Raw genomic sequence first — 58,984 nt, forward strand, 5'->3', positions numbered from 1 at the left:
ATTCAGACAGTGACGAGGCAGTCATGTGTTTGGGTTTACAACCAATGAGAAGGCAGAACAACATACTTTAAAAATACGAACCGAGAGGAAGTAGGTCTCTTTTCGCGAAGCTGGGACAGCAGGAGGAAGGGTGAGATTTTAGCTCTGAGCTCTGACCTCTCGGCTTTCTCTTTTACATTGTTTCTGTGTTTCTTATTTAATAAGACGGTTGGTTACATCTACACCTTACTTTCTGACTTCAATCTATTGCATTAAGAAAAAGAGTTAACCTTGGAATCACATTCTTTTAACCAGAAATTTCCCAATATTCTTCATTCTACAGATGTGTTTGAATAATGTATTCATTCAGTAGTGGGCTTTTTTTAGCAAAACCTTTTAATTTTGCTGTAGATTATTGTGAATATGCTACTAGCGATGATGAGTCTACTTATTTTTAAACATACACATTCATATGAGCTAGTCTTCATGAATAGTGGATGTTGAGATATTACCTAGCATTTTCCATCTCTAACAACTGTATTATATGGAAAGAACATTTCATGTCAAAAGTTATGGAAAGCATCTTGAATCCTGTAGGCATGGTGTTTGTATGACTACAAAACACTTGCTCTTCAGAGTTTTCTGATACTACAATGAAGACAAAAACATATTCAAATGATTATGATGATGGTATTTTGGCCACTGTAATAAAATGTTTTATTTTGTTTTTAAAATAATAAATAGTGATCTACACACTCCTATATATCTAATGTAATAATAACTTATTCAAAGTCCACTGTTTCTATCGGCAAGTAACCACAGAAGTTTAAGTACACAAGAAAGCCACAAGGCTTCCACAATGAATATAACTTCCTATTTTATTTTATATGAGAGTTATTTTCCCTATTCTCAATGCTTTTTAAATACATCATTTGGATTCACAAACAATCATTTCTTCCTTCATATTCTCCATCCTTATGAAATGTTCTCCGAAATATGTCACCCCTTACATTACTATTTTGTGATGCTATTTTCTATTATGGAATTTTAATTCCATTTTTTAAAAATTTCAGACATATAAAGAATGTATTTTTATCATATTCACCACAATGCCACCAATCAACACTTCACCTTATGATCATTCATGACTTTATGTCCTCTCTTTTTCCTAGTTTTGATAGTACATCATGTTCCACTTAGTTTGCCTGTATATTTTTGGGTATAGGAACATACTGTGGCTGATGGTTGACTGAAAAGAGGGCATAACCTTAAAGAAACATGACTCTCACTCCAGCAGTCATCAACTATCTCTATCTACTCAGCTAGTGTGGGAGAGTGCATGAGAACGTCCTTGCTCTGTGTCAGAATGTTGAATGACCTGATCTTGTGCAGAACCAACTGTTGTGAATTAATGATGGCACGGTCTTGTCACGTCCAGAATTTGTTGTTTTGTCCACATTTCCCCTAGCCTCCAGCTCCAATCTCCCTTTGTACTCTTTCATGATTTTCCCTGAGTATTAGAGGGAACAGATAGGATATTCAGATCCCATTTTGGTGAATAATTTATTGATGCAGTGTGAAGACCCACAAAGGTTTCCATGGGAGATCTGAGCTTGCTTTACCCAGCAGGGCTGCATTAAAGGATTGCTTGACCATGTGCATGGTTACTAGGTGATTGGAAGGGTCTACACTTGGCTGAGCTATGGGGAGGTCTCTGCTCCACCCCTTGGCATTCCTATAAATAGCCCTTTAGAAGAGACAGAAGGGGCTGGTGGATAATGATCCAGGCCTTCCCAAGGTTACCCTGTGTTTCTATCTGTTTCTCTCCCCTCTATCCTTCTATCTAAATATTTCTCACTTCACCTTCCTCAAGAGTACCCTGGGGGGACAAAGTGGAAGCTGATCTCTCACAATGCAGTTTTTATTTTACTAAAACTCCAATAAAGAGTGTTTTTAGAAAATGAAACACAACTAATAGGGTTAAGTCACGGTATCTGTAAAACTATTCCAGGTGTTTACAAAGTCTTCTCAATGATATGAGAGTGAAACAATGTTCTCATAATTATACTTAATCATCAATTATTTGAGGGAAAGAAGAATGATACAAATGTTTTTTGAAAAGTAGATACCACAGAAACAATCTAGTGTGCAAAAAATCTTGGAGAAACACTTCATGTGATTGTTTACCTTGACCGATAATGTTAAAATTGAGAAGTCCCTAGAAGATTAGCAAGCACATCTCTTTGTGTAGGGTAATAGTGTTTCCAGATTTCACAGGGTCATGGAGCACTTGGATATTCCAATCACTGAATCCATTGATGGATTTATCCAACAGCTAATAGACTATATAGAGTTAATAAACATTCTAGGATGTGGGCCTTGCTAGACCAGTTTGGCCTTAAATATAAAATGATAAGCAAAGTAATTGATTCCTCTCAGAGATTGTTCTTGCCAGGTATATTGTCACATTGATACGCTTAGTCTAGATCTTTTACTTTATCTTTATGTATTGATAATATATATTGTACTTCATTCATGCTAATTGCAAGGATATCCTTTGATTCTGTAGTTGAGTTATTGGACTTTTCAATTGAATTCTCAAGTCAGCTCAAAGTTACCTTTGGTGTCCCTACTTAACTATTGTCTGACATTGTCAAGTATTGCATTTGTCCATTATTTCCATCAAATTTGTTTGTATTTCCTTGTGCATTATATTTTCCTTACATTCCTTCTCCTTAATTTCATTGAACTGGTTCCTTGTATCTTCTGAAAATTTGTTGAATTATTTGATGAAGTACATAGGCTATAGACATTTTGGAGAGAAAAAAATCTGGCTTGATCTTTCATATCATTTGTATTTTTCAAAGAAGTATGAACTTATGGAGTTCTTATAAGTCTTATATGGACAGAGAAGTTTGGAGCATGATAGAGTGTGAAGAAAGGTTGAGTTTACAGTGTGGAAGTTCTTGGGAGCTATGACAAAAATTAGGTAGATGTAGAGGACTAGGTTACTTGAGATGATGTGCTTTCTGGTACAGGATTAGAATGTGAAGCTGGATCTTGCAGAATAAAGATCTTAGATACAGCATAGGAGGGACCTGTGCATGGTGGCAAGTCCTAGGAAATCCTGGTAGTAGATTTTGGGACAGTTCAGGATAGTTTACTGGACTAGAACAAAGATTGTGAGGCCTGGTATAATTCTGGAGAATTGGGAATGGTGAGTGGATGAGGAGGGTCACTGGCCTAGGTTCAGGAGAAGGAACTGGATAGGTGGAGATGTTGCATGGTATGTGAACCTCCTTATTACTTTCAATATATTTTATTATTTCTACTTCTGGCCCAATGACTGTTATATGTTATAGCAAATATTTTCTCTGGCCAACTCTTTCTGAAGTTCTAAATATCTCTTGTAATTGGATGTTAATGTTTTCTTCAGATTTTGAAGTCTTTCTGGTATTATTTCTTTAAATAGTTTTTCTGACTTCACATTTTATTTTAGTTCTATGTTTTAACTAATTAACTCATTGTGTTTTATGTTTAGTCATGACATAGAGCTCTTGGGTAATCTGGTCCAACGTGTTTTATTTATTATTGTTTAATAATTTTGCTGTTGTTTTTTAGTTGAAACCCAATTGTAGTACATCTTCATGTCTTGCTAATAAAAAGTGATACTTTCAGGTTTTGTTAATTATCAAAGAACAGCAATAAATAATAACATCCAGAGCTTATTTAAGAAATGAACAGATATTGAGAGTATTCATGGCAACATCATCTTAAAACATGTTTTAAAACATAATGACTCTTACATTCATGAATTATATCACTCAAAACAGGCTTCATTTCATGTTATTTCTCATTTTTGAACATCCTTTGTCCAACTCCATGAAAATATTTTATTTAAACTTACAATTTAATGAACTACTACTCATACATATATCTATGCTAGGGATTGTGGAAATGAATATATAGGCATGTAAGTCACAATAACAGAGATGAAAAACATGCCAGGTGTCACAGAGATTCTGATGATAAACAATGAGAGGTATACAATAGGGAAGTAAAAGAAACAAAAATTTGATAAAATCTATAAAACTCATATTTATTTTAGTTAAAATTTTCTAGACATAGAAGAAATGGAAAAATATGTTTTCATAAAAGCAGAAAATAACATGATTATCATTATGAAGAAATGTATTTCATGGTCTTTAGATGTCCATTTTTTTACTAGAAGCGAATCAATTTATGATAGTGTTGCAGAAATCTTTCTGGAATAATTATTCTGACACTGAAAAGATTGGAAGAGAGAAGATGTCATGTGGACTGTGAAAAGGATAGCTCCTCAAAAGTTTCTATACTGTGCCCAATTTATATTCTCCCATTTGTAATTTGTAAACCCCATGATGAGCCCTCTTATTTGTAGTTACAGGAGCAACGATGTGAATGTGGCACTGCAAAAACTAAAAATTATAATGTGTTTAAAATAATTGGGTTATTCACATGACAAACAGTGAGAAATGGTTATCACTTCTCTAAAATTATGTTGCACCATACAAAGTTTGAAGAAAGATTCTGTTTCACTATACAGTTAATAAAAAATATGTATTTGCAAAAATGTTTGATTTGAAGAGCATACCAGGTCAACAAGTATTTTAGTGGTGACTGCTGGTACTTAAATATATGGACTGCTCTATAAATTTTTCATGATACTAAAATTGTGCAAATTTTGTTTATTTCTTTTTTCTTTTTTTATCATTTATATTACAATACTATTCAGTTCTACATAATAGCCACAGATTCCCTTATTCTCTCCCTTCCTGCCCCCTTCCCTTTCCCCCCAGCACACCTCCCATTCCCACCTCCTCCAGATCAAGGTCTCCCCCGAGGACTGGGATCCACATGATAGACTCAGTCCAGGCAGGTCCAGTCCCCTCCTCCCAGATTGAGCCAAGCATCCCTGCATAAGTCCCAGGTTTCAAACAGCTAACTCATGCAACAAGCCCAGGACCTGGTACCACTGCCTAGATGCCTCCCAAACAGATCAAGCCAATCAACTGTCTCACCTATTCAGAAGGCCTGATCCAGTTGGGGGGCCCTCAGCCTTTGGTTCATAGTTCATGTGTTTCCATTCATTTGGTTATTTGTCCCTGTGCTTTATCCAACCTTGGTTTCAACAATTCTCGCTCATATAAACCCTCCTCTTTCTCACTAATCAGACTCCTGGCACTCCCGCGGGGCCTAGCCGTGGATGTCTGCATCCAGATTCCTCATTTCTTGGATGGGGTTTCTGACACAACTAATAGGGTGTTTGGCCATCCCATCACCAGAGTAGGTCAGTCCCAGCTGTCTCTCCACCATTGCCAGCAGTCTTTTGTGGGGGTATCTTTGTGGATTTCTGTGGACCTTTTAGCTCTTTGTTTCTTCCTTTTCTCATGTGGTCTTCATTTACCATGGTCTCCTATTCCTTGTTCTCCCTCTCTTTTCTTGATCCAGCTAGGATCTCCCACTCTCTTTCCCTCGACACTCGCCCTTTATTGCTCCCACTCATGTCCAGACTCTTCATGTAGATCTCATCCATTTCTCTATGTCTTTCTTGGGGTCCCATTTTCCAGGTAGGCTCACTGGTGATGTGAGTAGCAGTCCAGTCATCCTTGTTCCACAGTAGTAAGTAGTCTTGAACACATTGGCATAGGAGATCACTTCCTAAATATAACACCAGTAGCACAGACACTGAGACAAACAATCAATCAATGGGACCTCTTGAAACTGAGAAGCTTTTGTAGAGCAAAGGATACGGTCAACAAGGCAAAGCGACACCCTACAGAACGGGAAAAGATCTTCACCAACCCCACATGAGACAGAGGACTGATATCCAGAATATATAAGGAACTCAAGAAATTAGACATCAAAACGACCAACAGTCCAATTGAGAAATGGGCTTTAGAACTAAACAGAGAAATCTCAACAGAGGAAACTCAAATGGCTGAAAGACATTTAAGGAATTGCTTAACATCCCTAATCATCAGGGAAATGCAAATCAAAACAAATCTGAGATACCACCTTACACCTGTCAGAATGGCTAAGATAAAAAAAAACTGAAGACACTTTATGCTGGAGAGGATGTGGAACTAGGGGAACTCTCCTCCACTGCTGGTGGGAATGCAAGCTTGTACAACCACTTTGGAAATCAATATGGCACTTTCTTAGAAAATTGGGAATCAATCTCCCCCAAGATCCAGCTGTACCACTCCTGGGCATATAACCAAAAAATGTTCAATCATACCACAAGAGCACTTGCTCAGCTATGTTCATATCAGCATTGTTTGTAATAGCCAAAACCTGGAAACAACCTAGATGCCATTCAACTGAAGAATGGATAAATAAATTGTGGCACATATACACAATGGAATACTACTCAGCAGAGAAAAACAATGACATCATGATGTTTGCAGGCAAATGGATGGATCTAGAAAAAATCATCCTGAGTGAGGTAACCCAGACTCAGAAAGACAAATATGGTATGTACTCACTCATAGGAAGATGCTAGATGTGGAACAAATTTTGTTTATTTCTATATTTTATGTTTTCAATACTTGAGATTGAATCCAAAGTCCTGTATACACGAGGATTTGTCCTCACACCTAGTATATACATAAATGCACAGTTATTTAAATAGATAGATGAATGCATATATGAATATACATACCAGCCATGCTTTAATTTTAATCATATTTAATTTTACTATTTAATAATAATTTAATCATATAAGCTTTATTGCGTGATTACTAGTAACATTGTTATGCCCAGATAAGGACCCCCAAAGAGACCACCAGGAGACCAGATGTGTCTAGAATGCAATATCAAGGTTTACTTGTTGGTGCAATATGAGCTAGCAAGGAACCCCTGTCTGCAGTGCCCGGCACAGCGAGGCAGTGAGGAGAGTTCCTCTTTCTTGGGGAGATTAGTTTTTGAAGGCAAAAACCACAAAATTCTTCAGAGGAGGGGGTTAGTACGGGTCCACCCTTGATTGGTCCAGTTTTCCTGAGTTTGGACTTTTATCTTATTTTTTGCTCTGTCAGGAGTTTTACAGCCCATCTCCAAAATTTGGTCATATTATCTCAGGGGAGGGGGGCGTCTCATGGTTAGCTACCACCAGACAGTCTGATTTTGTACTTTTAAAACATCTGACTTCACCCTGTCTGAAATGGGAACTGACTTGGTTCTGGCTATTTTAAGATGTCCCTTTCCTCAGCTCTCTGGGCCTTAGGGGGAACTGGGGTGGGGGTCTCTCAACATGTTTTGCATGTTTTGGACTTTGCATTTCATCACAATTGCAACAGTTTATTTAATGGTGATATTATATCAAACACATACAGCAGATGAAAATTACAAAGACATTGTTGGTCTAAAAACACTCCTGAATATGGAAGATGTTAGAGGAAATTCCATAAACCTATTGCATGGGGGAAAAGTTTCTTAGAGCTATTACATCACAGATGTATGCATGTAGATGCTGAGCAGACTCTGTGAGATGATCTGAAATTACTTCCATGCTGGATTACCTCTCATCCAGCCTTTGGGCAAGGGGAGGAGACAGGTCTTTCCTCAACTTGATGTGCCATGCTTTGTTCAGCCCATGGTAGCCGTGCCCCATTCTGAATGGAGACAGAGAAGTGGGTGGGGAAGGGGACAGATGGGAAAGGGTCTGATGGGAAGAGAAGAGGGAAGGGAAACCACAGTCAGTGTGTAAAACAAATTAAATGTTATTTAAATAAAAATTTTAAAAAATACTTCAAATCACCAACCCATTCTTTATAGTCAATGTGCATAAAGTCACTAAAGAAAGTACTTTAAGGAGAAGGGAGTTGCTTGTTTTTCTAATATGTTTATAGGCTTTTGTCAATATGGAAGTAAAAGAGACAGTACATTGTGTTTAGTCTGTGACAGCAAAACTCCTAAGCATTGGACTCATGAATGGCACTAGCCAGGAAACAGACAGAATGGTAATTGGGAATGGGTTACAACCTCAAATCATGGCTTGCTTACCCACCTCCACCAAACATATTTCCTGATGGAGAAGGCCCATAGTTGTACAAAAAGCTACTTGCTGACTACCAATTTTTCAAACCCATGAAACAATGATAGATGGTTTAAAGTCAAATCAGTAGCTAGATGGTGGTTGTTCATGTCTTTAATCCCAGTAATTGGGAGGCAGAAGCAGAAGGATCTCTAAATATGAGGCCAACCTGGTCTATAGAGTGAATTCCAGAGCAGCCAGAGCTACAGAGAAACCCTGTTTGGAAAAACAAAACAAAACAAACAAAAACAAAAACAAAACAACAGTAACAAAAAGATAAAATCAAACCACAACAATAATCTATTTCACATGAACTCATAGACATTTTATAATGCAAAAGGCATCCAGAATAACTTTAAAAGGCTTTTCAATGTTAAAAATGCAAATATTATAAGAAATGTGAAGTCTCATTACTGTTATACTCTGTGAAATATAAAATAAGTAAAATATTAAAAATATTACAGGATACAGAATAAACTTTCAATTCTAAAACATCAGAATATCAGGGAAAATTCAGACCAATTTATTACTAAAATCCAGCAAGTCAAAACTAAACTATTTATCTTCATGTCCAGTATTTAGTCTCATGGTGGTTTCATCTGTACTCCAAAAAGCTAAGGTAGCTAGCTCCTCCCATACTGCTGTACTGTCTGAATCAGACAACTGCTCTCTCTTGGGACAGAAGCATACACTGTCTGAAGTTTTCTTCGGCAGTTATCCCATGTTGCCAATATCTCCAATATCATGACATTTCCATAGAAACTTGTTTTTCCCCCTCACAAGTACAAGAATAAACTCCTCAGATGATTTCTTTGGGAAATCCAATGTGTTTCATGTTATCTGGACTTAATAGGTTTTATCTTACCTGTGATTTGATCCTTGAAAAGTCTCTTTGTGGGTGTGAAGTAAGTATAGTTCTCCTGACAGGAGATTCTTTTCTGGAATATAAAGACTTTTATCCCAATCCTTGGTACCATCTGTGTGAGAATATTCAGCGTGTAGATTTCTGTCACATTTCTGTTCTTCCACATTCTTCCTGGCATATCTATTTAAGTTCTGGTTGTAGCATTTTAGGCCTTTTAAACATTAATGCTAGAAACCTTCCAAAAAGTAATCGCAAAGCTCAAAAATCATTTGGTCAGTTGTTCACCAACATGATACCAATTCTCAGTACAAATTCTCTGTATTACTCAAATAAATCCAATCAGTCTACATTCTTTTTTAATAAATATTTTTATATTATTGTAGCAGGAATCTTAGATGGTTTTATTAATAAAAACAAACCTGAGGCCATTTTTGGGGTGAATGCTGGAAGATCAGAGAAGCAGACAAGCCACAGCTGCCTCACCTTGCCAGTTCCTCAGCTGATCCTGTTTCCTCAGACTGGAAGCCTCTGTGTCCTCATCCAGAATGGGTCTCAGCTGAACTGCTGCTCAAAAGCCTGAAAGCTTAACCAGCTAAAAGCTTCTAGTTTCTGGTCCTCATACTTTATATACCTTTCTGCTTTCTGCCATCACTCCCTGGGATTAAAGGCTCACTTTCTGGGATTAAAGGCATGAGTCACCATGTTTGGCTGTATCCTTGAACACACAGAGATCCAGGTAGATCTCTGCCTCCAGAATGCTAGGATTAAAGGCGTGTGCTACCACTGCCTATCCTTTATGTTTAATATGGTGGCTGTTCTGTTCTGTGACCCCTAGATAAGTTAATTAGCGTGCACAACATTTTGGGGAACACAATACCACCACATTTTATAATTAATTTGATTGTACATAACAGCCACGGATTCCCCTGTCCTCCATCCTCCCACCCCCCAGCCTTAACCCCCCCCAATTAACCCCCCATGCCCACCTCCTCCAAGGTAAGGTCTCACCTGGGAATTCAGCCCAACCTGGTAGATTCAGTTGAGGCAGGTCCAGTGCCCTCCTCGCTGCACCAAAGCTGAGCAAAGTGTCTCAGCATAGGCCCTAGGTTCCAAAAAGCTAGCTCTTGCACCAAGGACAGGTCCAGTCCCACTGCCTGGGAGCCTCCTAAACAGTTCACGCTAATCAACTGTCTCACTTATCCAGAGGGCCTGGTCCAGTTCCATGGGGGATCCTCAGGTATTGGTTCATAGTTCATGTGTTTCCGCTAGTTTGGCTCTTTGTTCTTGTGCTTCTTCCAATCATGGTCTTAATATCTCTTGCTCATATAATCCCTCCTCTCTCTCACAGGTTGGACTCCTGGAGCTCTACCTGGGGTTTGGCTGTGGATCTCTACATCTGCTTCCACCAGTCACTGGATGAGAGTTCTATCATGACAGTTAGGATGTTTGGCCATCTGATCACCAGAGCAGGTCAGCTCAGGCACTCTCTCGACCATTGCCGGTAGTCTATAGTGGAGGTATCTTTGTGGATTTCTGGGATCCTCTCTAGCATTCTGCTTCTTCCTATTCCCATGGGGTCTTTATTCATCATGATGTCTCTTTCCTTGTTCTCCCACTCTGTTCCTGATCCAGCTGGGACCCCCTGCTCCTATAAGGTCTCTTTCCCCCCACCCTTGCTCTCCATTACCCCACCTCACGCCCAGTTTGCTCATGTAGATCTCATCCATTTCTCTGTCACTGTATCATTCTTAGGTCCTCTTTACTAGGTAGCCTCCCTGGAGTTGTGAGTTGCAGTCTGGTTATCCTTTGCTTTATATCTAGTATCTACTTATGAGTGAGTATATACCAGAGGACCCATTCCTGGGCCCCAGCTATTCCTGGGAATACCAACCCAACTAGGCCCCAGTTGCCAGCCAGCAGGCAGGGCTCCTGCAGGAAGGCCCCTTCCTCAACAAGACCTCTCAGGGAACCCTGCAATGTACAAGCCCCACCCCCAGACCCATCTGCCTGACACCCCAGCCACTTCCTGAAGGGAACCCAATCCCTAGCTCTTATTGGACCTAGAGAGCTCTCATTGGACAAAGAGCTGTCATTGGGTCAAGGGTAACCTCAGGAGACAGGGAATCTGCCAGCCCTCATTAGACCAAGAGTGGCTTTCTGAGAAGTAGAATCAGTCTACATTTTAAAGGACAATGTTGACAGTCATGGTAGAGACTCTATGTGCTGTAATTCTCAAGCATCAATAGCTTTGCTTACTCTATTAGCTTTCTCTTCGATTCTTCCCCATCTTCGGTGCTTATTGAATGCTTTTTTTGGGGGGATTCACAATCATTTGCAATCAATCTTCTTTGTCATTTATTACTTCTGTTAAATGTTCACAGGAATTAGTTCCCCCCTTAAAATGTTATTCTATGGTGCTATTTCTTTTTTGATTTTATTTGTAATTTTTAGAATTTCTTATATGTATCCGTTGCACTTTCGTAGATTCATGCCCACTTCTCCCCTTAACTCTTCACTTCCATCCCTTTGCACAGTATATCCCCTCTTTTCCTAGTTCCATTAGCATATCAAGTCCCATTTGTGTTGCCTGACTGTTTGTAGGTATGTGGCAACCGATCCTCTTGATCATGGTTGACTGACCAAGGCTACACTTAATGAAAACTGAATCTTTTCCTCCATCAGCTATCAACTATAAATATCTCCTCATTACGTTCTGGGAGTACATGAGCAAATGATTTGTGCAGGTAGCCACAACTGCTTTGAGTTAAGGATATCAGTTGTCCTCTCATATTTAGAAACATTGTTGTTCCAGTCTTTCCCCAAACTCCATCTCCAATCTGTCCTCCTCCTCTTCTAAAATGTTTCCTGAGCTTGGAGAGAACAGGTTTGAACCCAATTATGGCTGAGCACCCCACATTCACTCGTTCTTGGCACTGTGATTAATTGTGTGTTTTACATTAGCTACTTGGCGTGTGTGTGTGTGTGTGTGTGTGTGTGTGTGTGTGTGTGTTTATCTGATAAGTTCTGAGAGGCACACCTACTGCTAGGTATAGAACTAAAAAATTAGAGGTCAGTTTTATAATCATCTAGAAATGTTTCTATTTCTCAAGCTGAAACCATCAGTAGAGTATTAGAACTTCAGAAGTGCTTAATGATGAGCATGGTGTCAGTTATCAAAGCCACTCAGTTCTGTGGTTGTGTTACATCGTGGCACTGGCAGATTTGATTTCTGGTGAAAACGTAACTTCCATTTCATTGACAATATTGACAATCCAACTTTACTGACTTTCCTTACCATAATGAGCTAGAAATATTGCCTATTCTTTTTCATAAGGACATCAAATTCATTTTTGAATGCTCTGGGCTTATGAATACATCTTCTCCAAAAGTACTTACAACATAACACCATTGTTTTAGGGATTGGGAAGTGAATACATAGAAAGAAACCACAGTATTGCTCATAAATCACAAATTTAATAGAATAGGAGTTATTGAAAAATGTGACACTAATGAAAACCATAAATCATTTCCTCTAAATAAAAGTTCATTAAAGATTTTTACAAATGATATATCCTCCTAAATTACCACTTTTAACCAAAGGCTAATTTAAAAAGGAAAGCACAATTTAGATTTCATTGAATTCTGAAATACTCTTACATAGATACACTTCCCACTGTAGCAGCCCTGTTGCTTTCATGTCTATAATTAAAATGAATAATGAACAACTTTTACTTATTCTGAATGTTCACTCAAATGCATAGATGCTATGCTTGTGATTTCAATGAACTCATTTTGTGCTTTAAACATCAGAATAATAGTATAGAAGAAATGGATAATAAAGCTGTAGTTCAACAAAATGTGTATGTCTATGTTTTTCAGTTTTCAGTAAGATAACAATCACACCCATTATCACATTGAACTCTCTTATCAATTAAAGCCTGGGGGTAGGATGGGTGGATGGTTTGTGTAAGACACTTAGTGTCTCATTGCCAGTGCCTAATACCTACTTAAAATATCAGGTTTTCTGTCATTTTACTTTATTGCCTTTTCCCTCTTTTATCTACAAATAAAACATAATATAAATTATTGATATTATAGAGATACAATGTCTAGCCATTCAGCAGAAATTACTTAATACTCTCATTTTGAGGGTATGTTTGGGGGGGCATTTGCCCAAAAATTTAAGGTTATTTTTATAAGAGTAGCATTTAAGAGGGGATGAGAATGGGGAAAAGGAAAGATTTTTTTTGATTATTATGAAAGGCTGAGAATGTTAAAAAAGGAAAGGATTAAGGTTGGATTTAGTCACACAATAGATGACTAAAAACTTTTGCACACACATGTGCCTAACTATGCCCCTCTTCACTCTTCTTCATAGTTATTCCAATTAGATTTGTTCATTGTTCAACTGGTTTGGACTTGTGTATCTTCATAACTATATAATTACAATCCCTGGAATAAAATCCCTTTCTTTCTCCTCAACATATATTTCATTAGATCTAAGGATCCTGATTATCTGGTTTTCTTTTTATCAAACATATTTCCTTTTAATGAAAATGAATTGTTTTCATACAAAATATTCTTATAATGGTTCCCCCCACACACTACACAGTTCCTCCTCACTTCCCCTCTCATTCGTACCTACATCCTTTCTGTCTCTCATTAGAAAACAAACAGGCATCTAAGGAACAATAATAAAATAATACAAAATAAATAAATAAATCAAAATATGACAAAAATCCAAACAACAACAAATAAACCCAATAATAATCACAATAAACATATAAAAATACAGAGACACATACATTCATATTCTTAGGATCTCACAGAAAACAAAAACAAAAACAATTAGAAGCTATAATACATAAATTCTTCCTCTTGCACATTGGGTGTAAAGACTTTCCTAAAAAGTATAAATGTACTGAGTGTATAATTAATGTCCTTGGCTTTCACATGCATGTAAGATTCATCTTTAACATCCTAGACGTTCCTTTGAGATTCAATATAAAGCAGGAAAAATATGCAAAAAAGGTAGCCGGTAAAATTCAAGAAAGTTTAATGCAATTAAAATTGAATGAAAGAATAAATGCAATTCTTTTGCAACTGAAATGATGAGATAATTTCTGCACATGTGTATCATGTATGACTCCATGGCAAATAACGAGATATGAAACATTGCTATAGCTGCATTACTGTATCATTCAACTTACTGGAAATTCCTATGTTAATCCCTTAAATTAAGTGACACAACTGTATTATGACTCAAGCAATGTCCTTTTGTACAAATTACCACTATTACTTGTGTGTTTATATATATATATTAACCACCTTTTTTTCTGTTTTTGCAAGGCCTCTTTCACATCTTTGTTTCTCAGGCTGTAAAACAGAGGGTTCAGCATGGGAATCACCAGAGTGTAAAACAGAAGTCATTTTGTCTTGATCTAGAGAATAAAAAGAGCTTGGCTGGAATTATGTAATCTCAGAACTCAGGAGACAGAGTTGGGGGATAGCTATGGCTAAATAGAAAGAACCCATAACCCATCTCAAAAAAAAAGATAAAAGAAAAGGAAAATCACCATCAATAAACACTCACTGTAAGTGGAAGTAGTAATTAGCAAAACTTTAATGCAAATAAGTGTCAAGAAAAATTTCTGAACAAAATAGTACCATATTTTAATTCAAAATGCAGAGTGAAATATAACAATTTTGAGTATCTGTAAAATATTATTAAAATTAGGTGTAAATGCACTGATTTTAATAAACAACATGACAGATGACAGTTTCTTTTGTATCACACCACATAATTTGTTAAGAACAACCATCATTCTTCATGTCTGCACATATGTATAAGAAATGTATGCATAGATTTATTTTATTTTTATGCATATGTGTGTGTGCTTGCATGAGTTTATGTGTGCCACAAGTGTGAAAGATTCTATGGAAGTCAGAAAGGGTATCATATGCCCTGAAGGTGGAGTTAAACACAGTTGTGATCTGACATGTGGGTTTGGAGAACCAAACGTAGGTCCTTTGCAAGAGGAGTAAGTACTCTTAACCACTGAGCCTTCTCCCAAGCCTCAAGACATTTGTTTCAAACCAACTTATTTATTATTCCTTGTAAGTCCTATTCTTATAAAGTAGAATATTCAGTATGACATCATAAGAATGTTTCAGTGAAGCCATTTTATTTGGATTTTGAAAATAGTAAACTTGGAGAAAAATACATGAAAAGCACAATTCTCTGGAAAATAGCAATTGCAGTCACATGGGAGGAATAGATACAGAAAGCTTTAAACTTCCCTTAGGAGATGATCATTAAAACTGATAAGATAGTGTAATAATTGAAAACAGAAATTCCTGAGATATTTAACTCAAAATTAAAATACCATATACTACTTATTCATTAATCTTAATATTTGAATAAGTAAGCAGTGTACAAAGAGAATATCACAGAAGAAAATATTAATTTCATTATACCCACAGAAACATAAATGGATTACAATGTGTATCAAAATTTCTGTCATTCTTATTTGGTAAATTCAGTATATAAGCTTGGCACTCACATGTAATTAGAGTTTCTTTGTCTTGTCCACAGTCAGAACAAATCTTTGTCACCTGCCAGTCCCACAGCAATTCTGACCCAACCAAGTAAATACAGTGACTTATATTGTTTACAAACTGTATGGCTATGGCAGGCTTCTTGTTAATTGTTCTTATAGCTTAAAATAATCCTTTTTTTAATTCTATACCTTGTCACGTGGCTCATGGCTTACAGGCATCTTTACATGTTGTTTGTCATGTCGGTGGCTGGCAGTGACTCCCTTTTTTTCTTTTTGTTCTTTTTTTTTCTCTGTTAGTCCCGCCTATACTTCCTGTCTAGCCGCGGGCCAATCAGTGTTATATTTATTGACCAATCAGAGTAATAAATTTGCCATACAGAACATACCACAGCATTTTCCTTTTTTTTTTTTAAAGGAAGGTTTTAACCTTAACAAAGTAAAATTACATATAATTTGGGAATTTGGGTGTAGCTTCTCTTATTACTTTTTGTTGGAGAGGGGTGCTGTATCTTATGGGGACACAAACAAAATTTTAGGATTATGGAATAGTCAATGAGGCTGTATTGTCTGAGCCAGTTGCCTTGAATCTGATCTGGATGTTGGATTATCTGGACCATGGTGTCATTGGAGACCTTTCAGGGGGTCTTGGCTGGTGAAACCTGATGCATCTTAATCTGGAATAAATCCATAGCCTCTTGCTTTCTGTGGAAACAAAAGCATAGTCTCCTTTTTAAAGCAACATATCCTTACATCCAAATTTTGAAGTCAAGGTATCTTTAAAATACACATATTGGTTTAACTCAACATCTTTTATGATCAAATGCTTTTTTGTAGTTAAAAATCTTAAAGACAACACAATCCAGATTTTTTGTGTAATATTTATCTTTCCGTGGCTTATTTTTTATATTAATTTTATTGTCTCTTTAAAGACTATTTTTTAAAGCTATGTGTTTGTTTATATAACTGTACATATCACCTTTTTTGTATCTTTCAAGCCTACGTATATTTTACATACATTGTAAACTATTTTATCTGAATCAGTTTTATTGTGAACCCATGTTTAAACTGCAGCATTTGTAAGACTGAAAAGGTGCTATGGCTGCTGGCTCCGCCCACCTCAGCTTCCCAACATGGCTGTGGGAGCTATCATGGGTTTATGCTTTTATCCAAGCAGCGTGTAGCCCAGAAACCTCTTTTTTTGTTTTGTACTAGCAAAGGCTAAATCCATCATGTAACTTAATGTGTCACTTGCAGAGGCCTCATTTTCACCATATTGTAGGTCAAGCACACATGCCAGGAACCCACAAGTAGCTCAAACCTGCAAGCTGCTGCTCATTTGAGAGAGACAATTAGGAAGCTGTTTTTAGCTCCATTTTAGAATCTTTTTTTAGGTTTTAGGTGGAAATTCTTGCTCCGCATTGGGCACCATTTGTAGCTAGAGTTTTTCTGCCTTGTCCAGAGTCAGGACAAATCTTTGTCACCCACCAGTCCCACAGCCACTCATACCCAACCAAGTAAACACAGAGACTTATATTGCTTACAAACTGTATGGCCATGGCAGGCTTCTTGTTAATTGTTCTTATAGCTTAAATTAATCCTTTTTTTTTTTTGGTTTTTTGAGACAGGGTTTCTCTGTGTAGCTTTGTGCCTTTCCTGGAACTCACTTGGTAGCCCAGGCTGGCCTCGAACTCACAGAGATCTGCCTGCCTCTGCCTCCCGAGTGCTGGGATTAAAGGCGTGCACCACCACCGCCCAGCAAATTAATCCATTTTATAAATCTATACCTTGTCTCATGGCTTACTGGCATCTTCACATGCGGTTTGTCATGGCGGCGGCTGGCAGTGACTCCCTTTTTGCCTTCCTGTTCTTTTTTTTCTCCTCTCTGTTAGACCCACCTATACTTCCTGCCTAGCCACAGACCATTCAGTGTTTTATTTATTGACCAATCAGAGCAACACATTTGCCATACAGAACTCCCACAGCACTCACACACTGAATATGTGCAGTACAGTATAATTTTACTGTGACCATACTATCTATTGTTTCTAAAGTTAACACAATAACTTTAGTAGACTCATGATTATCCTACACCTAACACATACATTCAGCAGAGTGTCAGGAAACAAAATTAGCATACAAAAGTCTGCAACCTTCCTATATAAAAATAATGAACTTATAGAGAAAGAGATCAACAAAACAATGCTATTCACAATACCTTAAAAAAACCTCTGGAATAAATCTAAGAAAGTGAAAGATTTTCATAATAAAAATTTAAAGATATTTAAGAAAGAAAATACCAGATAATAGAAATATATTTATAGATTAGTAGAATTCATATTGTAAAATTGATCATCCCACCAAAAGAAATTTATAGATTTATCATCATCCCCACCAAAATTCCAACTAATTAGTTTACAGAAGTAAAAAAAGAAAATTTTAAGTATTATTTTGAAATGAACAACAGCCAAAAACAGGATAGACAAAACAACCCTGAACAATAAAAGCCAGCAATATTGCAATCTCAAAATTCAAGTTAACTATAGAAGTATTGTAATAAAAAATATCATAATACAGGCAAAATCAGATGCCTTAATCAATGGAATAAAAATGGTAACCAGGATAGCATTCGACAAATCTATGGCCACCTGAATTTCTTTTAATCAAAGATACACACTGGATAAAAGTCAATATCATCAAAAAAATGGCATGGGTCAAACTGGATGGCTGCCTGTAAAGGAATGAAGCTTCATCCTTGTCTCTCATGCTTCACAAAACTCAAGTCCAAATGTATCAAGGACATTGACATAGACAGGATACCCCGATTAAAACTAGGCAGATGAAGGACATCCATATGCCTGTGTGGGACCACTTGCCCTGGGTAGAGGAAGCCACAGGCCTACCTGGCACCTTGTAACACTGGGTGGTATAGAAAACCATTATGGTCAGCAAATACCTGATGGAAAGAGAGGCAAGATGGTTCATGTCCTATGGAGAAAGGCAGATCTGAAGAGGTGAAGGTGGTGAGGAATGGGCTGTTGTGGGTTCCCTGCTTGCCATCCAGCACATGGTGACATCCAGGTATGAGCTCTAGCTTAGGGCCATGTCTGTGTCAGTGGCCTTACTAAAACCAGGGTCTATGTTAATGTCTGTGCCTCCTGATATAGTCAAAGGCTGTGTGACTCTGTCTAGGGTCTGCACAGCCTCCTCAGGCCATGCTGGAGTCCAGGAACCACATTGGTACTACTGGACCCATGCTGATCTAAGAGGCCTGCACTCTCATCAGGGGCTATGGTGACATCTGAGCCCAAGTTGCTTCTGCTGACCATGTCTGGGTCCTTTGTCCTGCTGCAGCTGGGGTCTATCTTGATGTCTGTTGCTGGTGTTACCACAAAGGACCTTGCAAACCATGTTTTGAAGCATGTGTTGGAAGTACAAGGGCAAGATGAACTGGTCAGAGCCCTCACTGGCCCAGGGAGAGCTTTCCCTAATCAACTGGAAAGCTGGCTCTGCTCCTCATTGGAAAATTTCACCAACTCCCACCCTCACACCCTACACACACACATCCCATATACCCCACTAACCTCACACTTGGGAAAGCTGGTCCCACCTCTCAACCAAGGGGAGTGATACTAGACCTAGACTGACCAACTCAGCTATCACCATTACTCAGACATACATCCAGGGCTTTGAGCTGGCATTTCCCAACATCTACCCTATCTATTATCTGCTGGAGCCTGTGAAACTGGTCCTGTGGAGCCCTAGTGACAGGATCACCATGACTGGGGGAACTGCAGGCTATCAAAGAGTTTTGGTGAAGGTTCAACATTGATGGTGTACCAGAAGACAGAGGCCTTGAACCAGACCACAACACACTACATAATAAATGTTTGCAAGTAAAGTTGTTTAGACAACAGAGCATGATGCAGGGTATACAACAGCTATCAAGCCACTAAGACAAGGAAGACGAATGAAGAGGTGATGAAGAGGTGGGAAACATGGAGGATTGAAGTGGGGATATTGTGTTTGCTTTTTGATTTTGTCTTTTGGTGTTTTCTTTTCTTTTGCTATACTTTTAACTATTATTCTTATTTGTATGTCTTATTTCTTATTTTGTTATCTCTTTTTAAGGTTTCCTTTGGGTGGGATGTTGCAAGGGTGAAGAATTGAGGATATGGAGGAACTAGGAAATCAGTGGTATTGGGATTCATGCTGTGAAATTCCCAAAGAATCAATAAAAAAAATTATGTTTAAAAACTTAAAAAAAAACACTACATGATATCCTGAATCTGACAGAGGAGAACATAAGCAACATGAATGCACAGTAAATTATTCTTATTTGAGCCCTGATAGCAAAGGCATTAATACAATCAAAAGACAAATAAGACAACTGAAAACTAAAATGTTTCTTCATTGCAAAGGCACAGTATTTCATATAAGGAAGCAGCCTACAGAATGGGAAAAATTCTTTATCATATAGATGATAGATGATAGATAGATAGATAGATAGATGATTGATAGATAGATAGATAATAGATAGATAGATAGATAGATAGATAGATAGATAGATAGATAGATAGATAGATAGATGTGAGGAGTATTGTCAAGAATATACAGGAAACAAACAAACATTAAGAAAACAAACAGCACAGTTACAAAATAAGGCACAGATCTAAACAAAGAGTTACCAAATAATAAAATGCAAATGGTTGAAAAGAGTTAAGAATGTTCAACATCTTTAGCCATCAGGATAATGAAAATTAAAACTACTTTGGGATATCTTACTCCAGTATAAGTAACCAAAAATCAAAGAAACAAATAACTTCAGATGCTGACACGAATAGAGGGGAATAGAGGAGCCCTTATCTCTGACAGGATGGAGTGAAAACTGGTACAACCATCAGATAGATCAATGTGGAGGCTCCTCAAAAAGCTGAAAACAGATCTGTCTCCATATCCACCCATGTTAGTCTTTGGTATATACCAAAAGACATGTATATTCTACTGTGAAGACAATTTCCCATCTATGTTTGCTGGTGCTCTATTCACAATAGGCAGTAAATTGAAACAACCTAATGTTTATCATATGTATAGTAGATAATGAAAATATGGTGCATTTATACGAAGGAATATTATCTGGTTAAGAAAAAATGAATTTCACAGATAAGCGGATAGAGCTAGAACCGATTCTCTTAATTGAGGTAACCCAAACAAAGAAAGATGAACATCAGAAGTTTTATCTAATTTCTGGATATTATTTTTGAATGTTCAGGCATGTGTGTTATGAAATACACATAAATGCCAGAGAATTAGTAACTTGACATGGTAATAGGCAGGAATAAGGGGATAAATGGAAATGACAAAATTGGAAGATTTTAACTGGTGTGGAGGATTGGATGACAGGTACAGGAAAGAATATAGGAAGGAATAACTAACACTAAAAACCTTTCCAAAAGTCATATGAAAACCATACTATAGAAGCTTTCTGATATGTAAACATATACCTATGCATATATAAAAAGAGTTTCACTTGATTTACTTGACAATGGGGGATAGATTTAATTCCATAGGTAGACACTACCTCCTAGAATATAAAAACCTGACATGAGGGATTGGCTACTGTTTGGGAAGTTATTGGCTCCTAGGGTCACATATACTCTCACCATGGAGACTATTGATGCTCTTAGCCTCCCTTCAAACCTTGACTTCAAGAACCTAATGCTGACGATACCACATTTTTTTTTTGTCATCGATCATGCAGAAATTAAGCTGGTACTCACTTAAGAGGTCATCCTATTGGCTAGCACAGTGACATAGTATGTGCATACTACTGGAGAAGAAAAGTAATCATCAGTCTCACCCAACTGAGAACCATGCAAGCTACAACAATGACTGAACTGACAAAAGAAACCCACTGGTGCAATAATGGCCTTAAAGTTAGGGGAGTAACCAACTACTTTTGGGTTGTATTTAGGTTCTGCCTCAAGAGAAAGAACCCATTCCTGGCACTCTTAAAGAGATCAATAACCTGTGGGTAGTTAGGTAATGGGTCTTAGAGAACTTGGTACTATTATTGTCTACATAGAGATAATGTTAAAATGACTTGTAATGATTTAATGATAAATCCATACATCAAACATCAGTCAAAACCCACCAGAGAAGCTTCTCCTGCAGTAGATGGCAATTAACACAGAACTCTAAATTGGTCAAAATGCACAGAATAAGTGACTGTGCAGTTCTCAACCCTAAAGGGCACATACACATCACACCCCTCTTCCTCAAGACTCACACATCATTGCAGAAGAGGAAGAACAAAGATTGTAAGAACAAGAGGTCGTGCATAAGGACACCATATAAACAGTACTTTCTAGACACAAAAAGGCAGTTTCCCATATGAATGTGTCACAGTGAAGGTGACAGCCAGCAGAAGTCTACATGAGCTCAGACAAGAAAACCCCAGTGTAACGAGGGGCATGTCAGTATGGAAAAACCTGCTAGCTGAAATATTATTGCCATTTGATAGCTACAGGAGAAGAAGAGTCTTTTATTTAAAGGTGTGACTCCTGGTAAGTCAACTACAGTCCTAGGAAAGTTCCAGTCCCAAGTCTATTTCAGAAACAAAAAACTTGAATTTCATGGGGAAAAAGAAGAAAGAAAACTAAAAACTGTCTGGGTAAGGCAAGAAGGGTAGAGAAGCTGTATATGGGAGAAGCTAGAGGAGTATATCCAAATATGTTCAAACTACATCGTATGACATTATTAAATCATTTATGAAAATATTGCTTCAAAGAATCTTAAGTTTGCAGATCTGCTTATAGGATGATGGCCTGATGGCCTCTGGTTCCATCTAGTGTTCAAAACTTGTAAAATCACTGATTTTGAGGATAAAGTGATGAAGTTGGAGTTTGTCTTTTCCAAGTCCCATGTGTTCCTTCTCATATGTGCAGTCAGTGATGGTCCTTACCTATCTGATGTCAATAATGGTCCTTGTTTTCTAATTGTCTACCAGGGCTGGGGTCTCACTACATTTCTAATAGGTCATTCAATTATTAGAGTGTTGAATTTTCATTGTTTTCTACAAGAGGATGCTTAGCAAAACTGAACAGATATTTTTATCCCATTTACACTTTTAAATTTAAATCCACGACATTGTAAAAAGAAAAGCATATTCAGAAAATATGTTTTAAATAGTAAAGTATTAAACATTCAAACCATTTAAATTAAATGATTAAGTATGTATTAAAATCTTTGCTATACTTACAAACTTTTATTCATGTTTAGAGCTAATTCTCATGCACAGAGCTTATTACTTTGCTTTCTAAGTTACAATGGAAAGTTTATGTGTATATTTAGACAAAAAGATCATTCTGAAAATAATAGTAGATATGAATTCAGATTTGAGCTGCAGATGTCAGAGACCTTCAATAGTTGCAACTTTCAGGGTGAATATAGGCTATGGAATTCTTGCTGTGAGAAATAATTATACCAATGTTAAACAAGATTGGCAGTCTTTTATTACACAGAGCTAGCTATTGAAATTCAATTGCTTTCGTGAACCTATTATGGACAATGTAAATCAGCCAATGAAACTGATGTATTTACTGACTCTGGTATGAAATGCTTTTATGTCACTTCCCTATTCTCAGAAAATACTTGTTCTTGGCAATGCTTACATAAGAGCTCCTGTGTGCATCCTCAATGTAAGGAAACAATTATGAATTTACAGTATTGATATTTACAGTAACATTTTTACTTTTACTTGTGACATTTGCAAAATTTTCATAAAGATTTAAATCTTAAATATTTTACTAATTATAAAGAACTTTTACTTATAAAAATTCTTTGTAAGAGTCCAAGTAATTGCCCAGTGGTGGTGGCACATGCCTTTAATCCCAGCACCCAGGAGGCAGAGGCAGAGGCAGGAGGGTCTCTGTGAGTTCCAGGCCAGGTTGGTCTATAGACCTAGTTCCAGGATAGGGTTCAAAGCTACACAGAGAAGTCCTCTCTCAAAACAAACAAAAAGATTCCAAGTTATTAAAATTAACCCCAGGACTAGTGATATACCTCATTGTTAGAACATACCTTTCTATCATGCTTAAATTCCCAAAGTTAATTCCCACTCCTGAGGAGTAAAGCAAAGGAAACAACCCAAATATTACTGAGAGTGATAATTACTCTTTAGATAATTAACAGTAGCAGTATTTCTCCAGTAATCACCAGTCTATTTACAGGAACACATATCCCAGTGGCAGTGATGTCATGAGGGAGCCCCAAGAACCCTTGGAAAGACACATTTGGGAGCTCAGTGATTAGACCCCCAAATGGCATGAGAATGAAGTAAAAGCCCTTAATTCTTCTGTGAGATTATTCATTTCGTCTACTAGAAAACAGTCCTTTCCTTGGTAAGTCACTTTTGTGGGGAGTTAGGTAGTCTTTCATTGCACAAAAATTAGGTTTTTTTGGATCTCAGCTAATTGTGGATTTGAGCTAAAAAAAAAAGATGACTCATGTCAATAGTGGCATGAAAATATACTTATAAATTGCTTTTGTCTGCACAAGTAATTTGTTCCTGCATTTTCTGACAATTGTGCAATAATCTGTAGCATCTTTGTGTAAATACACTTTTCATTTCAGATAAGAAATTACCCATGCTATCTGATAATTTGAAATACTTTGTTATAATTGAACATATTTGCTAGAAGTGTGGGAAATTTTTGTTAAATTTTTTTATATTACAAAAAGAGAATATTTCATTGGAAGTATTGTGAACAGATTTTTGATGATCCATTTTCTTCATAAAATATTGACAGCACAAATGTAAGCTTTTATAAGAATTTTCCATAGCAAGTCCTCTGATCTTTTTAAGCACTCAGCTGTGGCATGGGGGTACTCTTATTATTACACTCTTTGTTGATAAACATGTTTGAGCATAACCTTCTGATAATCACCCAACTGGGTTTTGATGTGCATGTTATAGGGATGTTTTAATCATTAAATTTGGAAAACATCATCATCATTATCCATACCACTTTAACAAATATTATTCTAGCAAATTAATTTGGAAAGATGCAGAAACAGTTATGTTTCCCTTTATGGATCTCTCAGACAACATTAATATAGTCATTAAATACTTTGTTCATTTGTTTTATGTTATTCAAGACAATTCTGAAGATTAAATACTGATTTCCTTTACTTCAAAATTGAATTAAGTGAAATAATTCAAATACTTCGTGTTGTACCATTTAAGTACCCCGAGAGCACAGAAATACTGACTGACAGACTTCTCAGATACAAATTGAAGTTGTTTCATAGTATAATTAAATTGTCAGCTATTTTTGTTACTTGTATTTATTCATGAGAGTCCCAGATAATTTAAAGTTATTAGAAATTAATTAATGACCAAATGTTGCACATACTTTATTCAGTCAGCTACTTAATATGTAGTTGGAATTGTTTTTAAGCAAACACTATTTACTGAAGGTTAAAAAAAAATGACCAGGCCGGCCAGTGGTGGCGCATGCCTTTAATCCCAGCACTCGGGAGGCAGAGGCAGGTGGATCTTTGTGAGTTCAAGGCCAGCCTGGGCTACCAAGTGAGTTCCAGGAAAGGCACAAAGCTACACAGAGAAACCCTGTCTCGAAAAAACCAAAAAAAAAAAAAAAAAAAAAAATTATCAGTTTTTTTAAAATACAGGAAAAACTTAAGGAATTATCCTAAATATTATTTTACTGAAACATACTCAGCTTACAGTTCTTGAAAATTGATTTAATTTCATTAAAGATGCTTCTCTGTCTTGTAGTTGGAAAATATAAGTTGGTTTTTGTTATACAACTACATCAACACTTAAAAAGGAAACCCATGTGTCTTAGTTAGAATTACTATTTATTTAATGAATCACCAATTCCAAAGCAACTTGGAGACATATAGATTTATTTATCTTACACTTCACATTATTGGTCATTGTCAAAGTAAGTCAGAGCAGGAACTCAAACAGGCCAGGAACCTGGAGGCAGGAGCTGATGCAGAGGCCATGGAGGGGTGCGCTTTGTTGGCTTGCTCCTTCTGGCATGCTCAGACTTTCTTATAGAACCCAGGACCACCAGCCAAGGAATAGACTCTTCCATAATGGGCTGGGCCCTCCCAAGTTAATCAATTTTAAAATAAATGCCTCATAGCCTTGTCTACAGTCTAATCTTACAGAGGAATTTTCTCAGTTGAGGATCCTTCCTCCTCTACAATGACTGTAGCTTATGTCAAGATGACAAAACTAGCCAGCACACCATACCTGTATCTTAAATCTTGGGTGGTGAGGAAGAAAAAGAAAACAAGCAGACTGTTCTAAATTCCTGTTACCAAAAGAAAAAAAAATAGATATCAATTTATATGAATTTAAATAAAAAATAATTTTTCTTTTAATGTAGAGCTTTCAACAACTTCTTCTCATTTAGATACACTATTATATTTGAGTACCCAAATGTAAACAAAAACATGCATTGTTACAATGTAGTACAGAAAAAGTCAATAGTCCAGTGCCAGAAAGAATGGTGAATAAAAATAACACAAGGCAACCTTCAGTTCTGGCATCTACTAAAGTCTGGAATACATCTCTCAAATATTGTGTTTGGAAACAGTTTGAGCATAGATCTTTTATTTATTTAACTAGCATTTTTAAAATAAGGGAATAAGTTTATTCTGAATTATCTCATGCTTTCTACCTGTATCATTTTTTTAAACCTTTACAGTCCTCAAAAAGAAAAAAGAAAAAAAAGTATATCTGCATGGAATTTATAAATGGAAACTACACCTTGGTCACCGAATTCATCTTGTTAGGTTTTCCAACACGACCTGAACTCCAGGTTGTCTTATTCCTTGTGTTCCTGACATTGTATTGCATGATTTTAGTGGGGAATATTGGTTTGATGTTTTTAATTAGGACAGACCCACACCTTCAAACCCCTATGTATTTTTTCCTCAGTAACCTTTCTTTTGTAGACCTTTGTTATTCTTCAGTCATTGTTCCCAACATGCTCGTCAATTTCTTCTCAGCAAAGAAATCTATTTCTTACCTCGGCTGTGCCCTTCAGTTTTATTTCTTCTGTACATTTGCGGATACTGAATCCTTTATCTTGGCTGCCATGGCCTATGACCGTTATGTTGCCATCTGTAATCCTTTGTTGTACACAGTTGCAATGTCCAGGAACCTCTGCATATGGTTGATTGTGCTGTCATATGTTGGTGGCAACATGAGTTCCCTGGTTCACACATCTTTTGCCTTTATTCTGAAATATTGTGACAAAAATGTCATCAATCATTTCTTCTGTGACCTCCCTCCTCTTCTGAAGCTTTCCTGCACAGACACATCCATTAATGAGTGGCTACTTTCCACATATGGGAGCTCTGTGGAGGTCATCTGTTTCTTCATCATCATTGTCTCCTACTTCTACATCCTTCTCTCAGTCTTGAAGATCCGTTCTACAAGTGGAAGGAAGAAAACCTTCTCCACATGTGCCTCTCACCTTACTTCTGTAGCCATCTATCAGGGCACACTTCTCTTCATTTATTCTCGGCCCAGCTCCCTCTATTCCCCCAATACCGATAAAATAATCTCAGTATTCTACACCATTATCATCCCAGTGCTCAACCCACTGATTTACAGTTTGAGAAATAAAGATGTAAAAGATGCCACCAAGAGAGCTCTAAGATCTAAGGTACAATCTCCGTGACAAGCACCACTTAAAATTCACCTAACTCCAAAGACAGATGCCAACATGGGAACTTGCAGCAACATTAACAGCAAATGCACAAGTATTAGACTGGGACGACTATTCAAACTCTTGTTTAATAACACAGCCAAATGTAATTCATAATCCCATACTCCATCGTGTGGACATTCAAGCTCACTGAAATGAAGAAAGCCCAAGATGAAGGGGTTTCCCTCTTCCTGGAAAGAAATTTCCTAGGAAATTGTTCCTCCAGTTTCATCACACAGAGGCTGATACAACTATGGTTCACAGAAGGCAAGCGCTATTCTAAAACACATTGAGTATTCATGGAAGAACTAGGGCTGAGTAATGTTTGGCTGGGCCATAAGAGAAAGCATGAATACATGGTGTGTATGTGTGTATGTGTGTATGTGTGTGTGTGTGTGTGTGTGTGTGTGTGTATGTGTGTATGTGTGTATGTGTGTGTGTGTGTGTGTGTGTGTGTGTGTGTGTGTGTGTGTGTGTGTAAAATAAACTTGACACAACATACATCAAGTCACCGAGGAAGACAGACCATCAATTGAAAAAGTGCACAGTTCAGATTGTCTATGTCCAGGTCTATAAGAAACTGTGTAGAGTTTTGTCAGTGTGAGAGTTCCAAACCCTTAGAAAGCTGACTGAGCATGAGACAGAGAGTGAGCCACTAAGTAGCTTTTCCCTGTGCTTTCTGCTACAGTTCCTATTTGGGTTCCTGCTTTGAATTCCCTTGATGAGGGTCTATGGCCTTGGAAGTATAACCTGAAATGAACCTTTCTCACCCATCAGTTACTTTCAGAGAGAGTGCTTTAACACGGCAACAGACTAGGACCCACGTTAAGAAAAAGGTTGTATAAAATCTCAGAGATCCTAGGATATCGAAGAGACCTGGACCGCAGAACATAGGCTGGCTTCAGTCTCCAGACAGCATTTCAGGCTTCAGGTACAGAGGTGAAGGAGATACCTAAGTTCTTTGTCACCCAGATAAATGTATTATGAATCCCAGGCACTAGACATGGAGCTTCAGGATTTGGCATTTGGTCTTGGTATATTTGTTTGTTTCTTTTTCATTTTTTTTCATTCTCTGATAAGCCCTGATTGTTCTAGTTTGGAGTAGAAATATTTATTCTGTGGCATTATGTGTTAGAAGCATATAACTTTATTTCTGTTCTTGGTAATTTTTCCCTGCATCAAAATTCACAGTTAAGAGTTTTAAACTTTTAAAGTGTATAAATTGTTAATGAATATGGAGCTTTTTGATGTTTAATTGACTGTATTTTACATTGTAAAATTGTAACAAGACTATGAAAACAAGTGATGGAAAGCTTTCTTAAATCTGTTCCATTGACAAGGATAGGGGTTACAATGGTTATTGTTGCCAACTTGAGAGGACCTAGAATCACCTAGGATATAAACCCTTGAGCATAATATATCCTGATAAAGAGAGTGACATGAAAATAAAATTATAGGTTGGTGTCTCTCATTACTGTAGATGCAAAAAAGTTCCTAAGGATTAGAAAATTTTATTAAATTATTAATTAAATCTATCTTAATCTTCATCTAGGAGAATTAATTTATGGAAGGCAAAGTTAGTTCAGCACACAGATGTCCACAAATGAATTACATTAACAATTACAGAAATAGGAAATAAAGATCATCTCAATAAATATAAGTATGGAAATCTACTGATGGACCAGCCCGATTCCATCTTAAGGTGAGAAACCATCTTGTTACAAAGGTTAAAATGAGTTTCTGTTTACTCTAAAATTTGTTTCATTTTCCTGGAATTTGACTTGCTCCACACCCTAACTATGAGATGACAACTTGACCTCCACCCTTCACAAAATCATAAATCATTCTGATAAGTAATCTTAAACTGCTGTCTGCTTCTGAATTTTGCTTGCCAAGTTCCTATGTTTTCAAATCTTTCTAGAAACCTCCAGTTTATGTTTTTTTTTTCTATTAAAAGAGCCTAGAAAGTTAACTCTTAGCTGATGTTTTGAAACCCACTTTAGGGCTGAAGAGATGGCATTTGCTCCTCCTACAGTGACTTGTCTGTGATTCCTAGCACCCACATGTTAGGTCATAACCCCATGTAACTTTGTTTATGAGAGCTCCAATGCCATCTTCTGCCCTCTGTTGGCAACATGTGCTCATGTAGTACACATAAAATGATACAGGAAAAATACTAATACACATGAAACAAAAATAAATTAATCTTTAAAAATGAATAGTTGTATTCCTAAATGAGATAATAAATGAAATACTTTAATATTGAGAAAAATGTACAAGAAAAGGGAGATAGGACCTTAAAGTTGGAGCTATTAGCTTTCTACTTTGGATAAGGAAAGTTTATATTTTTAATATATGTTGTGGAATCCTGAAATAGAAAAAGTAATGAAGATAGCAAACACTTCAAGCTACACATTTGCTAAAGATTTTGATGTATTTACAGGGAAGACTATAGAAGAAAAAACTAATTGGTCATGCCAAAGCCATGTGAAAATGATTTCACAACCTTCAGTCACAAATGGCATTTAGCATAATAATATATCACTATCAAAGCATTGAGACACCTAAGAATTACTCTTCTCACAAGCGTCCCTACATCTCTGTTTTTTTTTTCTTTTCAGAAACCAGGTGAAGCAAAACCATTTCAATTTTACCTCTTGAGAAACAGATTTTTCTGTTGTGAAATAATCCTTTTGTACACTGTGAAGATGTATCTTTGCTAAGGCATCTTATGACTGGTTTATTAAAGAGCTAAATGACTAATAGCTAGACAGGAAGAGGTTAGGCAGGACTTCTGAGCAGAGAGAAAAGAAGAGGAGATTTCTAGGCAGGGCAGAGATGCCAGAAGAGATGGACAAGAAGCAGGACATGCAGTAGAAGACTTAAAAGTTATGATTCATGTGGCAGTATGTAAATTAATAGAAATGGGTTAATTTAAGTTATAAGAGCTAGTTGGAAATAAACCTAAGCTAAGTCTGAGCTTTCATAATTAATAATAAGTCCCCGTGTCATGATTTGGGGGCTGGCATTCGAAGAATGCCTGCTACAATTTTCAGTGATAATTTTATTGTCTGCTGATTTAATAGATTACTAAATCTAATGAATAAAATGATTTTTGAACAGAATCATGAGTTTCACAAAACTTCATAGTATCCACGAGAAGCATTTTCATTATTTTCTTCTTATCTTGCTGCATAAAAAAGTCTCTACTTGTTTTACGATTATGCCTGCATGTGTGGATTTAAGTAATGTAAATATCAAGTAAGAACCTCTGGCTTATTGTGTCACAAATAATGCCTGTAATGACATGTGTTATGAAATATATTCCATATTTCTTACAAAATCTAAAAAAGACAAATTAACCATCATTGACATTCTAATGTTCATCTGAACACATGTAAACACACATATATACATATGTGAAACATAGAAATGAAAATACCCACACATGCATGTAATAAAAGCAAATGTATTTTGGAACATTTATTGTGCTCCATCCTAATTGCTTTTCTTCATTGTGAAGATAATACAAGTAGTGAATCCCAACTGTATTTGATAAATTCATTTGATGCTGTTTGTTTTTAGCCATCTAATGGGTCAGAAGAACCATTCTTTGTTACCAGACCATTCCTTCTTAGAGGTAAATTGTACTATTACAAAACTAAATGCATTCTAAAAGCAAAAATGAAATAAAAGTTACCTTATGTCTCAGTAAATCCTGAAGTAATATAACATAGACCAAGAAAAATATCGAGCCTTGAAACCATATGCACAAAATAACAAAATCAATCAGAACATTCTATATTTGTGTATATTTGTGCATATATACGTGTATACACACACACACACACACACACACACACACACACACACACACACACATATATATATATATAATATCAAATATAATCAAGACGTGGCTATTAATTTAAGAGTGGGTAGCATGGGAGTAGAATGAGAGAAATACTAGGGTGTGGCTGGAGGGAGGTAAGGGAAGGTGAAGTGATAAAACTTCATTTCAATTAAAAGGACATAGAAAAATAAAGTAAAACAAAAAAGTAATATCCATCTTTGTTACTAGTAAATGCTTGTGTTCTATATTTCTATAACCATGTAAGTATATTTAGTCATTATTAGAGTTATCAGTCACTGATTATTTCTAAGCCAATAGAATCTTTTTAGCTCATGTGATCTTTCCCAAATAAAATAACCAAACTGAATATCTAATATCTTAAAGAATATCGCCGGGCAGTGGTGGTGCACGCCTTTAGTCCCAGCACTCGGGAGGTAGAGGCAGGCGGATCTCTGTGAGTTCGAGGCCAGCCTGGTCTCCAAAGCGAGTTCCAGGAACGGTGCAAAACTGCACAGAGAAACCCTGTCTCAAAAAACCAAAAAAAAAAAAATTCTTAAAGAATAGAAATAATAACCTCTTCATATACAGTCTGTCTCTCTAATACCTGTGTTTATTTCATATGATTACAAAGTCATATGAGAAAAAATGTAACCAAATCTATTTCTTGCAATAAGAAAAGTAGATCTTATGTGCATTACAGAATGGGCAGAAAGCCATGGTACTGGCCATATTATGTTATCAATAAATAGACTAAGAAAAGGTTGCAAGAAAGAATCAGTACTGAGAAATTTTAATCATACAAAATACATGAGGAAGAAATGAATTGTGTTCTACCTCAAAAATACATTGTTGATATCCAGCAGTTAAACTGCATTTGTATTTTTTTTCTAGTTAGAGATAGGAAGAAATAACGGATATAAAAAATTGCTTCTTGAATGAATTAATTTTGGAGGGAGTTACTGATAATGCTGAGATGAAAGGGATGCTGCTTGCCATATTTCTACTCATCTATCTCATCAGTCTCCTTGGGAATCTCACTATGAACATTTTGATAAGAATGGATCCCCAGCTTCACACACCTATGTACTTTTTCCTGAGCCACCTCTCATTCTGTAATCTCTTCTATTCCACTGCAATTGGTCCCAAGATGCTGGTAGATATACTTGGCAAGAGCAAGTCAATTCCTTTCTGAGGCTGTGCTATTCAGTACTTCAGATGCTGCACTTTTGAAGATTCTGAGTGTGTCGTGCTGGCAATGATCATCTTTGCCAGGTACCGTGCCATTAGCAACCCCGTGCTCTACACAGCAAACATGTCCAGCCAGTTGTGTTTCATGCTCATTGCTAGGGTTTACCATGTGGGAACATCAGATTGCATTGATACACACAACATTGGCATTCTGTTTATGTTTCTGTAGGTCCAATAAGATCAACAACTCTTATTTACCTCCACTTTACCTCCTTTCCTGCTCAGATACTCAAGTAAATGAGCTGGCATTATTTGTTTTTTATGGTTTCCTTGAACTGAGCATCATTTCAGGGGTCCTTATTTCTTGTTGTTATATCATATCATCAGTCTTAAAAATGTACTGTGCTGAAGAAGGTTCAAAGATTTCCCTACTTGCACCTCTCACATTATCCTAGGTGCAGAGAACTATATTCCTCACACGTTTTCAGCATAGTTCTTTTTGTTCCCTCAATCAAGACAGAATTACTTCTCATTTTATATCCCTGTGATTCCCATGATAAACCAGCTGATTTACAGTCTGTGGAACAAGTGCTTGAAAAAGACCTTGAAGAAAATTAAAAACAAAAGATGGTTTTAAATATTCATTCAGCATTCATACAATATTTTTGTCATTCACATGTAGTTGTAGCTATCTATTGTGTTTTCCAGACTGGCCTTGAAATTGTGAAACCCCTGTCTCAATCTCCTATATCTGAGATTAAAAGACTAGCCCAGCCAGCCAGTCTTTGCATCGTTTCCTTAATTGAATTTGTATCTACACATTTTTTTAAATCTTTTCATTTTGACAGGTTTTTGTTTTTCATGTATCCCATTGAAACATCATTTTTATAAGCCAAACTTATGCACACACATCAGTAAGCCTAGCATGAGATAGCAAGTAGCAAAAGGATTCTATGTCAGAGGGAGACTAGGCTGCGTAATTAGGCTCTACATCAAAGACCGTGAGCATTACATTAGGTGCTTTTCTGTATTATGTATTTTTCTTTCATGGTGAATTATCTTTTATTTATGAACATGAGTGCTATCAGTTAATGTAAGTCATGGACATAAAGTATTTTGAGCAAACAAATAACTTTTAATCAGTTTCAAAACTGTCATAGAATGAGTTCTGGGCAGAATAATTTCCAAGGTAAATGTTAAATCCTGTTTGCAGGATACCAGCAACCTTGAATGAGAGACCCTGTCTTATATCTAAAGTTATGCACACTAAAGAAAGAAATGTATTCTAGACAGAACATCCTGCAATTCCAAAACTCTTATGGGCCAGTAGTCCATTTCCTTTTTAGATTCACAGATGTTCAAAATAACTTAGAAAGAAAGGAATGAATTTTCATAAAGATACTCATGTACTATATTGATATCATTTTTTCTTGGTACTGTCTCTTTTTTTCCCTGACCACTTCATTGTTTGGGTTAAATGTTCCCTTTGGAGGTTATGAACAAATGTGTTTCAAAGCCATTGTTAACAGTGACTCTATATGTGTGAGATATTTGTATTGAGTATGAGATTGTGGAAATCATTTGATCAAGGCCTGCCTGCCTCATATATGTTATAAACAACTGCATTGTCTATTTGACAGGAAATATGGAAACAAATAAAAACAATAATTACATATTAAAATGGTTATGTCTATATAAATACATAAACAGACAAGCAGTTCATAAATGTTGCTATTTGTTTCAGCAAAATTGCAAGTGCAGATTCATTCATTAACACATAAGATCAGGAAGTAATAAGACCTAAGATAGTCTTCATCATGCAGTGCACATTCACATGTAGTCAGAAACCAATTCTCTGTCAGTCACCTGGGTTTGTTTCATGCTATAAAATAACGGAAGGAAATGCTTTAAAATTGTTTAAAGTTGCAGCAAACTTCATGATCCTCAATTTTCTGAAATATGATGCAACTGTAGAGATTTCACAATGATGACCAGGACTATGGCACTTCTGAACTCAGCAGAAAAGAATTTCTCAAGCAACATGGCATGGAAGCAACAGACATATAAGTGTGAAATTGCTATATATACTATGGTTTCAAACCTCAAAATTACAGACAGTAGATCAATTGTTTTTAAACAGGATTTCAAGGAATGCCAGCTAATTAGGGTTGGTAATGATGTTCACTATTTAGTCTGTTTACCAGTTTCCCAGTGAAGGAATATTTTCATTTTGGAAAATACATTTCCAGTATACCTTCTAAGAAATATAATCTCTCTCTACATATATATGTAAATAAAAGATTGTATAGGTGTTAATTCTTATTTGTAGTCAGAAGTTTTTCTTTGTCCCACCTGGCCCACAGTTGGGACAAATTTCTTCTATTCGCATCCCAAAGCTACTTAGTCCCAAGTAAATACACAGATGCTATATTATTTATAAACTAGATGGCTTATAGCTGAAGCTTCTTGCTAGCTAGCTCTTATAATTTAACCAATTTCTATTTATCTATAAGTTGCTGCGTGGCTTTGTGGCTTACCAGTACTTTCACATCATTCTTCTCCTGGCAGTAGCTCACAGTGTCTCCTCTGCCTCTCTTCTCTTCTTCCACTCTCTCCAGTTGGAATGTACTGCCTAACATTATCTTGCCTCACCATTGGCCAAACAGCTTTATTTATCAACCAATCAGAACAACACATATTCACAGCATACAGAAAGATATCCCACAGCACTTATTATTTTATTATTAGTTCAAAGCAGGTATCTCTACTCATCTAACGCTCATGACAGCCTTCCTTTGCCTTCCTAGTGCTTCGAGTACAGACTTGTATCATCACATTGTGCTCTGGCTAAGATCACATAATTTTAAGGAAACAATGAGGTTTTTAAAGCACAATTTGTATGTAATATAAATTGAGGATCAATTTATAAAACTAATGTGTAACTTACATCTCCTGGAATAACTCAGTAGATATTTTTTCCTTTATGGTACTGAGAGTATGGCCTTTTTCATAGAACATTTTTCTAACAAAGGACATAACTCTCTCTCTCTCTCTCTCTCTCTCTCTCTCTCTCTCTCTCTCTCTCTCTCTCTTTCTCTCTCTCTCACTCACTCACACTCTCTCTCTCATATGTGTGTGTCTCCTCTCATCTGTGTTCTTATTTGTTATATTTTATATCTTCTTTTCTTCTTATATATCTGAGAAGGAACAAAATTCAAGCTGGTTATTCTTCTAGTAGTAGGAATGTAATATTTTTATTATTAGTGTCCTGTGATTGTTTCACAGCACTCTGCTATTTAGAACTAGAAAGCTATTCTTGGAAGTAGGTGGTTTTCTAGCAGATAGAATATTTTGTGGCATTTTATAACCAGGGTCACTATGAGATCCTTGGACTTAGATGCTTTTTCCTGACTTTATCATATTTCCTGACTTTATCACATCTGATGATTAACCAGTAAAGCAACTTCTGGAGGCATTGCCATCCCTGACTTCAAGCTCTGCTATAGAGGAACAGTAACAAAAACAGCTTGGTGCTGGCATAAAAACAGACACATGGAACAATTGAAATGAATTAAAGACCCTGACATTAAACCACACACCTATGAACAACTGATTTTTGACAAAGAAGACAAAATTGTACAATGGAAAAAAGAAAGCATCTTCAACCAATGGTGATGACATAACTGGATGTCAACATGTAGAAGAATGAATATAGATCCATATCTGTCACCATGCACAAAACTCAAGTCCAAGTGGATAAAAGACCTCAACATAAACCCAGTTACACTGAACCTGACAGAAGAAAAAGTGAGAAGTAGCCTTGAACACATTGGCACAGGAGACTACCTCCTGAATATGACACCAGTAGCATAGACACTGAAACTGATTAATAAATAGGACCTTCTGAAAAGGAAAAGCTTCTGTAAGTCAAAGGACATGGTCAATAAGACAAAACAGCAGCCTACAGAATGGAAGATCTTCATCAATCCATTCCTAAAGAATTAAAATTAGTTATATACAATATTGTGAAAGAATGCAAAAACATTTTTGGTAGTTGATGTAAATTACACATTGGTGAAATGCATATAACTACAAATGGTTTAACTAAGAGACTGTTACAAAGGGTAAGGTAGAGGAGCTGTGAAAAGCTTTTGACATGAACCTTGAGGACTCTTTATAAACCAACCTGTACCTGTACATCTACCCCCACATATGCTAACACACACACACACACACACACACACACACACACACACACACACTATACATACATACATAAAATAAGAAAACATAAAAACATCAATATCATTTAAACATGGCAAAATCCATAAGAAAACAGAAAGCAAATACTTGCACTATGTATACATAAAGTATACCATATAGGTATCAAATCTCAAAAAATAAGGAATAGAGAAAGAATAGAACACAAATTTGCACACAGACAATGAACAATTGAACTAGAAAACAGTGCAATGGTTTAGATCGACAGTTTAAAGGTAAATTGGTAGAGGCTTAAACCCTAGAGCATTTGTGCTCGGAAATGCCATGGGTCATTTGAGGAGTCTGATGGAAGGTCTTATAGTCATTGAGTATATTGACCCAGTCTCTACTCTTTCTGCTCCTGGTTTCTTGTAAAGTCACCACTAGTTCTGCACATCCTCCAACTGCATTTTCATGCTTCACTTTGGCAGAGTCCCATGCTCATGATTTGTATATTCACAGAGTTGAATTTACTTTGCTTAGAATACATTCATTCCAGAAATATGTCCCAAGCCTAGTCCATTTCTACTTTTTCTCTTTATTATCAACTTCAACTAAACTAAAATAGTTAATGCATTTCAGCAATTATTTTTCAAATACTCAAGCTAGAATATTCACACAATCAAAAAAGAGCAGAAAATTACGTTCTGTATAAAGTCTTTGTGGTGGTTTGAATAAGAACGGCTCTGCAAGCCGGGCGGTGGTGGCGCACGCCTTTAACCCCAGCACTCGGGAGGCAGAGGCAGGCGGATCTCTGTGAGTTCGAGGCCAGCCTGGGCTACCAAGTGAGTTCTAGGAAAGGCGCAAAGCTACACAGAGAAACTCTGTCTCGAAAAACCAAAAAAAAAAAAAAAAAAAAAAAAAAAAAACCTCTGCAGAAGCAGAGATCCACAGCCACGCATGAGGCCAAGCTCCCAGAGTCCAGTGCCAGAGTCCAGTGGAAGAGAGGGAAGAGGGATTGTATGAGGAAGGGAGGGGTCAAGATCATAATGCGGAAATCTACAGAGACAACTGAACCAAGCTTGTAGGAACTCAGGAATTTTAGACCAACAGCTGTGGAACCTGCATGGGATGGGACTAAACCCTCTGCATACATGAGACAGATGTGTAACTTGGTCTGTTTGAGGGGTCCCTGGCAATAGGATCAGGATCTATACCTGGTGTATGAGCTGGCTTTCTGGGGCCCATTACCTATGGTGGGATGCCTTGTTCACCCTTTATACAGGGGGGAGTAGTGGTGAAATTATTCAGGCCACTCCACATAGCTAAACGTGAGGTTTATTTTGTGGGATAATTCACAAAAAGGGATAAGCTACAGGGTCTAGGGAAGATGTAGCGCAGTCTGGCGGTGTTCTCTGCAGAACACTGTTCAGTTTACCTCTAGTGTCCAGGGTTCAGGAACCAAGAGAGGGTGGTACATCCAGATCTGGGTCTTCAGGGCCCTCTCTTGGCCCTGCCTTGTAGGTGTGATAGTTACCAAAGCCTCAATGGGGGTTGGAACTTCCAGACCAAAGCTGGAATGGCTACTCACTACATCTCCCCCTTTTGTCTAAATAAGAAGGTTCTAACTTAATACAAGATAACTTAATACAAGGGAATGGTTATCAAATATTGTCCAGGAGTAATGAGGGATAATGACCTATATAAGATGGAACTACAATCAATGTGAACAATGTCAAAGAAGAAACACATACTAAAATTCAGAGAAGTCTAGAGAGTAGGTAAATGATATGTTACAAAGATCATTCCAAAAGGTGTCCTATCCTAAAGAACCTGATTCTAATACTTAATATTTTCTCTCTAAGATAATATATATATGTTGTAATTATAACTGTTGCTGGAGGGCTTCTCTCCAGGTTCCACCAAGCCCCGCAGTCCTACAGTCCACGTATAAAATAATCACTCAAACACTTATATTACTTACAAACTGTATGGCCGTGGCAGGCTTCTTGCTAAATGTTCTTATATCTTAAATTAACCCATTTCTATAAATCTATACCTTGCCATGTGCCTGGTGGCTTACCGGTGTCTTGACATGTTGCTTGTCCTGGTGGTGGCTGCAGTGTCTCTCCCTCCTTCTTCCTGTTTCCCCAATTCTCCTCTCTCCTTGTCCCGCCTATACTTCCTGTCTAGTCACTGGCCATCAGTGTTTTATTTATATAGAGCAATATCCACAGCAATAACTGCTAGTCTTCAATCCCATCAAAGACCTGAGAAGGAATATAATGGTACCTGGGAATTGGTAGATGGATGCAAGCAACTTTCAGGAATCTTGCAAGAGTAGACCGAGACAGCTAGCAGCCTGGACAGTCACCTAATGTTTCTCAGCATTGTTGGTGAATTCAAATTGGCTACAGGCCTAGAGTATCTGACAGACCATTTTCAGAAGCACGAATTCTGAAAGACCATCTTACCCTGTCTTGGCAGAATACAGTGGTCGCTTTCCTTTGTCCCACTTGTCCAAAAAGGACAGCATTGCATTCGAACTGTCAGCAGTTGAGTCAAGGGCAGTTCTTTGCCCAGTAAGCCATTTTGTGCCAAGAAGACAAGCTTCCAAATGGAAATGTCTTAGAAGCCCAACATTCTCTCGGCATCAATTTGGAACTGCCAGGAGCAATTGTGTCTCATGTCAACAGAATTCTAAGTTAATTAAATGCCATATTCTCTAGGTCTATGAAGTGTTTGAAGATTACCTGTCCATCTGACCTATTTTTCTGTAAATCTGGATAACCTAACTAACGTAACTATAGTGATGACCAGCATAGGTGACTATAAATCTGTAAGTCTTATCTACCGAAATAACTTAAGGACTAAGGTTTCATGTAAACCAGGTAAACAGTCTATAAGCACATGTATGGTAAAGAATAATGACTTCAAAATTGTGACAATACACAAGATATTTATAACAGAGGTAGGAATATATAGTGCAATATGCAATATGACAATAATCTTAAATATATATCAATATACTGAATATCCTAAACAGAAGTAGAACATACATAAAGTATGACAGATATAAATTTACATTTGTATCAATATAAAAATATTTCAAATAAGAGTATAAATATATGTACATTATAACAAATATAGTTCTGTATTTGTATCAATATACAATTTTTCTTAAACAGGAATATAAAAATAGTCTACATTTGCATCAACATATAAGAATCCATAACAGTGCAAATTACAGTGCAAATTATCTAAGGATGCTATTTTACTAAATTTGTTTACTAGTATATACAATAATCTACTATAATATCTTATACCTATCCATTCCATTTCTTCTTTTCCCTTTTTTTTAAGGAGAGTACTGAGTTTAATATTTTCTTCCACCCCCAACCCTATAACCATCATCCATAACACTGAGAAATATGAAACCTTAGGGAGAAGGGGCGTCGTTTTCTTAGAATTGCTTCCTGCTGTTTAGGGGGTGATAGTATCTCTGTTGGGTACTGTGAGAAAGCTCAGATAGTTGAATCTCAGTTAGACTAACTGTAGATTCTGCAGCAAGTCTTAGAGTAATTAATAAAATTGTCTGAAATTCTAGCAAGAAGTGTAGTATGATGATGATTACTATGGCATCATTCTGGATTGGATAGAGTTGTTTTTGTTGGGGCCCCATCTTCCTTTTGGAGACTTTAGAGATTGCTATTGGAAAAATTTAATTTTTATCAAAATGGAAAGTTTGGATATAAAGACATGTAAGAAAGGATCATGAGAAATCAAGAGTGAGCATGGAGAGAATTAGAATCTTGAAGACAATAGTCCCTTTTTATTGTTGAATGCCAAGGACTCAGTTAATACTTTTTTAAATTCTTTATCTGACATAGCTTTTGTTATAGCTGTGTTCAGCCTTTGTAAAAAAACGTGTGGTCCCTGAAATATCTTTGTGTATACCTCAGTTGGTTTTCCAGGTTCTGGAATTTTTTTCCAAGCATTTAGAGCTACTGTATGGCATAGGGATATTGTATGCTCATCATAAGTGGCTTGTACATTCCTGTCAGTGAAACATCTCTCACCAAGTATTTCATCTTGGGAGATCAAAAAACCTCTGAGTTTACCTTGTTGTTCTAAATTTTTTGCCTCTTCTCTCAACCAGCTTTTCCACTGTAACTGCTGGCTATATTTTAGAACAGCTGAAATTAACTGATGTCAGTCATCTGGAATGATTCTATGTGAGGTAGACCACGAATTTAACATCTTTCTTACATATGTGGAGTGTACCCTATACGTAACTACTGTTTCCTTTATATTTTTAAAGTCCCTTGTTGAAATTGGTTGTAATGTATATGTATTATATGGCTCGGGGTATGTGTCATCTGTTGGCTTCTCATGGATGATAACAGGATAAGCCATTGTATGAGAGCCATTTGGAGATGTTACAACCTCTATGGCCTTGCCCTTCTGCTTATTAGGTTCCTTGTCATGTTTACTGAGAGTTTCTTCTAGAGCTTGCAAATGAGCACCTAGGGTCTGTTCTAGGGAGTGAACCTCCTCTCTTGCAAGGGACTCCAGATTTCTCATGGAATCATAGAAGTTTTTATGTTTCTCAGAAACACATGATTCCATGGACCTTATCTTATCAATTAATAATAATCTTTTTTCCTTATATAGTGTTTGAAGAATTAGTGTTCTATCCATTAAATATTTACATTTATTATCAATAAGATCAATTTTTGGTACAAGCCTGTTTTGTAAATCCTGATTAGCAGATTCCAGAGAAAGAATCTTTTTCTGTAAGCCTTCACTGCTATCTTTGAAAGCCTGTAAATCCTGGTTAGCAGATTCCAGAGAGAGAATCTTTTTTATGTAAGCCTTCTTTGCTATCTTTTAAAGCAGATCCCAGAAAGAAAATCTTTTTCTGTAAGCCTTCATTGTTGTCTTTTAAAGCCTGTATCAGTCCCAATAATGACTCATCTTTGTTCTTATTATTAAACCAGTGTTTGAACACTGTGTGAATTATTATTATGAATGCCAACATGGTACAGGCCAGATATGCCTGAGGAAGATCATATATTTCCAGGAAAATGTCATTCATAATATAGACAAAAAGGTGTTGTCGGCCATATTACAAGAATTACCCAAAATTTGTTAGTCAATTTTAAGGTATAAAATTATCAAGTACTTTTACTTGAAATAAAACACTGATTTGTCTATCTTACCTTTCCGTGGTTCTGGGAGGTATAGTAGCACTTTTCAGCCAAAAAGAGGCATTAGTATAGCACTAAAGCAGGTCCTGTTGAATGCCTTGGCTGGCATCAGAGTGAGCATGGGCAGCAGTGACCCCCTGGACCTTTAGGGGGTGGAGACTTCCAGGCCACTCTAAACCCCTCTCTGCTTCTACAGATAATATGTCTGCCAGCAGGCTGGCTCCAAACCCCTGCCGGGACAGGGGACAGTGCCCTGTCTATTTTAACTAGGTGAAACTGTGGAAGCCTTGGGCTAGGGTGGGGAGCAGGCACTCAGGGAGGATATTGCTGGTCTGGGGCTAAACTTGCTGCAGAACTGAGACTAGATTAGCTCCTTTTCAGGAATGGAACCCTGTAGGTTTTTCCTGGCTTTACAGAACTCTGCAGGTGGTAACCTGCAATTTCAAGAGACCGCCAGCTGGGGAGGAAGCTGAGGGCAGGAGCCACCCAGACTTTTGAAATTTGCCCCACGTTGGACGCCAGATAATGGTGAAATTATTCAGGCCACTCCACGTAGTTAAAAGGGAGGTTTCTTTTGTGGGGTAACTCACAAATGACGAGATAGGCTAAAGGGTCTAGGGAAGACGTAGCGCAGTCCGGCGGTGTTCTCTGGAGAACTCTGTTCAATCTACCTCTAGTGTCCAGGGTCCCAGAACCAAGAGAGGGTGGCGCATGCTGATCTCAGGTCTTCAGGGCCTTCTCTTGGCCCCGCCTTGTAGGCATGATAGTTACCAAAGCCTCAATGGGGGTTGGAACTTTCAGACCAAAGCTGGAATGGCTACCCTTTACAGGGGAGGAGCTTGGTCCTGCCTCAGCTGAATGTACCAAGCTTTGCTGACTCCCCATGGGAGGCCTTACCCTTTTGGAGTAGGGGAAGAGGGGTGTGTCAGGGGAATGATGTGGGGGAGTGGAAGGAAGAATGAGAGGCAGATGTGGGATCTGGGGTTGGTATGTAAAATGAATAAAAAAATTGTTTTAAATAAAGAAAAAGGATGACTCCAATAAGTTCATGTATTTGAAGGCTTAGTCATCAGGGAGTGACACTACTTGAGAAAAATTAAAAGATTAGGAGTTGTGGCTTTGTTGGAGTCAGTGTGGCCTTCTTGGAGGAAGGATGTCACTATGGGTTGGCTTTAAGGTTTCAAAAGCCCATGCCAGACTCAATGACTCATGTTCTCTCTATCTATCAGAATGAAGTACAGAGCTATGCTGGCCTGCATGCCACCATGCTCTCTGACATGACATTTCTCTGAAACTCTAAGCAAGCCCCCTATTAAATGCTTTCTTTTATAAAGATTGCCTTGGTATGGATGTCTCTTCACAGCAACAGAGGAGTGACTAGGACAGTCCTATGCTTTTAGTTGAGAAAAAAACAAGAAAGTTCAAGAAAGAACATACTAAGTATATAGAATTATGATATTATGAAATTAACATTGTGGGGGTCATTTCATTGAGGGATAAAACCATGACATTGCTGGAGCCAGTGAGGTATTTCAGTGGTACAAAGTGCTTATTGTGCAAGTATGAAGAACTGAGTGTGAACCTCCTGCATCACTTAAAAATTTCTGAGTTCCTGTAACTCCGACACTGTGGGGCTGATAGAGGTAGTCCTGAGAGCTCACTGTGCAACCAGACTGGCCACAAATGCTAATCTTTAGATTAAGTTAGAGACACTTCATCAGAGTATGAAGTAGAGAGTGCTAGGAAGATATCTAACATCCTCCTCTGGTCTCAAATGCAAATCAAGGGGCAAACCCACAATCAAACACACACACACACACACACACACACACACACACACACACACACACAAATTAGCATGGGATGCCAACTATGGAATGCACACATATTTTATTATTAGTTCAAAGCAGATACCTGATTATAGCCTGCACTCACATAACATTTATGGAATGCACCCTTAACACTGACATTGACATCCATGAAAATGAATTATTTAAATAGCCAGAGAGTAGCCAGAAAGCTCTAATAAATTAAATGCCCACCAGAAAATACATTTTTTGTGTGTGCATGCACACATGTGTGTAGAATTTAGCCATAAAAAGAAAGATATTTTGATGCATGAAAATAGTTTACATGAAAATGAGCCTGTTGCAAGAAGTTACATTTTGCATAGTTAAAGTTTTATCTTCTGTCCTAGATAGGCAGATGCTTATCATCAGAAATGTGTATTCCAGAGACTCCAGACAATTGAGAAGGGAGGATGACTGCTAATGAGAATGATTTTATTACTTAATTATTATTAAGAAACTTCTATACTTAGTGTTGGTGTCTATACAACCAATGGATAACTGAAAACCAAGTAAGTTTTTGCTTTAAAAGGGTGAATACTACACTATATCACTTTATTAAGAAATAAAAGAATTATGTCAAAGCTGAAATATTCCTGAAATAAGGTAAAACTAAAAAGATAAAAATATGTAATACTACAGGAAGTGATGGGGCTGGTAGAGACAGATAATTGTTTGAGTTTTGTTGAATTTATGCTTTGAATGGAGAAGTAAACCTTAGATTATATTTGATAGTTACAAAATAGTTAATAGTTTTTCTCCTGTTTTGTAATAATTTGATTACCACAAAAAAGAATTAGCACTGGACTTACGACGTAGAATCCAGACCCAGAATTATAATTAATCATGCCAAGACCTGAGGGAAATGTCTTCAAAATCTGAAGTCCCAAATGTCAGCTGATAAGATAAAACGCGACCTGCTTCGTGCTCGTCTGGCAGAGACCTGCTCAGCTAAGGTAGGTTCTAAATCTTCAGATCTAAACACAAAAGATGCACATCCTAAAAGTCACCTTCATTAAGAAGGATTTTGGAACAGTCATTTTTAACCTTCTTACTTAATTTATATAGTTCATACATTTTCATATTTAATGGCTGAAAGTATTTATTTGCAGAGAACTGGAAGAATGTAACTGAACTTAATAGTAGTAACAGAATAAAATTTTATTTTAGTCTGGTTACGTGACAAAGACTTTATTTTTTTCTATAAATGTGCAAATACATGCATGAACTTAATGCACTATTTACATCAAAAATTAGTACAAAAGGTGAAAACCATTCAAATGGAGCTCCATGTAAGCATCTTGCCATGATTTGTTAGGTCTAGAAAATCCTTCAAGTGTTCTTTACCCACATTCCAATTTTCACACACCTTTAAGGACAAAGAGATGCATTCAATCACAGAATATAAAAAAATAAATTACACACACATGAGAGAGAAAGAGAAAAGGAAAGGGACAGAGACAGACACAGACAAAGACCGAGATAGAGAGACAGATGAATCCTGTATTTGCCAGAAATATTTTTGTCTATTTTCCAATTTCCAGAGATTTTGGAAGTTATTAAATGATATTTATATTCTGAACAGAACATTTATCAGGATTCTGTCAATCTTCTGGATCTGTCTTGTGCCCAAACACATACAGTCACAGAAGTTCTCTGTCTAATCCCGTGGACTGACAAATCACAATAATCTCTCTAATGTTCTCTAGGGCAGTTGATAGATTCTGGTAATTCCTGATGGAGAAGTCCCTTACTGCTTCTGTGAGGACAATGTCCTGGGCCAGTCAAATACCTAGGAGCCACCAGAGACACCCAGGGACCCAGGAAGAGACCACATTAAGCTAGGTCTTCCTTCTCTTTCTGCCTCATATGCACTGCTAACAGAGAAAACAGGGATTGGTGAGCTCCTTCAGTTACTGGTGTGTTTGAGATGGACAGTTGTTGGGTGTGTAAGGGTAAAAGTTCCAGATCTCTCTGTTGATTTCCAATATTATATATAATAGTTGATTTTAAAGTCAAGCTTAAGGCAAATGCATGGAAATGTTTTTGTTGTTGTTGTTCTGTATTTATAGCATATGTCTTTGGTAAAAACAATCATCTGTGAGTAGGAGACCCTTGACTGCTGAGAAGAGGTAAGGTAAGGAGGATAACTGGATCAGTTACAGTAACAAAAAAAGAATATTAAGATTATTCAGTAATACACTTTGACAACTGTTAGGAAAGTCTTTTCAAAATCATCATGGTTTTTTAGGGATATAATGAGATGCTTTTTGTGTCACATGAATACTCTAATGCACAGAAGGAGGTCTGTTACACTATCTGTAATGCCAGAGTTCTTTGATGTAATTTTGAAGTTAAAATACTTCTTTCAGCCAAATATACTCCATGGCAAGGAAACATGACTCACAGAAACTAGGAAACTTGTACAAAGCAACATGCTTCATGAATATCAAGGAAATAAGATCAAATTTTCTAAACAGACTAGCTGAGATGTTAGTTGTTAAGTCTTTCAACAACAACAAAAAAATGCATTTTTAAACTGACTTATGACTCTTACAGAATAATAATAACTGAAGCCAATCATTTTCTGTCTTACAGGTGCACTGTTGATGTTCATAAAGCAAAATATACATTTCCCATTCTCTTGAACATTTCCCAAACAGTTTGGAAATGCAAAGAAGAATGGAGAGGGAAAATTGCTCTTCCTTTACTGACTTCATATTAATGGGAATTACAAACAACTCTGAGATAAAGGTGGTTCTGTTCACAATATTTCTACTGGTCTATCTCATCAACCTTGTGGGAAATCTTGGAATAATCTTTTTAATTAAAGTGGATCCCCAGCTACAAACTCCAATGTACTTTTTCCTCAGTAACCTCTCTTTCTGTGACCTCTGCTATTCCACAGCAGTTGGGCCCAAGATGCTGATGGATATATTTGGCAATGACAAGTCTATTCCCTTTTTTGGTTGTGCTCTGCAGTTCTTCGTTTCCTGTACATTTGTAGATTCTGAATGCATACTGCTGGCAGTGATGGCCTTTGACAGGTACCAAGCCATCAACAACCCCTTACTCTACACAGTGAACATGTCCAGCAGGCTGTGTTCCTTGCTCATGGCTGGGGTTTACCTTGTAGGTATGGCAGATTCTTTGATACACACAACACTGACATTCCACTTGTGTTTCTGTGGGTCTAACAAAATAGATCATTTCTTTTGTGATATCCCTCCCATCTTACTCCTCTCCTGCTCAGATACACAAGTCAATGAATTAGCAATATTCACAATATTTGGTTTTATTGAGCTGAGCACCATCTCAGGAGTCCTTGTCTCCTATTGTTACATCATCTCATCAGTCTTGAAGATCCGCTCTGCTGAGGGGAGGTTCAAAGCTTTCTCCACCTGTGCCTCTCACCTGACCACAGTTGCAATTTTCCAAGGAACTGTGCTCTTCATGTATTTCAGGCCAAGTTCTTCTTATTCTCTAGATCAAGACAAGATGAGCTCACTGTTTTACACACTGGTGATTCCCATGCTGAACCCTCTGATTTACAGCTTGAGGAACAAGGATGTGAAAGAGGCCCTGAATAAACTGAAAAAGAAAAGATGCTGTTAAATACCTATATAAAGTTTCCCACCTTTCTCATATAGGGTGATTTTGCTTTTCTAAAATTATGTCATATGAAAAAATGGCATTTCATTTAATATTTATTTAAATTTATATAATGAAATTAGTATTTATTTTAGTGCTAAATAATAGGAAAATTGATCTCCAAATGCTAGAGTCCATTCTTTTTGAATATGCATATGTCTGAGTGTATGCATGTGCAATGTGTATGCATGTGTGTTCAATCAGACATATATGTGTGAGTGTGTATATACACATGTACTGTTTTCTTCTTTCTTTTCCTCAGAATTTATGACTGAGTAACCCATTAAAATTACTTTAGGAAGATTTGCAGAATACAATTTCTTAAAATTTAACAGATATATTCAACATTCTGTCAAATATTTTATTTTATTCTGGCAATTATCTTCTTTTCCTATTGTATCTTTAAGTCACATTCTTGCTGCCTATTTACCAATAATTGACAATATATATTTTTGTCCAAATATAATGCTATAATTGAGTATGTAGCTAAAACTACACAGGTATTATTGCACACACCACCCTGTATCTTGACACACTGTTTTTCTTTTCGCCACTGAAAGAACTTAACAAAGATAATGATATATGGCACATTTGTGTACAAGTTCAGTACATTAGCATTGGGATTTTCACAGATAATTAACATTAAGTATAAAGAGGCAACTTAAGGTATTCTAAAGTTCATGTTATATTTTAATTTTATGGAGAAATATTATTGACAATCTTCATAACATAGTTAAAGTAGAATAATAATAAGAAGAAGAAACTCAAAATCAGGATGTTCTAGAATTAAGTAGATGTAGTAACTGCTCTTACCATGAAATGGAGATTTTCCCTCTCCTCCCTCTCCCTCCCACCCCTCCTTCTCCCTCCCACTCCTTCCCCTCTCTCCCACCTCTCCCTCTCCCTGCCTTGGGAAATGTCCTTAAAGATTAAGCATTTCTTGTAGAGTTCAGAACTCGTTCTTTAATTGAAAAAACTCTGTTAGATGAAAATTAAGTTAGACTGCCGTGGGATGTTCTGTATGTCCTGTGGGAGCCCGTTTTTGGGTTCCTCATGGCTTTACCCAGCAGGTCCGCATAGAGGATGATTAGGACCATGGGCCTGAGTGCAGGTGTCTGAGATGGTCTGCACTTGGCTGTGCTGGGGGATGGTCTGTATGTCAAGTTGCTCTGATTGGTCAATAAATAAAACCTGATTGGCCATGGCTAGGCAGGAATTATAGGTGGGACTAACAGAGAGGAGAAATAAAAGAACAGGAAGGCAGAAGGAGTCACTGCCTGCAGCAGCCGCCAGGACAAGGAAGATGTAAAGTACCGGTAAGCCACGAGCCACGTGGCAAGGTATAGATTTATAGAAATGGACTAATTTAAGATATAAGAACAGTTAGCAAGAAGCTTGCCACGGCCATACAGTTTGAAGCAAAATAAGTCTCTGTGTTTACTTGGTTGGGTCTGAGCGGCTGTGGGACTGGCAGGTAAAAGAGATTTGTCCTGACTATGGGCAAGGCAGGAAAACTCTAACTACATTAGATGATTTCTAGGATCTTTTCCAGGTGTCTCTTTTCTGTCTGGTATTCTCTGTGATGATAAATTATTACTATATTGATATATAAAAACTTCCTATTACTTGTAAAAATACTTTGTATAATAAAATTAGTGTTTTGTTTTGGTATGAAAGAATTGCACTTAACACCTATTAAGTCTTATCTGAAATAATGGCAACAGTAATGTCAGTGAGATAATATTAATTTCAGAAAGCCAATTATTTTCAAATTTGGCTATGTAATAGCATGTTAACTGGATTTAGAAATTTTTTTGTTTTTGTTTTTGTTTTTCGAGACAGGATTTCTCTGTGTAGCTTTGCACATTTCCTGGATCTCACTATGTAGACCAGGCTGGCCTCAAACTCATAAAGATACACCTGCCTCTGACTCCCAACTGCTGGGATTAAAGGTGTGTGCTACCACCGTCTGGCTGGATTTAGAAATTCTAGAACACATAGTTGAAGTGCAAATTTAAGGATTTTAATGCTGAATTAATCCAAACTTATAACCTCAGTGAAACATTTTAATCATGTAGAAAATGACTACAGCTCATTTTTTAACTAATTTCAATTTTTGACAATAAACATATATGAAATGTTCTATAATCACTGCCACATAGACTTGTAAAACTGTATGAAAGCATCTATTCTTTCTGAACACACCAGTACATAGTCACCCCAAAACACAATAGCTAGATATTATTTTCTGAGACAGAATCTCTCTATTACATAGCCCTGTTGTGGAACTCAAAATGTAGACCAGAACAGTCTAGACTACAAAGATTCACCAGTCTCTCCCTCCCAAACGTTGGGATTAAAGAAGTGAGCCAACATGCCTGACTCCATCTCTAGCTTCTACTCAAGGGGAAATAGTGATTAAACCCATTCTATAACATACAAGAAAAATTTTCACACTGAACCAGTTGTGATAAAATAAAATTTCAAAATATTAATATTATCATATACTACTTAAGAGTTAGGAAATACTGAAAGAACCATGAGATTTTTAATGTGAGTTTTTAGTTGTAATCTCCATGTTGCAACCAGTCAGGTTTACTTCATATCATAATCACAGGTAGTGTACAAATTACAAGACTTTGGGTACATTTTTGTTAAACATTATGTTGAGATAAAGTGATATTCAGTTGTATTTTGGAATGTTACACATTTATGAGAAAGTATGATCACATAACATGGGGAAAGTTCATAAAATCTAGATAATATGTGATCTTGGAAAGGCAAATTAAGAGACATAACATATTAATGATTGTTCAGTGCTGAAGAGTAGAAAGTAAATAGAAGTGACAGGCTAATGGGTAAGAATTTCTTCTGATGCTGATGAAAGATTTCTGGACTGATGGCAGGCAGTGCTTGTGGTTAGTTTACCTGTATATCTTTATATATCGTTTGAATTTAATGATAAAGAAGGATAATAAATAATCCCTAATGCTTTTATATATAAACTAACTAGGGATTTTATCATCTTTGAAGATAGGAAAGCATCTGTAAGAAATTTTCTTTACACATATGAGTATATTACATGTTAAGAAGAGAGCATTGGATCCCCTGGAATAGGAGTTACAGGTAATTATGAAGTTCCTTGTAGTGTGAACTGAACCTGGATCCTCTGAAAGAGCACCCAGTGATCTTTACCACTGAGTCCTCGCTAGCCCTGGAATGGGCAGTCTTAATCACAATTAAATTGATAGCACTATAACTCTTGAGTGGCATGATGATTGTATATAATCTTAACATATTATTTAACTGTAGGTATTGAATGAAAACAGCTATTACAGATGTAAATGTAATGTCTTGTCTTTCATATTATTAAATATCAGCTGCAACATGCCTACTAGAGAATCTTTCCCATGACTCTAAGCAGGTGTGATTGTAGTGGGCACCAACTATACAATGGAACAGCCTTCTACAGCTCTTTACTCTATATAAAGATTAGAAATTTCCAATTTTACAGCTGAAGTACATAAAACACTACTTCCATATCTGTCCCCCACCTGCATGCTTACTTTTATTTTCAGTCACAACATTTTGTCTATCTAGAAATCAGATTTATAAGACATTTCAGTTGACTTAAAAATGTAAAAATATCAATCATTAACTTTATGTTCACAAATGTATAGTTTAATTCAAACCTCTTCAGCATCCCATTAAATTAGAAAGATAATTATTTCTTTAATTTTTGAGATTAAACAACAATTACAACATTCCCTTTCCTTCCACCAAACACCCTTATATAGCCCCCTTGCTCTCTTTCAACTTTATGGCATCCTTTTTCATTAATTGTTATTGATTGCATATATATGTATATACACATATATTCCTAAATATAATCTGCATAGTGAGTATATATAATACATTTTTCATCTGTACTTCCCGTGTGTGTGTGTGTGTGTGTGTGTGTGTGTGTGTGTGTGTGTGTGTTTATGTGTGAGATTTCAGGGTTGACCATTTGGTATTGGATAACCAATTGGTGTGTTCTTCCCTGGGGAAAAATATTTAACTTTTTCACACTCATAAAGATAATTATCTTAACAGGCATTCATTTTGTTGCATAGTCATTAGGAACTTGTTGCAAACTTGATTTTTGAAGTCAAAAATTCTTCTCTGTGATTTTAGGCACACATTATTACACTGTAAATAATACCACTGCTAACACATCAGGAATGTAAATGTTTGGTGTGTGTTACTTGCATGCAGTCTCTTGGTTATCTATGAAAAATTGAGAAGCCACCACTAACATGAACTCCTTCTTGACTGAACACATAGTATAGACACATTCTGAATTTTATATTATCAAAAACCTTGGGCTGCTTTTCTGGGCACATAGAAGTTAAACTGACAATAATGTTATCTAGCTTTTCTTGAAGCTTCCTGTGGTCTTGTGATGTGATTAAATTTAACATGAGGACTTCTGTTAAATTTAATCAAATGGAAAGTCATCACTGCCCACTAACCTGCCTCTCCTTCATAAGCTAAGGGAAGATGCAGACAGACTGGAGTGAGTGACCTGTTTATGGCAAAGGAAGACTCATGATGAAGATCCAGTAACTGTTCAAATGCCCAAACACCCATAGAATGCAGGAATCTCAGTTGTCAATAAAGAAGAATAGGTATTCTAAGTCAAAACACTGTATTTTACCTAAATATAAAGAACAGTTAATTTATATATAATTAATATATTATTAAAATAATACAGTTTTATATTTCATTTCAAAATAATCACCCCCAAAAATGAGAAGTTGAGAATTTAAAAACCAAGAAGAGTATGGGGGGAAGCAAAAGAAGGAGGAGGAGGAGGAGGAGGAGGAGGAGGAGGAGGAGGAGGAGGAGGAGGAGGAGGAGAAATCATATAATACGGTAATTGGGTGTTGTGTCAAACCCTAATATCAGACAAGCTAGTTCATTTTAATTATAAAATATAATAGGAAAGTAGGTGTTCCCCAGGGTAGAGAACCATTAGTACTTAAAGAATGTTCTTGGTTCTGACACTAGAATATATTGGAGAATGTAGATAGACTCTGAAAAAAATTAAATGATTTATCTGACTTAATTTTTTTTTATTTTTTCTATCTTTTAATATAATCCAAGAAAGGTATGTACTGTATATATTTTGTTTCAAATAATTTAACATGAATTACTTTTGTATATTATAATTTGTGCTTACAAATGCATGTATGCTTATTATCAATAACTGATCTATAGCAATACAATATGTTAAAAATATAGATTCTTTGATTTTCCTTTAAAATTCCATAACCTTCATTCATAAATATACTTATCATGAGATCAAATGAGGTCAAAAGGCAAACACCTTTATTATAGAGTGAGCACTGATACTAAAATTAGTTATCATTATCATTATTGTTATCATCATAATCACATATACATTAACATGTATTAATAGAATGTTGATTTAATCGTATACATAAATATTTTACATGTACCTATTCTGAAGACAGTATTTAAGCAAAGCGTAATCTTTGCATAATTAATAACAAGGTATAGATTGCATGATTGACGTGGGTTCATATTCCATCCACCTACTAACAAAAGGCTTCTTTAAGTTGCTTTTCCTGCATTGTGCTTGAGAATGAAAATAAATTGGAATAAATACATGATGAAATTAAATTAAGATAATGTAGGATAATGTAGGATATATGTGCAGTTTTTAATGAGTCACACTTGAAATCATACCATAGTTGCATTACTATCCGCAAACAAATGATTAATATTAGTAACTCAGTTATAACACTCTGTGTATGTATGTATGTGTGTATGTGTGTGTATGAGTGTGTGTGTGTGATGACATCTATTTTTCTTAGTCTCATTTATTTTTCATTTTTTTTTTTCCTGATACATTGCAATTCTGAAAGTCTATGGGTATCCTGTTGTGGTTTGATGTATGTTACTCTGTAACATTAAAATTGGGATAAAGCTCTCTCCTGAAGCATGTATAATTATTACATTGAATATTTTCAAATATTTCATGTAAGGTTAACTTTACCAAACAGTAAAATATAACTGCAATTTGCCACAGCTGTAGGATAACACAAAAGCAACTTATACATCTAAGTAGAATTTGGTTTCTGCTAATGAAATCCTGGTTCTCTCAGATTCTGGTAACTTATACAATGTTCTCTTCTCTCAGAAAGCATAAAGTGTTTTCTACAATGTTTAATCATTTAACTTAAATCAATAGAATTTTATGACAGTGGAATACAATGGATATTTTAAGTAATTGTTTTATTTGGAGTATTGTAAATGCAATAACACAATAAACTCTTATTTAATTTGTACTTGATGACTGCATCTGGATTATGGCCTAAACTTATCACTCTTAGCAAATGATTACTCATGTGGCTCTCTCTTGCAGTGAATTAGTCCATTTACCATTTATATTATTTATGAAGTAATGTCACAATATTGTTCCTAACAAAATTACAATAGGAATAATATTTCTGCAAGAAACAATGGAAATAAAATTATTCTTCCACATCCCAACTCCTACCCACTTAACAGTCACAGACACAAATTTCAAAAATTTCAATAAGTAGGAGAGGTTCTGAATTCTAGGTGAAACCTCCTCTTACACCTTGAGTATTGCCTGACGAAGCAGGCACATAGACTTATCAGTAATTTCCCAATAAGATACCAAACCACTTTTGTCAGAAAATAAGTTTTCCACATAGATCAAGTGTGGGTAATATTTTTTAAACCACATACAATGTAGGTCCGGACATAAGGAAATGAAAATATATGTAATCACATCACGAAATACCCCTATGCAATAACACACCACAGAGTGGAAAACCCTGAATGCAATAAATTACATTATCAGTAATTAATGAGGAGCTGAGAGGTTTAGAGAGCCATATATGCAAGTAGCAGGAGGCAATCTTTTTATAAATTAAGTAAAGATGTAATTTGAATGTGCACCTTCGCCTTGTAGGTACTACTGAGTCTTTCCACACTTACCTCCACTCAACCATTATCACTACTCACTGTAAAACCTGAACATAATTTGAGAGCCAATTTTGCAGATTTTACATTAAAGTTTAAATAATACTTTTTTTTTTATTCTGTCCTTACTAGTAATTGTTAACTATCAAGCAACCTAGTTAGGAAGATATTGTAGATCATTAAATTATCTTAGACTGAAAATGATTATTTGAATATAAAATAAATATAAGTTGAGGGTCACAGGAAACATGTTTGAATAATGAATAAAAACTCAAGGAACCTATATTGAACATATTTCAGATTACAGATTACAATGAGTATAAATGAACACTATATGGTAAAATAATTCATCAGAGTACAGATGAATATATTTTCTTGAAAATGATGAAATATGAGGCTTTGCATAGACACTGATTACAGTGACAAGTCATAGATAATGGAGATATAAGAATGAAAACTATTCTTGGATTATAGAAAAGGAAGCAAAGCTAAAGTTAGAAATGATTCAGACTGATTAAATCATCCCCACAGATGAAACAGGAAGAGTTCTACGAGTTCGATGCAGAAAGCAACATTTCCACAGTAATGCAATTTGTCCTGCTGGGATTCGCAGCTCTCCCGAACCTCCAAGGGATTCTGTCTGCAGTGTTCTCCATCATTTATCTGATTATCCTCATTGGTAATTGCCTCATAATATTAATAACTAGGCTTGACCGTGCATTGCAGAAACCCATGTATTTTTTTCTGGCAAATTTTTCCTCTCTGGAAATCTGTTACATATCAGTTACTGTCCCAAGGATTCTGTTCAACATTTGGACACAGAATAGAAACATTTCTGTGTTGGCTTGTGCTGTGCAGATGTGCTTCTTCCTTATGTTGGGAACTGATGAATGTTTCCTCCCGGCTGTCATGTCCTATGATCGCTATGTGGCCATCTGCAACCCTCTGCACTATCCTCTGGTGATGAACCAGAGAAAATGCATTCAGCTGGCTGTTGGTTCATGGCTCAGTGGCATCCCAATCCAGATTGGGCAAACCTGTTGGATATTCTCCATGCATTTCTGCAATTCTAATAAAATAGATCACTTCTTTTGTGACATATCCCCCATACTCAAGCTGGCCTGTGGGGACACTTCCATACATGAGCTGTCTGTCTATGTGGTTGTTATGGTGGTGGCTGCACTGCCCTTTATACTGGTGCTTACATCCTACAGTAAAATTATTGCCACTATTCTGAGGTTACCAACAGCCAAAGGGCGGGCAAAAGCCTTCTCCACGTGCTCTTCCCACCTCCTTGTGGTGGTTTTGTTTTATGGCTCTGGTACCATTACCTACTTGAGGCCAAAATCCATGCATTCTCCTGGAACTGACAAACTGCTCTCCCTGTTCTACACCGTTGTGACTCCCATGTTCAACCCCCTGATATACAGTCTTAGGAACAAGGAGGTGATTGCTGCACTGAGAAAGTTAATACTCCAAAAGTAGGGCCTTGTGTTAGCATCGAAGTGTTTTATTTTCTTGCATTACTTGTCACTCACATGTTTTAAAATATTTTATTCTCATATTGAGAAGACAATCATTTTCTTTTTATAATGCATTTTTCAAACATATTTTCTCGTGCAGTTTTTAATACTTAAATGTGCATTAGGCAAGTTGATCCATCCCCAGGAAACCATCTCAGAAGAAAAATGTTTATTTTTAAAAACAAAATTTTAATATTGCACATATTTGTTTTAAATATGTGGAATGAATTCAAAATTTGTTGTCCATATCTTAAAGATAATAGAAAATTATGCCTGAATATCTTCATACCTATATTTTCTGGTGTCTTCTATGATTCTGAAGCATATAGAACAATAACTACCAAAATAAATAGAATAATGAATGCTTATTGAGTAAGTAAGTGATAAGTGAATTATCAGTAAGTCTTCCTAGACCCTACTAAAAGGTTCTGAAAAAAATCTACAAATTTTACAGCTTCAGTTCCTATTTGAGTTTATTTGTTTAAGTGATAATGCTCCACTATGGGATAATTTCATAACAATACCAAAGGGAAAGCTGAGATCCACATCCTTTCTCCCCGTATTAGTATAAGACCGATCACTTCATGGTATAACACAACACTATAAACATACTCACTATTTTTGCACTTATTTTTCTCCTTTGTTATGGTAACCCTAGATTATTTTACTATGTAGTTCTGCTGTTGTTTTTGCTGTTGCTGTTTTTCCTTTTTCAACTACAATTCAAACATCAACTCTTCTGTTTCTTCATGTTTAAAGAAATAAATTCCCTGAATTTAAATGTGAATGCAAGTACTTGAGTTATTTCAGGATTTGCTGAAGTCCAAACAGTTATGTTGTATCTGCACATACGTGCTTTTTCTTTTAACCCTGCCTAGGGGTACTAAAATTATTCAGACATTAAATTGTTCTGCATAGCAAAATTAAACATTGATCAATATAATCATACATTTCATTTATCCCATCCCAGATTTCCAAATTTGCAACTCATTTTGGAGGAGGTTGTGTCTTTTTCTGAAGTGGTGTTGCCATTGCTAAATTGCCCCTGCTCAGTAAATGACCTTCAGGGCATGTGCAAACAAATAGCCAAATGAAATTTAGTGGTTAAAAAAAAGAAATAAAAATAGAAGGGTCGTACTTGGGTAGAAGAAAAGTGTCATCAGGTCTCTGAGAGGTAAGAGTGAATAATGGCATTTTTACACACAAAAGGCATAATTGACATGTCTTATTACCATTCATTATTCTTCCCTACCTTTATAATATGGAGAATATAGAGGTTTGGCTGGAACACAAAACATAGAGAAGAAAGAGTAGGGTTGAAGATCACATAGATGACTGAACAATTTTAGATTTCTGATACCTCTTTTTTTTCCAATGATAGAAAAATAAAATTCATCTTACATTAAGACATTTGCCTATTTGTCACCATTTTAAAGATTATCTCACTTAATTCATAAATCATATAAATTCATAATATGTTGATGTTTTCAAATGTCATATGACTTGATTACAAAATGGTAGAGGCTGAAAATCATATAGATTAGTGCATTCCTCTACCATCACCATGGAAACTCCATTTTGTATTAGCTGGTAATTAATAAAGATTTCCAACCTTGGCAACATGTATAAAGTAAGTGAATGTGGAGTACTAGGCACTAAATGAGATACCTATATTACACCTACTCCTTTCAAGGCTAACTTTGTGAAGAAATAATTTTAGAGCTAGAGGAAGTTGACATCCGAAGCAAATCAGTACTTTTTGGGCATAACAGGACTGTAGCAAACATGAACTCATAGCAGATGGCACTACATGCACAAGACTTGGAAAAGATCAAGCCAACATAACTGTCAGCATGGAACATGGAGGGCTCTATTAAGCCCCAACACTATCTGAGACACTATTGGCAATTGATGGCCACTTAGGAATGAGGAATGCATTTTATTCAGTGAAGTGGTGCCTCAATGGTTGTCTGTACTCAGGCAGATATCTCTAAACCCATACATATATATGAAGTACAAACTTAACTCAAGGAGAAGAAGGGAGTTTGGGTGTTGAGAGCAAAATGTGGTGGTGGAGATGGGAAGAAATTGGAGAAGAGGGTATGCAGAGTTGATTTAACCAAAACTTGGTTGTTGTTTCAATCTCTTTGAGTGACAGGCAGAATTAATATCTCAGTTAGAAGGTTGCATGGGAAAAGAATTGATCCCCAGGGTAGTGAATCTTATTACTTAAGGAATATAGTTACTTTATAATCTGAGACATTTGAGAAGGCAGTTAGCAGGTGTTTTAAATAAACTTCATGAGCTGAAAACTAGCTTTTCCCTTCATTTTGGGGGCAAACAATAATGGTAAGTATTATATGCAGCATAGAATCAAATAGGTAAGTGTTTTGTCAAATAGGTAAAATGATTTGTCAAATACAAGGTTATTTGTACAAGTATACAAACACCAGAAAATAACACTCAATTACAGAGAATTAGATAAATCTTTAATGCTTAAATTTTAAACACTGACTGAGGTAGACTTAATACATTTCTGTATATAATTGCTAAGTAATCACACGAAAGAAATGGAAAGTGCTTGATTGCAAAGCAAGCTTAAATAGTAAATATCACGACTTCACCAATATCTTTATTTGACTTGCCAAATTTATTAAGGAAATAATCTTTTAAAGAGATACCCAAATAGTTTGTGTATTTCAAGTCTAGAAATAAGCTCTCCAAAGAGCACAATTTTATATAACCATTAAGTAAGTTAGATAGTGGATAATATTAAATTGCCTTACATTCTATCATGTTGTTTAAAAGGCCTCCTTTATTTTCCATCTTGTTTTCCTATCCTAGTCTGTTTCTTCAATTGGAATGAATCTGTGAGTGTCGCTTGGTTATGGTACTTTACAGTAGTATAGAGAAATCTCAGTCTGAACTTGAAATCATTCCTCAGTAATGTCACTACTTACTTAGATTATAGATATTCTAGCAACTCAGTTATCGGATTGCTTAGGAGGGCATCTCCTTATGTTTTTGCTCTTACTTCGTTTTTTTATTTTATATGGCAAGTTAATTGTATGAGTTCTGGAGTAATGAAATTCTGATATAATACATTGATATATTACCCTGGTATAATCTGAGTAAATTGTCACAAATATGCATAATTCCTTTGTGGTGACTATGTTCAAAAACAGTTTTGTCATGTTTTTAACCAGAAACACAATATTAATTCCTTACATCTTTGCTTTCCAATATAAGTGTAGAATTTTATTTTTT

The 58,984-nt window shown here is 36.4% G+C and overlaps 3 protein-coding genes and 1 pseudogene across 3 annotated transcripts; all 4 read left to right on the plus strand.

The window, feature by feature from the left end:
- Positions 1 to 26,253: 26,253 nt before the first annotated feature.
- Positions 26,254 to 27,198, plus strand: LOC102913537 (olfactory receptor-like protein OLF1). Its single transcript, XM_006989744.3, has one exon. The coding sequence runs from the start codon at positions 26,254 to 26,256 to the stop codon at positions 27,196 to 27,198; it is 945 nt and encodes a 314-aa protein (XP_006989806.1).
- Positions 27,199 to 28,901: 1,703 nt separating this feature from the next.
- On the plus strand, positions 28,902 to 32,903 carry LOC102913848 (olfactory receptor 5W2-like; annotated as a pseudogene).
- A 13,290-nt stretch (positions 32,904 to 46,193) lies between these two features.
- LOC102914155 (olfactory receptor 5W2-like) lies at positions 46,194 to 47,138 on the plus strand. Its single transcript, XM_006989745.2, has one exon. It carries the CDS (start codon positions 46,194 to 46,196, stop codon positions 47,136 to 47,138), a length of 945 nt encoding a protein of 314 aa, XP_006989807.2.
- A 7,641-nt stretch (positions 47,139 to 54,779) lies between these two features.
- Positions 54,780 to 55,679, plus strand: LOC102914477 (olfactory receptor 10AG1-like). The gene has a single exon (XM_006989746.3). The coding sequence runs from the start codon at positions 54,780 to 54,782 to the stop codon at positions 55,677 to 55,679; it is 900 nt and encodes a 299-aa protein (XP_006989808.2).
- Positions 55,680 to 58,984: the final 3,305 nt, after the last annotated feature.

The sequence above is a fragment of the Peromyscus maniculatus genome, chromosome 4 (genome assembly GCF_049852395.1).
Source record: "Peromyscus maniculatus bairdii isolate BWxNUB_F1_BW_parent chromosome 4, HU_Pman_BW_mat_3.1, whole genome shotgun sequence".
NCBI lineage: Eukaryota > Metazoa > Chordata > Mammalia > Rodentia > Cricetidae > Peromyscus > Peromyscus maniculatus.

Bases quoted from the DNA above. Each gene is read 5' to 3' on its own strand.
- LOC102913537 (XM_006989744.3), top strand. From the start codon at position 26,254: ATGGAATTTATAAATGGAAACTACACCTTGGTCACCGAATTCATCTTG.
- LOC102914477 (XM_006989746.3), top strand. From the start codon at position 54,780: ATGCAATTTGTCCTGCTGGGATTCGCAGCTCTCCCGAACCTCCAAGGG.
- LOC102914155 (XM_006989745.2), top strand. From the start codon at position 46,194: ATGCAAAGAAGAATGGAGAGGGAAAATTGCTCTTCCTTTACTGACTTC.